This window comes from Cygnus olor, chromosome 3, assembly GCF_009769625.2.
Source record: "Cygnus olor isolate bCygOlo1 chromosome 3, bCygOlo1.pri.v2, whole genome shotgun sequence".
Taxonomy (NCBI): Eukaryota; Metazoa; Chordata; class Aves; order Anseriformes; family Anatidae; genus Cygnus; species Cygnus olor.
Window position 1 is genome coordinate 99,938,214 of NC_049171.1, and position 72,089 is coordinate 100,010,302.

Here is a 72,089-nt window from a genome sequence, read left to right on the forward strand (position 1 = left end):
CACATCACTTTGAGATAAAATAGCTCCTGGTTGGAATATCCCAGTGTACTGAAATGCTACAAGAAATCACACTGCTACTCTATTTCTCCTGCCTTAGGAAAGGAAAACAATCTTAATATTTTCTTCTTAGAGTACCTTTGCATATGCTTTTTTTCAGTGGGTTTGGATGTAGTGTGGAAGAATATTTCCATTCTGCAGACTAATGTTGTAGGGACCCTTATCATTTCACATTTTGTGAGCCCCATAGCCTCTGTTCCAGCCCCATTGGCTGAATATTTTGTCCATACAGCAAAACTGTAACTTTCTTCATGCCAACATAACATTTCCTAGCATCCTCTGCCCCGGTAAACAGCACTTTGAGTATCTTCATTAGTAAATCTATTGACTGAATTAAATGAACTGCCTAGTCAATAGGAAAAAGTCCAATGGCAACATAGGAAGTCAGGAAACACTGGGCAGATCCAGCAAAAATTACTGGGGGGAAAATCAAATGCCTGTACGGAAAGTGTTGTAATTTAGTTTTATTCCAGGTCTAAAAGTGGAAAAACTTAAAGCTTCATTCTACTTTACAGCGGCGCCGTTCAGGGTCTGCCAATGTTTCCATTATGAACTGCAATTTTCAGGGGTTTATAACTCAGCCATAAAAATTTGCTTTGGGATGAAACTAGAAATAAAAGCTTTCCAGCCAAAAACTAATCCCTCCCCCCCCCCCCCCCCCCCCCGCTTATTTTTAAAGAAGATAGTTAAATAGAATTTATTTTAAGCCCATTCAGTTTAAAATAATAATAATAGTAATAATAACTTTGACAGTTTTTGTACTAAGTCAAAACACATTAATTTAGAAGGATCTGGGGTAATACTGGATGACAAACCAAACACATGTCAATACTACCGCACTGCAAGAAGGTAAAAGTCTTTTTGGTTTGTGTTAAAAAATTGAGCATCATTCCTAAGAGACAGGCAGTAGTTACTCTATGAAATTTTGCAATGGCAAGACCTCATCCAGAACACTCTACCCAATTTGAGCATCATGTGTTAAAAAGGAGTAAGCCGCAGAAGAACAATAAAAATGATACAGACCTACAAAACATGACATATGAGGAAAGACCAAAGAACTTACATTTCAACTAGAAACAGAACAGCAAGGAACAAGTGGTAACAGTTTCCTGATACACAAAAAAATGTACTAAGGAGGATGGTGATGAGATGCTTTCCAGGTTCATTTCATATACAGTAATAAAAATATAAATTTATCTGCAAGAAAGAAGTTTTAAGTTACACATCTGTAATTTTTTTTTCCTAAATACATGGTAGTGAAGTCATACAGTGGAATCAGCCTCATCTTGACCTGGTCATATTACTTAGCAAATATTTCTCTTGAGATTGGATAATCATTTTGAAGCTAGTGGTGAAACATAGCACTCAAATATAGTTCGCTCAAATATACACTCCTAAATTGTAAGACCAGCTTAAATATATATCATTCGGTATTTTTTCCCCTTTCCTTTGTATTTCTAGAGTTTTTAGAGAACATGTCCAAAGTTTCCCCACAACTGTAAAGACTGAAAACTGGACCATACTAATAAGCGAAATTCTTGCATAATCACAAGTCTATAGGAATTACAGCTTTATGAAATACATCATAAAACCATGAAACTTGAAAAACAAACAAACAAAAACCCAAGAGTTTCTAGCTCTGCATGTATCCCATTATACAGTTGTTTTACTTTTAACAATTTATTTAGTACAGAGAAACTAGAGCAGTTTCTCTCCTTTTTTTTTTTTTTTTTTTTAGAGCTTGACTTTTATTTCACTCTGTTATGTTAAATTAATATAATTTCAAAGATCTTTCAGCTAGTAATCTTCCAATCTTGACCTAAAAAATTATTTGGTGTATAACCAAAACTCCAGAATCCTTCCAGAGTAATCTACACTGAACAGAATTTTGGAAACAGAATTTGGGAAACGGTTTTTCAGTCTTTTGGTAGAGAATTAGGAGTTTGTTCTCAGATTATTAGCAAGAAATATTTGCTGGCTTCTAGTCCTTTCTGTGGTAGCTTATCACAAAGTCTGTGTAGTTAATGGCAATCTCAATGCAGTGTAAAAACATTGATTTACAATTTAAAAGATTATGAAGCTTTGAAAAGCTTCTGACTAGGTTTTATATTTGGCAGAAGGATCAGCTGACAAAGCTTTTTATTTTATGCACATCACGTAAATTTTAAATATTGCTGATTCTTTCCTAAGCAGAAGCTTATCTCCAAGTGGTGGTTGGGGAACATATCATAACCTTCTGCCCTTCTCAAAGTCTTGTGACATTGTCTAACCCCCCTTTGGCCCCTGTAAGTATTACGTCTTCTCTCAGCTGAGGTTACAGGCCCCAGGGTCTTTCCTCTGCAGGTTATTCACCGTCTTTTCTGTCCTCCCTCACCGTCCCCAACCATGTCCCATTGAAGTGAACCATGCTTGTACCTCTGATATTTGCTTCGCAAGTATTGACTGTCAAAACCGAACACTATTCCGGCTCAAAACATTCAGACTGCTTTTGATTAAAGAAACAACACAAAACAAAACAAGCAAACAAACAAAAAACATAAATCCCTGAATTTTCATTAATGACAAAAAAAGAAGGATAATGTCATTTTTTTCCATTCCCATGCATGCTGCTATGACAGCAACTCACTCAGTACACCTTTGGTTGCAACACGGGATCCAAACATCCTGAAGACTGATGTTTTGTCTCTCCATCTAGCTTTTGTCTCTCTAGGCACGAGCCACGATTTCCATATGGAGCCACAGACCTATGTACAAGATTGCAGACAGACTTGGTGCACTCATCTGGCAAAAACATGCCCTAAATTTTTGTGTCACCAAACATGTGAGGATGGAATTTGAATTTACACAAAACCACGCAGATACGTATTACTGCTATGACTTGTTGGCTCTTGGAGGCCAGAAGTAATGCCCTGCACCACTATGAGGAGCATGCAGCCTCCAAGGTGGCCCCGAACCCGTTCACAACAAAGCCTTTTGCCAACAAGTCACCTCTCACCCTTGTGCTGGCTTCCTGGAGGAGGAATGCCCTGCTCTTGGTACTGCATGGTAGAAGTACAGCGTACAAGACTCAATCCCCAGACTGCTTTACCTCCTCATTCCATCCTCACCAAGTTTTTAACAAAACACCTAATTCCTTTAGCTGTACAGAACTCTTAATTTTTTGGCACTTGAGGTTCCGTAGACCACATCTCACCTTTAACTAAGAGATTTTCAGGAGAAATAACAAAATGAATCAACACTGCTATAAGCAGTCCTTGGGTGGGTTACAAGTCAAGCTGCTGATGGCTGAGTAAGTTTAATCACCTACAGAATGCAGTAACCTCCCTGAAATAGCCCCAAATGTTATGAAATGGAATTTGTACACAGAAAGCAAGGAAAACAGACCTTTTAATTTACTGGACTTACAGCTACAGTTATGACAATAATGGTGGGTCAGAATGTTCCCGTTACATCAGTGTCTCTATAATTAGCCCCTAGTTTTTGTTTTTGAGAGAGCAAGAACATCCTCCAGCTTGCCACTGGCTGCTACATTAATCAAAACACAAGTGCCCCTCTCTGTCTGCCAGCATCGTGCTACCTTTTCACCTACAGTTTCTCAGGCCTTAGAAATCACCCCACTGGACTGCCTCTTTGACATCCTCTTCTACGTGATGTATGATGCAGGAGAGCTGGCTCCTCAGCCGGCTTGGCGTCGAACCCCCTAAAATCCACTAATGCCAGCTCCTTGGCTGATGCACATTTGCACAGTTCAGCTGATCCCAAAGGAGCTACACCAGTTTACAGAAGGAACTGGTGCAGATAATGCTGCTCTACTCCGTGTAGCGTTAACAGGTCCTCTAATTAATTTATTGAAAGAACATTTTATTTTTCTGCTGTGCTCTAAAGCCAAGTCCTTCCCAGGTGGTCTCAGTCCAGTGCCTGGAGCTGGATGCTGAGCTATTTTTGAATGCTCGTAAGTCCTGCGTGCCACAGTCAGGTAGTGTTACCAGGTTTGGCTAGCTGGCCAGAAGTTAAAACATGTTCAAAGTTCTGAATGTGATGCTGGGCACAAATACGGGAACACGACTTGCACTGTTTAATGGTCTCAGTAAACCAAAACACAATTTTGGCTACATGAGACAGCAGCGCACGCAGATGTTATACATGTAAAGCATTATACCATACTCACTTGTGGTTATAGCACAGGAGGGAGTTGACATAGTAAAATGAGGCCCATCACTCTTAGCACCACTTCAACATTTAAGTACAAAGGGAAGGTTTTAAAGAAATTGCAGTGAGGTAAGTTAACGTTAAGTGACTAAAGTTAATTACAGTACAGTGATTTCTAAAGCCCACCTTAAAGCACTAACTGCTATGGAGGAACAATATGCAAAACTCTGACGTGTATCTGTTTCATTACAAGAAGGGAACAACACCGATTTCAAATACTGCTACACAAGTAGTACGTGTATGTATGCAACGAAATGTCTGGTAGGAAAGGATCTATGCTATTACTTCATCTGTATGTGTAATGTAACCTACTGTGTTATCCCATTAAAATTCTGTGGTTGAAAAGGTGATGGCTGAAGCAATGTGATTGGGAAGCAAAACTTTCTCAATATTGCTTCCTTTCAAAGAACACAGATTGTCATAATTAAGGAAAAAGAAAAAAAAAAACAGTGCTTTCTAAGTATTTTTTCAGAAATATTAATTCCTACAGTAATAATTTAAACATTGGAAAAAAAAATAATCCTTGCCTTTTCTTCAGTTTTTCTCCCTCCTTTTCAATCAGTTTCCACTGGTAGAAAGGAAAGAAATAGAAGGGAAATGGAGACAAAATCCTCAAAGGAATGAAAAAAACTTCATGGATTTTGAAGATAAAGCAAAACTCTTTTCCAGATGGAAAGTGCAGAGAAATGAGAGAATAAAAGCTTTAGTCAAGTAAAATTTTTATGAAAAATAATTAAGATAAAAAAAAAAAGATTGTTGCATTGAAAAAAAAGTCTTTTTTTTCTTTTTTTCTCTTTTTTTTTTTTTTTCTTTTTTCCATCAATACTATTTGTAGCATTTCAAAACCTCATACAATAAGGGCAGCCAGCCTGCAAGTTTGGAAGGGAATTCAGCACATTATTGGTGGATGATTTCAACATAGCCACAAGGGGAATGCATTTAAAGATCCATATGTTTGGTTGGCACCAAATCAAGTTCCATTAAATAACACTGTATTCGGCTACACAACAAATTTACTTGCCATACATTTCACATGAGAACTAATTTGTTTGATAGGAATATTGCTGATGTTTATATTGGTTTACTGTAATGAAAACAGTATTTTCCAAACTATGAATAAATGCATACCAGTAGTTTTACAGTGGCTTAACCAAAGTACTGGTAGTGCTTCAAGAAGGGAGTTTATACAATACGTATGTTTCTCAGTGCTGCTCACGCCAAATGTAGTATGGGGTTCTGCTATGAAGAGGGAACCTTCTTGTAATACCAGCAGAGCAGACATGATTTGCATGCTGGTGGTGGGGATAGCTGCTAACGCCAAATTCAAGAGCTTGCTGTAATCATGTTCAGAAATACCGAACAGGTACGTCTAGTCCTGGTAGAGTGGAAGCACAATACAATCCTCTCCTTCCTCATGAGGCTCTACAGAAATTATGAAGGCACTGTTTTAGCTGAGCATCAACATCCTACATTTTAGATGTGAAACAAAGGCCTTTACATGAAAACACAGAATTCACATACTGTTTCCTATCTGGTCAACAAAGCTGCCAAATATTTTCACATACAGAAAAACACTGGTGATGGAGTTGTGCTATAAAAACAATAGAACATCTTGAGGATTTCACTTAATAATTCCATGTGGTCTGGCATTAATCAATTGGACATCTTCAGAAAAAAACATATTTCCTTAGTGGGAAAAAAACAGTTCTTCCAAGAAAGTCACCTTCAGTGTTTCACATGTTTATATTTTTGCTTAGAGAAGCATCATTTAAAGAAAACAATTGAGAAGGAGCCAAGGATGATTTAATGGTGCTCTTACTGAAACCTCTGCAAATTGTCTTTTTTGTCAGCTTTCGATATACAAAATCTGCCTTGGCACTTGTAATCTTAATATCACATTCTTTTCTTTTCACCAGGACAGTTCTGGCTTCTGGTTATGAGTCATGCTAAATTATAAATACAAACAGAAGCATGGACCACATTGTTTCCAAATAATATGTCAACATATTATTAAAAATACAGGCAGCACCATCCTTCATTTTTGATCTGGTTCATCACTGAGAAAATTATTTAAAATTAGTTCATGGCATTCCACATCATCTTCATATACGCTGCAAGTGATGTCTCAGTATAAACACCTTTCCCTGTAATGAAAAATCTGCATGGTTTTCTAAACGTAAATCTGACGTACTGTGTCATGGGACCAATTATTCCTCCACAGGCTGCCTGGTCAATAGGACAAGGAATCTACTTCTAAACAAGCTTTGTCTTCCTTCCCAAACCAATGGGGAAGGAAAGATGACAGTCCAACAGGCACTTGTAAAACCTAACTAAAAAAATACATAAAAAAATGCATAACAAGAAAGGATACCTCCAATTTCCAAACCCAGAGCTCCTCATTGGGTGTTTATTTAGACTGTAAACTTTTCAATACTAGAAAGCATTCATTTTTCTCAAAGGTGCAGGACCAAGGCTTAAGTCAAGGTAAGTCTATGGTTAGAACCTGATTTAATTTCTGCGTATTTGGAAAAAAAATTATTGATGGCAGTGCTGTTCTCACCCAGAAGGTCATCAGTCAGCCATTACTATTTCTGCACTATAAACATAAGGAAGGGAAGCTTAATTTTAAGTATAAATTAAGTTTGCTGCCAGAATGATGCATCACATTGACCTGCAAATTGGTCTACCTTAAACTTCAGGAAAAAGTAAACCTAAAGGAGAGACCTTTCTCGGATATAGGCTTACCTTAACTGGGCTGAAGATTAGCAATTAAAAATTGCTAATTGAAATTAGCATGAAATTCAGCCATGAAAGGGATGGATGGTCGAGCATTCAACCATTCTTGCTGCTCTGGAAGTATTAAATCACTGCCTTTGCATTTTTGGCATAGTACTGTGACCAAGATTCATAATTATTTTGGCTGCCCCCCACAAGACCTTGGCTACATTAAGAAATTCACCCTAAACCTTCCAAGCTAAAACAAAACAAACTCCATCTTTGAAGTCAGGCTTGCTACTTAGATCCATCAGTGGGAACCATAGGCTCTAAGGCAGCAGAGGTTGTTCACATGCTAGAATACTAGTATTTGGCTGAAATGCACTCCAGAGAGGATTTTTAAATTTAAGATCAACTATGACAGCAGGTAAGCCTAGCAGTCTGATTTAGTTCTGTGTAGTTTGAAGGTCATGAACCAGCAGAAGTTGTATTTTATAAATTCCTTACTCTATACATGACAGTAGCATCTCACAGAATCATAGAATATCCCAACTTGGAAGGGACCCATAAGGATCATCGAGTCCAACTTCTGGATGGACTTGATGGCCTATTTAATTCAAACTACAATACGATGTTTGATGTCTACCGTATATGTTCTGACAAACACCTTCAACTACATCAAGAGAGCACAAGCAATCTATTAATAAATCTTCTGCAGTTTTCTTCTGAGTGTCAGTATCAGAGTATTAGGTTATTACTCCTTCGTGTTGCATTTGAAACAATAAGCGCTTTGCAGAACCCTGTGTAACATACCCTCCAACGACAAAATACTGGCCCCATGAAGTAGTGGAAAAGTTGTAAGTGTACTCTGGCCTATTTTGACTGTCTTCACTACGTTTTAAGGCCTAGGTTACAAAGTCTCATTGGCTTTGTTCTCAGGCATCTAACTTCCTCATTGCTAGCAATTCACAATCCAACAATAATGTGTAACACTCAATACACATCTTTTTTTGAGAACCTAAGTTAATAAGGAACAAGCAACTTTTGCTTGCATTTTCAAAGGAACCTACGGATTTACAGAAAGAAGGCACAAATAAATAAATAAATAAATAAAAATCAGGTGCCTCCACACCAAGGCAGCATCTACAGCCCTCACATACATAACAGCAATTTCTGTAGTTCAAATCACTCACAAAAGCTATCTTAATCACCCTTAGGTAAGCTAAGGTAGTCAGTCAGCTATGCCCTGGGGAGTAAGGGGCCTTACTAGATCCAAACCACAGGCACTGCTAACACTTATTTTTTTTAATCCAGAGAGGATTTTTTTAAAAATCTGCCCGAGAGGGGGCAGGTCAGTATCCCACATGCGCAACAGTTTATTCAAACTCAAAGAGTTTATTCAGTAGTCTGAGGCAGGATACTCTGTCTCCTCCACTTCAACTGCAACAGTTAACTACTCTCTTAAAAGAGAGATGGAGAATAAGCAGAACTCACTCGCAGCTACTCACCTAAGCAAAGAAAATCTGTGATACCTTCTCTCTTCCAGTGAATACAATCTTCCACTGAATACAATCAATACTAAACAGATGCTTGATAAATGGACTATATAGGTAACACGTTAAGGCCTGGCACACAGGTGAACATGCACAGATGGGCATGGGAATTAAATCCAGGCATATCACATCTCTAGTTAAAACTAGCCATTGTAATACAGAATGGGGGTGGGGACCCACTGACTTTCCTTCTGGCTCTCATTTGTAAAGACAAATATTCTCACTCACTGCTCTGTACAGGAAAAACACTTGTCTCCCACATTCTAGGTGAGTGCTACTGATCAGCCGGTAACTAAGACATGAACAGAATGCAGTGAAGTCCCATGGCAGAGCACAGAGACACATTTGAGCATGCAATCTGATCCTGAAAATAGAACTGCCAGCTGTTTCTTCTACATAGTGATATCAGATTCCCCCAATGGAAGGGGATAAAAAAAATATTAAGAAAGTAGGAAACGGAATGAATTTGTAATAGCGTTACTTCCTTTCTCTGGAGTACCTTTAACTATCTGCATCACAAATAAAGATTGACTCAAGTCAGAAGAGTCACGGAATAGGTTTGTCTTCTAAGTTTTCTCAGCCTTCTTAGCTGTCCCAGAATGTGTGCTAACTGGAAAGTAAACTCCCATTGCTTTCCTCCATCTATGTCTTAACAAATTTTATTTTGTCATAGCCCACTAGGTTCCCATTTCCATGTTTTGCCATCTGGATCTCATCTTTATAAATACAAGTTACATTCACCCACTTGGCTCACTTCATCTGTAGAGACTCGTTAAATAGCTTTAAAGATGATTTACTAAAAAAACTAGAGCTAAAGGTTTAACAGGAGAAGAGATTAAGTAGAGAACTTCTTACTTTAATGTCAAAGTTACGTTACCAATGACTTTTGGCTTCCCACATTTTTCAGCTGATTACTGCCTCCTTTACATTTGTTCTCTGGCTCGGTACGCTTGTTCTAGCACATTAATTACTCAAAAGGTACTCACAGCAATAATCGAGACACAGGTTTCAAACATCTGAAATACAACTGTGTGATATCAAAAAATTAAGAAGAGTCCAAATACTGGGGCTTTGTTTCTGAAGCAGTACAGAACACCCTCACTGAGCCCAAGAGAGTTAAATTTTCAGTTAAACTAGTACTCTTTAGCTCACTAAATTGCTTTTCAGCAAAACAGTACCAAGATCCAACAAGATAATATCAATCTGAATAGTTTTACTCAGTCATTTCAGTTATATTTTTAAATTAAGTGTTCATGCGAAGATGCCAAATTCTAAGTTTTTTAAAAAAAGGCCTTGAAAGAGTTCCACTATGGCCATGAATAGCGTGCCAACTAATCGCTCCTGCCTTCTCCAGATCAGCACAGAGCCATCTTCTTCCTAGTTAATGTTCTTGTATCTTCAGTAGTTCAAGCGATACAGATCCATACTTGGCACTGAATTTTTTCCATTTATTCCTCAAAATGATGTACAGGACCGTATCGCTAAAAATGTTTTTTCTCCTTCAATCTGAAAGAAAGAAATGGGAGAAAGGAGGACTTGGGGGTGTACACGAATGAAAAACTGAACATGAGCTGTGCTTACAGCCCACAAAGCCAGTTGTATCATAGGCTGCATCAAAAGTATGGCCAGCAGGTCAAGGGAAGCAATTCTCCCACTCTACTCCACTCTTGTGAGACCTGGTCTTGAGCACTGCAGTCAGCCCTGGAGCCCCCAGCACAAGAAAGATGTGGACCTGTTGGAGTGGGTCCAGAGGAGGGCCACAAAGATGATCAAGGGGCTGGAGCTGCCTGTGAAGAGAGGCTGAGAGAGTTGGGGTTGTTCAGACAAGAGAAGGTTCCAGGGAGACCTTGTAGCAGCCTTCCAGTACTTAAAGAGGGCCTACAAGAAAGATGGGGATACTCTTCATCAGGAAGTATAGCAATAGAGCAAGGCATAATTGTTTTAAACTAAAGTGAGGTAGATTTAGATTAGATAAGGAAAAAAATCTTTACTCGGAGTGTGGTAAGACTCTGGAATAAGTTGTCCAGAGAAGCTGTGGATGCCCCATCCCTGGAAGTGTTCAAGACCAGGTTGGATGGGGCCTCGAGCAACCTGATCTAGTGGGTGGTATCCCTGCCTAACATACAACCAGTTCCAGTTAGTCAAAAGGGAACACTTCCTGATCTTCAAGCATTCTACCAAGTATCTCAAAGTCTGCCCAGCAATCAACAGGTATACCCCACAGCTGTAGTGCCATAAGCTTTGTTGAGATGCCCATTTGGGTAATGAACCACTGCCTTTTGCTCCACTATCGATCTGAAAATGGAATTTTAAAACTGTACTGAAAATAGGCCAGGCCAAAAAGGAAAGCCCAGACAGTGAAAAACCTATCCGGATCACCTCTGTAACATTCTGTCAAGCAGCTGGGCTAACATTGGGTATTAAAGTGTTCATTTGACTAGAGATTTAACAGCAGGCCCACTGTCTTCAAGGACTAATATTGCCTCTGGCTGGTTCTCAATACCAACCGGCAGTCCAGCTTCTTCTGGGCTAAGTTTTAATCTGTTTGTCCATCTTAGCAAGGCATCATCTAGGACACAAAACCACACCATCCTCAGCAAATGGGCTAGACAAATTGCACTGTCCTCACCATAGCTATCTGCACACTGAAGGAAAACATTATTGTTCTCTACCTTCCAAAAATGTTGAACTCAGACTCTGAGATTTGGGATCCCCTTACAGCATAGGCCTAACAGATTTCCAGTCTTGTGTCATGATGCATCTCCTGCATCGCTGGAGTTTCACTCACAAACCAAGGAAGATGGAAGAAAACAGACAAACTAGGGACCTCACTGTTTTCTAAGAATGCCATGAATGTACACAGGGCTTTGTAATTGCTCTCAGACTACAGCAAGAGAACAAAACCAAACTCTGTATCCACTGTATTTGCAATTATTGAGAATGAAAAAAAAAAAAACAAAACAAAGAAAACAACAACAAAAACTGCCAAAAGAACAGGGTTTGACTTGGTAATAGTTTCTTAACTGTTCTGTGTTATTCTCCAACCTCATTAAAAGCCACCTTGACAAGAGCCTGCCACTTTCCCATGCAGCTGTGCTTGCCACCAAAATGAATTGCCACCTTGCACTAGTGGTTCAAACAGCCTCCTGATAGGAACTGCAGGAAGAGCAGAAAATAGTGCAAAACTCAAAATGATGTATTATCACTCAAATGTTAAAAACTCTACTTGTCAGACTGTAATTAGAGCTGGACCAAAGCAATGTTAGCTCAGCTGCCTCTGAACACACCTGTTTCAATTTAATTTGTAATAATTAGGATGCCTAGGGAACCAGGAAAAAACACTTTTCAGTTACTGTTTCAAATAGAGTTTTCATGTGCCATTTAAAGTCCTGTTGTTTTTCAGAACAGACTGCTGACTTGCTAATGCTAGCAAAATGAAATAAAGCAAAATATTTTTAGCAGCAGGAAGTTGTTACTTGCTACTGCCAATTACATGCCTTGTACTTGAACAGTGACATTTTCTCCCCTTTGCTTATTCTTCAAGATAGGTAAAAGCTGGCTTAGGTCTCAATGCATGAGAATTTGAACAAAACTCAGTCCCCTGGAGCTGGCCGACACTTCTGGAGTCATAGCCAGTACTGGCAAGAATCTGCTGTGACAGAGCAAACAACAGTGTCCTAGATCCACACTTCAGAAAAGGGGGAAGGAGAAGATTAAGCAAGAGACTTGGATCTGTGGACTTTGGCAAAAGGCTGGATACCTTGTCATGCTAATAAAATTACTGAATTTGGGGAGGAGAAAATTGGGCAGAGGAGGGGGAAATAAAAGCAAAGCATAAAAATTACAGAAAAATAGATATTTATACTCTGAGTTAATTTATCAAACTGACAGAGATGAATCATCCACGATTAAAATGGATACAAGGTTTCTTTATATCACAACCATTATTTACAACTCTTTTAAATGTTCATGGAGAAGTCAAGTATCCTCATCTTTTAATTTAAAATGTGATCTGGAAAGCCAAAGTGAAACTACTGGCAAAAATAAGTTTCTACAGGAACAGTGCCCAAAGAATGATTTCTTCAAAAACAGTATCTTAACAATAATCATAGCTTTTTTTTAAACTACATGGTAAGCCACATAGACCTTAATTAGCTCACATAAAACTCGATCTGTAAAAACCACAACGATAGCAGGTAATACCAAGAGTCAGTGGTATAGCTATACACTTCTACTTGTGACTTTTAAAAATATAACACAAGCACATACCATTCTAAGTTAACTAATGCACATTGTATTTTGACAGGTAAAGGTCCATTATTTTAATGACTGTCCTTTGGTCCACTGTCTTGCCAGTGAAGACAACCATACCACTGCACATTTTTCCACTTCAGAACACAAAAAAAGAACTGCAGAAATGCAGAGGGTTACTTCCTGAATATTGTTTTATTATTTAAGAATGTTTTTAATATTATCAGTCATTATGTCCCATAGACTGACATAGATGCATCTTCAAAAACCGGGCAAAACAGAAAAAGAAACCCATATGATAAAGTGAGTTTTAATAGTCAGCACCATCATGTCAGTACTTAAGTGAACTGTATGGAATATAAGTGTTTACCTGAAGGTGTGCTTATATAGTATATATGATATTAAACCCAGAAACATCAGAAAGTATATGAAAGCTGCATCTTTTATTCATTTGTCTCTGCTTCAGTGGGCAATTTCTTTAGAATCCAGGTTTTTAGTTTTTCTATTTCAGTTCTGTTTAACTCATGATTAAGGTTTGGAAAAGTATGAAGGGATGTTGATACTCCCAGTGACTTTAACATCTTGTTGGTTTCTTCACCCCAAGAGTAGAGAACTAATTCATCCGCAGTTCCATGACACTGAAATAATTCTGGAAGGACGCTTTCATTTCTTTTCAAAGTCTAGATGGAGAAGAAACACTGTTAGACACATCACTACAATTTTTCAAAGAGTAGTTACAATTACATGGTGATAATTCACATAGCATTTCATTTACTTATCTGCCTTTTAGTGTGCATATCATACTGTCTACAAAAGCAAACAAGGAAATATAATTGCAAAAAACTGCACTTCAAATTCCCATGTGTTACCTCTTGACAAATTATAAGGTTTACATTTAGGGCTATGTCCCTCTCCAAATAAGAGAAACAGAAGAAATTCAAGACAGCAGGTGGAGCCCATGAGTGTTATAATTCACTACAAATTTTCAAAGTATATTTACATCTACAGGGACTGTAATACCTAATGACAACATGCAAAGCATTTCATTTGTTAATCTGTCTTCTACACTGACTTACTCTGAACACAGTAGTTGTTCTGTCTGTGCAAAAAGCAACATAACATCAAGGATAATCTTAAAGCCTTGTCTCCCTAATACCCTTATCTAGTTCCAGGAAATGTTTTAAGTTTAGAATATTAATCTATTGCCTCAGATGAAAAAACACTTTTTTTAAATTATCATGCTTTTCTTTTAGCTAAGCAATATTTCTGTAAAAGCTTTTCACATACTCACCTGGTAAACAGCAGAGTCTTTATTGAGAAAACTAGACAGCGCAAAGACTCCTGCCAGATCTTGATGAAACCTATATGCTAAATGCATTGCTATTCCACCTCCCATTGAAAAGCCTCCTACAATGCAACAAAAGAAACAAAGATTAGATTTTAGTATGTATTTATAACCCAGTGTCCAGTTTGGTTTTTATCTTTGGACTTTTATCTTTTATACACAATGCAACTGAAAACCATTTTGAATAACAGGAAGATTATTATAATCTTAATCAAAACATGATTCAATTAAGAATTGAGTGGGCAGCTAAAGAACTGCTAAAGAGTCATGACTGGGAAAGAAGAAAAAATCAGCCAAAACACTACTTTAGAAGGTGTTTTCTGTATGGTCCCCACCAGGTACTTGAGTGCCATGGCTATGTATTCTGTGATGTTAACATAGCAAAATCTTTAAACAGAGAATTCTCCCTGTTTTTTAATGCAACCTATTTTCCCCTTAGGCTAATATCATTAATGCATGAAAGATCTTTTACTATTGTACATAACTGATAAACATTCACATCATTAGACTACCACACAGAGTTTGAAGTCTGTTTATTGTTACTCCTTAGGATAGATAATAGGGAAAACCAGCAACATACCCCACCCAAGTTCTAACGATCTCTGAATTAACAGCCTTCTGTGTTCCACACATCTCTTAAGCTACACCAATTCCTCATGTGAGGATTCCTCAGGGATGTTTTTTACATGACAAACGTTTACTCATTAGGAAAGGAAAGAAATCCAGACCAGTGCATTAATTCACAAGGACACAGTACATAGGATATTATATTGACTATATCCAGATAATTACTAGCAGGAAGAATGACTGTCTTGCTAAAACATCTTCAGAATACAGATGACAATTGGCAGAACAGCTGTGACTGCAACTCTACTCAGAGCAAGCTGTAACATACAAGTATTGGTGATATAATTGGTTTGTGCCAGGCTGTTAACTGGTGTTAATTAGTTGCAAAATTCTGTGCACAGACCTTTTCACACACAAGACATGATTTAGAGATTGAAAGAGAAATACAAAAGTAGCAGACAAAATATCCAACCATTTTGGCTTGTTCCCCTTCTGGAGTGATCAAAAGGAGACTTCAAAATGAGCACAGCTCATTTGAAAGGACTGTGCAAACTCCTACGGGTTGACTTAGTGCTGTCCTATGCAGAAGTTTCACACAGCTGCTAGACAAAAGCCCAGCCAAAGGAAGCAGTGCCTATGCAGCACTGAAATTGAGCCCAATGACACCAAGCAACTTGGACACTTCACTGGATCCTGGGATCACACAGCAAGTCCCTGGTGCAGGTTCAGAGGCAGAAAATGCTGCACTCTGCAATTACTAGTGTGGTAAAGGCAAGACAGTCCTGAATAGGTAATCCTCCAGCATGTTTAACTGCAGGTCCCACCGGGTCTAATACCCTTCAAGATCAGTCCATCCTGCACCATGACTGGAAGATTTAGCTTGATTTATGTAAGAATTTTTCCTACAAACATTAGACTAATCCAGACAAAGTGATTTTTCTCCCACACAACAGTATTTTTTCATTGCTGATCATTTTGTTATCAGAATTTCTATTGAATTTTTGTTTCTGCTTACTGTCACCTTGTAGTCTTCAAAATGAATATTGCCACAACTGTAACTGAATTTTCATGACTTACAGAACTTGAATCTTAGGGAGAAAGTAGAATACACAGCTGGGAAAACTGGAGTCTAGCCTTCCTTTGTAAACAGTCCTCAAATCGAATCGGAGAGCTGTATCCTCAAACCAGGTGATATACTCTGTAGCTATGCACTGGGGAGCTAGTAACACCGATATTTGTCTTTGGTAAATAAAGACAGACCTGCTGTTTATTCTTTGAATCAATCTTTAGTTTAAAGTTAAAAGCAGTATGTCTAAGTGCCCAATGGCAGTTCAGAAACATAGGTAGTTAAGGAAAAGAAGGAACAAGCGTGAATAAACAAAAGCAAAGCACACTTGAAAAATCTCACATAGCCCTCATCACCTGAAATTTTGGAGAAACCCATCTTCACAAAAATATCAAATATACTACTGCAAGCCTTTCACCTGCATCATCATTTCCTACCAGATACGTTCTGTCACATGTATAAGAATTTGACAGTGAAAATGAAAAAACAACTGCACAAGACTCAGTAACCACAAAAATTACACCATTGACACCGCATTCAAAGAGAAAAACACAGCTTCCGAGAAAGTATATAAAAACAAAGCAAGTTACACAGTTATTACATAAATAACCTGTCCTGAGCTGAATTTTTCTTTATCCTCTTCTGTGGAATCCAATCTTTTACTTGTTCATTTCCTTTTGATCATTCTGAATAATGCTGTACCCTTCCCACCCAGGCACTTACACTGTAAGAGATCCTTTTGCATTTGTTTACAAATATTCTCCATACATAAATAAAACCCATTTTAAGTGTTTCAGAATACAATAAAGAAAAAGAAAAAGTTTGTATTGAAAACTCATTACTAGTTTGTAAATGATTTAATCTAAAATTTTGTACCCAGTTAGTCACAATCTGGCAACTCTATCTGCAATTACTCACCAGCAGTCTTTGACAATGCAGTCACCTTCTGTTCAGAAAAATATTAGGTAATGGTGCTTTCATGTGGCTTATACTACTATGAGAAAATGTAATACATAGGACTAGCTCTTTGAATTTGGTTTTCTAGGGGAAAACCTGAATTTTATCTCTTGACACAACAATCTCTGAGCAGATGCCATATAGTAAATACTTCAGAAACAACAATTTGTATAAGCATTTGCAGTTGGAGGTAAAATCTTTCGCTTACAAGAAGCACTACAGTGTAAGTTTGACATAACACAAAAAAGGCATGTTCATTCAGTTACTTCTACGGAATTCAAGTTTCAGATTAAGATAAAAACAGTACAGATACTACATGAAATAATGTATGAAGTGACAGAACATAAGCAACACAGAAAAGTACAAATATACTTATGTACACTGACGACTTCAGTATAATAAATACTGAAACCTTACAGCATTGCTAAACATACTGTAATAAGTTCAGATCAAAAATGACACTACATTTCAAATGGGAATTGGCAAAATGCAGCAAGACCCTTCAAGACAAACTTATATGCTAAGAGAACAAAGGCTGTACACAATGTTCAGAATTTACCAACGTTTCACACAAAAACTGTGCGTATTTTCCATTTTTCCACCCCTTACCTATTTTTAAAGAGGTCTGTGATTATTGCTTAAGAGTTAAAATAAGGATTGGATTTATAATGTGCAGGAGCAGTGATCTAATAGTATTATTTCTCCTTCCATTTCAGGAAAGCAATTAGCCATTTGCATTAACTTTCCTGCATTACAAAGGAGGTTTATGCACAGGCTAAAACATAACTGCATACAAAATGGACTCGATTCAGTAAAATCATTTCATGGTTACTGCAGCCAAGGCTGCCCTTGGGCTGGTGGGGAACGTGAAGCTCATTCTTGTTGGTGATAATGAGGTCCAAGATAGAGAAGTCAATGAGGAGACGTGCTATCATTTGCAAAAGGAAGCTATCATCAACACCTTCCAGGATGCCTTAGTCACTTTATTACAAATAATGATTATGGATTTATGAAACACCAAACCATGTCACTTTTCAGGTCTTTCCAGAATAATTTTTAAAAAAGCAATCACAGCTGTTTTTCAACAGTAGAAATCACAGTGGCAGGAAGCAATCTTCATTATTAATCATATTTAGTGCATGAATTCTGCCACCTGCATAGGGTACAGATCTTCTGCTGCTTGCAGAGACAAAACTTGAAATCTTGCATGAGTTACTTTTGCAGAGGCAGAAACTGCTTTGTTACAGCACAGAATCACAGAATTGTTGAGGTTAGAAGAGGAGTAACTCCCTGAAGAGGAGTAACCCCCCACTAAGCAGGATCACTTAGAGCACATTGCACAGCACAGCATCAAGAGGAAGAGGAATAGCTATGCCCCAGGCTTTTATAAGATAAGGATACAGGCTTGTGTGTAGGGGGGTTATCTTGGAGTGTTTATTTTAAGCAACATTTCTTCCTTTGTTTCTCTCTATTAGTTATCTTTCATCTTCCCTGAATTTCTCCAAATTTGTCAGTACAGCTTTGGTAACAAAGTGGAAAGAGATGGATGTCACAGAGCCTGTGCCAGCACAGTGCAAGCAGAGACAGTTACCCTTCTGTTCTATGAGGCTACACCAGCACTTAGAAATTGCCTTTGCCCATTCTGTTATCATCACAATACATTACACACTCTTACCTAATTTTCTTTCCATTTTCCCACCATTTTTCATTCTCAATTTCTCCTTTCTTTTTGAGATTTTAACTTAGAGTTGCTTTAATCAGTTTATTATCACGATTTTTTTTCCTAAAGCTACATTTCAGTTTACTTTCTGCTCTCCCTAGGGACTTTGATTTACCTTCTATTAATGGTAACAGCAAAACCTTGTTCTACACATCATCTGCAAAGAAGCTTTCTGTTCTGACCTTCCTTTTTCACATGTGAATGGAAGTATTATATACATTTAACAGTGCTCATATATGAATAACAGAAGAGTACAAAAATGCCAGTGGAACATCAAATTCCCTTCTCTACAGAACTCCCAGAACACTGCTCCTGTGTAAGTGCTTCAACATTTACTTTGTCTCAAGTGAATTTCCTCAGAGCAGCAATTTTCTCCTTTTAACTTATCTGTGAAACTTTACCAAACACTAACCTTACACACTAGAAGAACTGAAACGAATGGTTTAACCCTTGCTAGAAGTGTGTTACTCTGTTACTCAGTGTCTTTACAACAACAAAGGCAACTTCCCCTGATTGCATCAGCCACTTCCTCTTGCTAGGAACATGAATAAATTTGCTATTCAACCTTCTCCCCAGAAAACAAAACAAGCTTTTAAATGTGTATTTAAGTGGCACCAGTTTTACTGCTTTCTTGTAAAAAGTATACAATAGTTTCTAATGCATCATTTCACAATAAAACTACAATCCAATTATGCATTTTTTCAACTGAAACAGGTGGTAGAGGGGAATTCAATGTGTACCTAAGCAATATTTTTTTTAAGCAACAGAAAGAAATAGGAATCATGAAAAGCCTCAAATCAATTTTTACAGATATTACTCTATCAAAGTATTGCTCTTACTGCTCTATCTACACCTCATGTGTGTTCGTGATTGTTTCTAAGAATGACAGAGTCCTGCTGCAATACTTACCTGACATTTTTATGGACAGTTCACTCTTAATATTGAGCATGAGTTCTGAAATATCTACAACTGCAGACCCCCATAGCCCTCATGTGGTTTTATGGTGCTCTGCTCAGATGTGAGTACCTCTTCTCCCTAGTGAGATGTGAGTACCTCTTCTCTTGGCAGTCAGGCTATAACCAGCAGGATGGAGAAAGATGCATGACAATACTCCAAAACCAAATTTGCTCCCAACAAGAGAAGTCCTAACTTCGTATGCATGAGGTACAGAAGAGGAGTACATCTGGGGGCAAGTCAAAATGAAAGAAGGGAGGAAAAAAATTAGGTGTGAGCACAGGAAGGAAAAGATATTCACCACCTTTTAAGTACAAACATGGTCTAACATTAATGCCAATCACCGAAGAGAAAGTCTTCTAATAAGATCAAACAAGCCATTCTGTTAAAGAAAAGTTTCCCCATTGTTAAACTTACATTAAAAAATAAACTTAGAAAACTTCCTTTGCAACACCTCCTGTCATTTATGCCTCAGCTTTGCTCACTACTTCCTTCCATTTTTTTATCTCATACCTTTGCTTCTTCCATGCAATCTGATACACTAACAAACTCATCCTGAATACTAATCCTCCCTCTTTTCAACTCCTTCCTTAAAAATAGAACATATTTTCTGTTTCTTTGCAGAAAGTACCACCTATGATTCAAATAACCAAATCTCTAGCAACTATTTGCTGCATTGCTTGCAGCTAAAATGTTTATATTTTGTAAAACAGAGGAACTGTAAATGAACATTAAACCACATGAACATTTTGGAAGCATACACACATCTCAGAGCAATCTGCATCAAGATAACCTATTGCTTCCTACGACAAGGTAGCAGGTCTGGGGATAGGTAGGAAGAATGCCTGACATTTCTTACGTTAAGGCATTTTTATGATGTATCTTAAATCACCTACATAAAACAATTTAAGGTATAAAATGGATAGGATAACTACATTCAGAGGGGAGATAGTGATGGTGTCACAATGAGAAGTGTCAAGAACCACCCTATTATATTTGCAAATGACATCAAGCTGGGAAATGTACAACCAATACTGGAGACAATGAGAATCTAATATGGCACTGAAGAAACGAAAAATGCCTGAAGGATATGCAGAAGTGCAAAGTACCACTTTTGGGCAAACTGCAAGGTTATCTACACAACTACATAAACCTCCAATTGACTTCTTTTTCTTAAGAATAAGTCAACTGGAGATTCTACTGCATCACAAGTCTTACATATAAGATGTCAGAGTGCTAGGAAAAAAAGGACTGAACTAAGCAAGAAACCATTTCCAGTCATCTCAGCCTTAAAAGACCTTGGATGAAACTCTGCATCTGATCTATGGTGGTATTTCTAGCAAGGTATAGATATGCTGAAAACAGCCCAAAGGAGACAAAGAAGAATGAGTAGAGCAGTAGGAAATATGGTCTACTAGGAAAGATTTAAAACTGAAAAGCAAGGAGGGTGATTGTAACAACCTGTAACTGCATAACACAAAAAGAGGACGAAAACAGCCTATTCTTTATGCTCACTGTACAACAAGTATTCACGTTTTTAAACTGATCACAGAACAGAAACTATGTCATTCATATGTGAAATGTCATTCACACTGCATATCAAAATTGAGAATGTGCCACCTTTCGAAGCCTCCCATTTTCAGGTGGATCAATAAACAATGCAAGTTTACTCTGAAGCACTGAAAATTAATGTAAAGTTTTCTGATATTATGGGGGAGATAGACTAACAGTACTGCATTGAGCCCAGGACCTCATCAGCATAATTTAGATAAGCCACAAAGCCATGTAATGGGTGGTACAGAAAGAAATCTCATTTGAATTGTAGTGACAAATGGTAATGCGAAACCATAAATTTACTCTGATAGCAAGGTATTAAGCCCCTCTAAATGAAGACAACATTTCCCTAATAAAGACAGAAGATACAAGATGAGATGACAGCCAAAGCTTTTGAGGCCAAAATCAAAATGCCAAGATTGTAGGTGAAGTAGTTTGCCCAGTGTTTTAATGATTCATTGTTAAATTTTCATCTTCCCACCATATTTACAGTATCCTCTTTCTCTGGGATGTCAAAGCCAAGTTATTTCCTCCCCATCCCATTCTCACACACACAGATGGAAACACTAATATTTACACACACAGAGGCACAGAACTTTCATGTTACTTCCACCATGGTTCAGTAGCTATGTAAGAAGTCTAGCAATAAACAAAAGTGGTTGTGTCTTGTGTTATTGTTACAGTACAAGGGGTTAGGAATCATGCATGTGATTTTTGGCATACAGTCAAATCTACAGGACTGTTGCTGAAAGTTTATTTTCACTGGCTGCTTACACAAGTGACTACAGGTGGCAAAGCCCAACATGCTTGGATCAGCATTTCTACACTATACTAAAAGTGACCTGTAAAAGAAGGAAAGAAGTACTAAAACAAGAACAGAGAACAAAAGGACAGCCTTTCACTGAAACGTAGTTCACTGAAGTGAGCAGAATCAGTATGCTCCAAATGAGAAGCGGCTATTTCTGTATTTTTACACACTATCACAATGGAAGTGGTAAAAAAAGAAAGACAAAAAGACCCATCACCCGCAAAAAAACAAGTCAGTTTTAAGTAGAAAATGAAATGATTATCCCACATTTCAAAATGTGTTTATTTGCTTAACTAATTTAGTAATGAATTTAGACATTTATATAGAACTAAATTCCATTTTTAATAAGGGGTACCATCAAAGGTCCAAGTGTCATAATTTGACAAACTTCATCATATTCTTATCTCCAAAGTCAATATAAACTACTTAGAGTTATTTGCAAGTGCTTTAGCCAGGAATACCACTAAGAGTAACATCAAAGGAAGTGACAAGGGAAGTGACTTCCATTATCAAATTCAGAGAATGATATTACTTTTGAATAATTAATACTTCAGTAACAGTTTTCCTTCCTTCCCCCTACAAGGTCAGGGGAATAAAAACCTCAATGAACCAGAAGTCCACTTCTATCCAAAGACCTCTGTATTAGGGGGAAAGCAACACATCAAATTGTCAGGAAAAAAGAAGGGGTAGATGAGCCACATGCCACTACAAGCTGGTTGGTACAGTGAATTTACTTGCAGGTTTTAATAATACTTTATCTCCAGTGCATTAATTCTTTAGAAGCAGATTCACAGTACAGCTGTTAAAAACAAGGTTGCTGCGATGTTTTTATTGATATAGAAAATGAGGGGCATGGCACAACCAGACTCCATCCTCAGGTTTAGGGTTCAGCCCTACAGGCAGCTGCTTCTGGATTTCAGAGCTAACTGTGCTACCCAAACAGCACAGGCTGTAATTTTTCTCAGAACACATGATCTTACTGTACCCATAGTCTTCAGCCTGGTGGAAAGTTTGAATGACTCCAGAAGGACAATCATCCCCCAGAACACCAGGTGCTGGGCTTCTCATTTTCCACTGCTCAAGTGCCTGCCCCTGCTTCCCCTCTCATCCCACTCGCTCTCCTTTATGCAGTGCTCCCTCAGATCTTGCCTTCTTATCCCACACCTCAGAGCTGTCAGCAGCTGCCCACCTTCCTACTTGCCCAACACCTAGCTCGCCCTCATCTAACAATATCTTACACTCATCCTCAGCCTGTAATTTCTAGTCCACTATTCCATAAAAAACCATAACCTTCAATCTTGTTACCCTCCTCATACTTACTGTTTTCTTTCCACTCATTAAAACTCCCACATATTGCAAAATAGACTGTCCTACAACCCCGTTCTCCTTAACCATTTAAGGACCATCTCATTCTCTGTGGCTCCCTGCTTATGCAACTGTTCTCAGATTCTGTGACTTACCTGAAAAGGACCCCCACTGCTCTTCACAGACTTTTGTCCATGTCCTCCAGTCCCCTTCTAAGCTATTTTGTTTGTACCTTCTGTAAGACATGTATCATTACAGGCTTTATAATTTGGTGCAGAGGGACTGAATGCATCTTCATAAACAGTGGCCTCACATTCTCTGTTATAAGGCTGCCGGGTGCCTTTACAGGAATTGATTTCCTCTAAGAAACAATGCCAGAATCTGGGAAACTATTTACATAAAGTCCCACCTAAAACAACCAAGGATGTCACATTATGCTGACTCTGATATTTAAACCAACCTTTATGCACAGAAACCTCACAGGATCTGTTCAGCTTCATTCTGCATTGGATCCCATGATGGCTAATCATTAAAACCAGCACAGAGAAAGCACAAAGTTCCCATTGAAGAGCACAATCTTGTGCAGCCATGTGTGACAACTCATTTTCCACTAGACAATTTTTTTTAAACAGATTCCTTTCTGCACTTTGGCTGGAGCTAATTCAGGGCTGCCTTGTTTTGTTAAATAAAAATAAGATTCAACTGTATAGAAGCAACATCTGTAACAGAGGCAAGGAAACAGTACCTTACTCTAGAAGCCTGAAACCAATGTTCTTAAGAACAAAGAAAGTATCAATATTTTTTTTTCCTTACAGAGGAGGCATGCAAGTGTGCAGAGAGAGGGACTTCCAAAGACATGCTGAAACAACTGGTGCATATCAACTTCCTTACTCTGTTTACAACTTGCAAAAAAAACCTTTCATACTCTGCAGTCTCAATACTACTGATTTTGAGGGCTACAGAGAAAGGAGAAAAGCCTAGTAGCAAATTGGATCTGTAAACAGAACATCTCCCAGCTCACCCTACAGAAAAGCACCTGTGCTTCTTCAGCTGTTTCCAAGCCATCAGGTATAATACAGGAAAGACAGATCAAAGAGTGTGCTGACAGCCGTCCAAAACAATACATTCAGCAGCCAGGGCAACAAGCCAGAAAGGGAAAGTAAACAGAGGCCTTCAAAGAGCAACATAGGGCTAGACCAAGAAAACACGTAGGCTGAATGGTAGTGGCTCCACCATGCAGGAGCTTGATGGCATGACTCAGTTGACCATAAATTTAAAAGTTCCCACATTAAGAGTTTTTTCCCTAACCTGAAATAGTTTGTGGTCTAGCAATGGGATACTGAGCCAAGGACTCCTGAATTCTCATTCTCTCTCTCACGCACACTACTTCTTTGGCCTCAACATCCCACTACCTATTTCATAGAACTACTGTGAAGGCCACTGGAAACCTGTGGAAATTAAGAGGGACAGGAAGACAGACATGAAATATGACAGCTAACACATCATTTGTTATCAAGTGTTAATCTTTAGTGGTGTAACATGAGACTTGTTTCCCCATGAATTAGCTTAAACCAAAACGTTTAGAGCAGTAAGAAGAAGTCCATGATTATTTATATGCTACCTCTGCATTCTCCAAAATACAAGCTGCTTTGGGAAAGTATGCTTTTCCATCCTTGAAGAGGGCAAAAGGTAAGAGGTATACATTTTTCACTGTTTCAAGTAAAGCACTGCTCACTCTGTTTTAAATCACGATTACAAATTATAATTTACAATAAAAACAGTTTCAAGTTACATTTTTGAGGGCACTGCTTGCAGTTAGCCTCATTCACCACCTGATACAAGTTTGAATAACTATTTAATATCCTTGAGGACTGGCTGCTGAAGGGGTTCAACAGAAGCAAGGCATGCTCATGTGAGTTCAGGGCGGAATAATTTCAAAGTAGATCTCAATTAGAAGGATTAAAATAAACACTTTTTAAAAAACAGTCTTACCTATTAGTATCCTATTCTTTGCGATGCCATTTTTAATCTCATCATTGATCAAGTCTGTAAGTCCCCGACACATAGAGTCAATGCTTTCAATGTGTTCTGGACAGTCATTAGAGATCTTATACCTGTCAAACCACACAGTGGAAAACGCTCCTTTCATGGGTGTATATGGCCTAGAGTGGTGGAAGGAAAAGAAACAAATGATTAACAAAGCGTAAGATCAAAGTGGTCCACGTAACTCATAAATAAAAACAATTCACTATCCGCCCAACAAAGGAGAGAAGGAACCTCTTTCAGCTCTAATTCAATCACTTCATATTTTCCTGCACTCAAAACACCATCATCCTTCAAGATGGAAGACGACATTTGGCAACTGTAAGATGCAAGTTTCAGTCAATTCAATGTCAAGGTTCATTAGCTGAGCTAAACACTTTCAATCATAATCCTGTCAAGAGGTTCCTAATCCTAAACAAAGCTGGGGTTGAAATTTACCTGGGAACAGGACAGACTGAAATAACTGCTCAACAGGACAACTTTGAAGGATCTAGCTTTGTGATCCAGTTGTCTTATTTTTGTTGAAATTAACAGGAGAGGTCTACTTTCTATAAATACATGGAGGGTGAACCTCCATGTATTTACAGAAAAATTCTTCCTTCTGTTAATTTTTTTCTTAAAAAAATACAGCCATCCTCACCTTCATGAGGCAACTATCTCAAAAATAACTGAAATAAATGCCATGGAGGTATTGCTTGGTGTGCAGACAAATTAAAGGCACAATACTTTTTCCTTCCATAATACTGTGTTGTCAGATTGGTATTTTAGATTCTTTAACTTGCTGCCCAAACCTCAGATACCCATGAAAGGTACAATTTAAAGCAGCCTTTTCTTTGTTTTTACATAAAGAAGATTAATTGAGCTCTGAAATCCCATGAAAGGTGATCTAATTGCCTTGCAACAGTTCCACAATTTAATACCAAACACAGTGCTTTGAGTTTGATGCTTCAGCTCAAAACCAAGCCCCCTAAAATCCTTAACTGCAATGTTTAATCAGCTGGCACATATTTCATTTTTACTTAAGCTCAGATGAGTTCAGATCAGATTACAGATCAGATTTGCCTAAAAACAGACAGCCTTTGATAAATTTGTCTGGACAAGAACCCACTGAAAAACTAACATTGACTTCTGTGCTCTCTTGCCTTTTTTCAGTATTAGGATTAAACAAAACCACAATTGGCCTAAAATGAGAAAGCCACTATTTCAATTATTCTTAATGAAGGAACAAATTCTGCTTTTATTAATACCAGAGAGGTTTCATATATGCAAATGTCTATTTCAAACACATAAATGCTTCCACTAGCAGAAGTGTACAAGAGGCTGACTTTTTGTATTACTCAGTCACACAGGTCAAAAATGAGAATGCAGATTTTCTTCTGCCAGGTGCTATGAACATGAAATATGTAAGATTCGTGACAAAAGCTGATGAACCAAGCATAAAGAGGCAACGAACAGCAGACAGGTACACACACACTACACTGTTTCATCTATTTGAACACAGCCTCAGTGAAAAGTACGTAAAAACTGAAACAATCCACTGTTACTCAAAATGGCACACATGTATGTGGTCAACTTTAGTACAGAGCACACTTTAAGTTGTCCCTCATTTGCTTAACTCGAAACTAAACATTTACTTAAGCACTAGAATTAACATGTACTTTTAAAATTAGCCCTTACTTCTCCACTAAAAAAAGGTAACCATTGAAGTAAAGGAAATTCAGTGGAAATACTTCATACACCCAACAAGCTGAAGATAAATGAAAAAATTGTTTTACTTTCCTAGCACTAAGACTGTATCTAGGACTCTTCCCAAATGAATTCATCAATACCTAAGAAACAAGATTACAAGTTTCTGATTACAAGTTTCTAATTTACCTAAGTTTATCAGTTTCTAAGAGGAGCCATTCCAGCCAAAATTACCAACAGCGAAGTCCATGGAGTTTCTGAAAGTCACTTGGATGATTTGATGTACAACAGACTAAGCACTTCAGCAAACAGCATTTAATTCATGGTTTAGGTTTCTCAAACACTTTTACATCAGTCCTGGTAAAAACACTTAGCAGCTAGAGCCAGAATGCTTTATTTTCTAGTAAAACCAGAGTAACTTACATATATGTTAGAAGAGATGTGTAAGGTTTTAGTATTAGTACAGAAGGTCAACTCATGATTTCCATATAATGAAGACACATTTTGCCTTAAATAAACAAAATATACTACAAAAATATTAAAATGTACTTCCCCATAACTGAAAGACAATTTAGAATCAGGACAAAGTCCATGATGAGATTATAACACTTGATCAGAAGTCAAAACTCAGGACTTTTACCTTTCTGTCCTTGCAAATTCTTCAAAGACTATTGTGTCTTAATCCCACAGGAAAAGACCCCCAAGCAAACAGGCAAGACTCTTTCAGCTGTCTCAAAAACATCCTTGCAACCACTCTTGATTTCTCAGAAATGCATTAAAAATAACTTTTACATAAAGCTGAGAAGTAAGATTCTTTTAATGGTTCACCCAACTGGCACATCTGTTTTAGTCATTCACCTTGTTCCTTAAATAAATCCCTTTATTAGTTGGCACACTACAACTCAGACATTACCACGGTAAACAAATATGTTTGGCATGGAACCATCTGTACAGCTCCAAGAATACAGCACAAAATTTCTTCATACAATTAAACCACAAAAAAAAATCCCTATGTTACATTGACACGAGAGGCTGGACTAAAACATACTAATGCAAAGAAATAAGCCTGGAGTGAAGTCTCCAATTAAGCACAGCATGGTCAGTTATGTCAGTTAGAGACAGCATCAGGCCAAATGGTCATTTTAAGTTTGGATTTTTTTTTTTTTTACTTTCCTAAATTCAATCAAAACTTGAAACACTAGTCCTAATGCATTTTTGTGTGCCTCACTTATTCTCTTTTTAAATGGTATTGAAAAACAAAGCTGTGCCCCTAAACCACATGCTTTGGAAACTCTGAATACAAATATATAGCCCTGCCCACACCCCAGACTTTGTTCATTTTTTTTGAAGGATGTGTTTTTCCCTTGCTTATTAGGCCCCTGGAGCACACAAAGGATTCAAGATGATATCAGAAAACAAAAATCACGAGTCCTTCTTCCAGATATATCTAACTTCCCAAACTGTTCCCAATTTTAAGAGATGTTTAAAACAACTTCCTAGAAGTGGCACTAACTCTCTAACTAAGATAAGATGATGGAAGGGAGACACGGCTAACAGCATTTAAGAAACTGCAGGCAGGTTCCCTCAGGAAAAGAAACTTTAAAATGTTTCCTAACACTTGCTCCAGGCCATTTTTTCTTATTACTTCACAGGTCTTCTTTTTCAAGGGTGTGTAACCATTTTAAAGGGTTAGTAAGCATCTATAATGCTTGCCTTATGAGTACACTTTTTGAAGGACTGAACATGAGAATGCAGTTTCAGGAAGATCCTACATACCCAACATCTGAATGTCTTAAAAGGAAAATATATGCTGTAAAACTGTCAACCTTTTAATCTTTTAAGCATATATTCAAATACAGAGGTCATCTTCACTGTTGGTTTCACTGCAAAGTTCGTAAGTAACACAAATCATTCATGTTTTCACAAATTAAAGATAGGTAAGCTTCTGCTAATGTAAGTTATGTACCAATTATGAAAATGTAATGAAAGCAAGCAGTAATGCCTCCACCTTCTTCTACTTACGTGAAACACGGAGGCCTAACCATGTTTAGAATTGTGTCAAATAATTTGAAGTAATCTTAACAGAAGTGGACAGGAACCTAGTAATGCCACACAAGGTTCAAATTCAGATCTAAAGGCATACAAAACTCCATCTCCAAAACGTTATTAACATAGCAATTCAAATAAAACTAAATGTGTTTTGTTAACCAATAAATCACTGTCCCTGTCAAACATTAAGACCTAAAAAGATACAACAGCAAGAAAACTAGCTGCTTTAAATAAGAAACATGAGACAGCACCTTGATAAACAGTAAGTATTCTTCCCCCAACTCTTCCTCCTAATGAAAAAATATATCACTGCCTCTACATTCAGCACTACGATCACCCTGCTAATACAAACCCCAAGCCATCACCAGTGGTTTACAACTTTCTTGAAGTTCCAGACAGAACTTCCTGAGATGTCAGACGGAATTGGGAATTTATCATGAAGTTAGGCTTCAAGATTCACATAAAGGAAGACATGTTAAAATTTCTGAAATCTTTAATTTTGCTTCCTTCTCAAATCTATCTCCTTTCAGTTAGGAAACACAGAGTCACATAAGACTTTGTAATGTTGTCTTTTAGAAGTCTACACATCCCTTCAAGAAAATCTACAGAGCACATTGCCAGGTTACTCAAGTTCTAGAAGCAAGTCTAGACTCTGTTAAAACTGATGGCAGTTTTTCCAATGAAAGCAAGTTTACTCCCCAGTCTGCAACAGAAAACCTGGTTCATAATTCTGCTTTTGATTCCCACTGTCTACTTGAATCAAGAAATGAATTAGAAGAAGATAGGGGGAAGGCAGAGAATCCACTTATTCAAATCAAAAGCATTATGCAAAGAGCTAATCCAAATTGTACTTTATGCTAAATCTGAGGCTCAGCACAGTTTACCAGTGAAACTTTGTGGTATGGTAATCCCAGCATACGTATCAGATTTTTTTCCCCAGGTGTAGGGGTGGTGACTCGTGGATTTGTACATATCAGAGAAACAGCAATAACATTGTGGTTGAGTACGCCATAAATTACCTTTCCCACATTACCTGTGGCTGCTTCATAAATTCACTGAAAGAAAATTGCAAGAGGCAAACCAAGGCTCTGATCTGATTCAGTTCTCCATTAAGGGGTTTGAAAGATATTTTAGTTTTCAGAACAGTACCCCTTCACAAGCTGGTGGCAAAGAACACTGAAGATGGATGAATGACATTAGCTAAGCACAAAAAGACCCTTAAAACTCTAAAAAGACTGTAAAGCAGTAGTACAGAGTGACAACTTAGAATCCCACAACTGCTTGATGGAGGGCCTACATGTAAAAGACTATCTCCAGTTCTTCAGCATTGGAAAGTGGTTGAGGGAAGAAATGCAAAAGGAAGGATGTTTAAGAGTGTGATGTAGTTAAAAGGATTAATAATCCTAGATTATTGCCAGTAAGTTTTTCCTTGTCTCCCTCAAGCACTATTAAAGCATCTCTGACAAGAGCTTATTGCATTCCACATAGTATTTAGTATATATCCACGTTTTCCTCAGCTAATGGAAGAGGAGCAATAAAAGGAAAATATGAAGTTTGTCCATACAGGCTTTCATCATTATTATACAGAATATGGTAAATTTCTGCTTAGGAGAAGAAAGAACTACCCCGTAATACAAACCAAAACCCTTTTCACTTGTCCCTCAAAATTCCACTTCTAAAAAGACGTCTTTGTGTTAAATTTATGAATGAGGTTAGGGCTCACAAAAGTGAAGGATTAACAACATTTGCTTGAGCCAAACATACTATGATAGGCACCATGCACGCTCCCCAATGCGGCTCTGCCAATCCATCTCAAGTCTGACCTGCAGTACCCCTGCTGCTTTTCCAATCCTAGGCCTCTCACAAGGAGAGACTGCCAATGCAGCTGAATGGTGCCAAACTGTCTGGTGGTTTTGCAATATAGCCAAATGGGGACTGTGATGAGATGAAACTCATTTCCACCGTGAGCAGAGCAAAGATGCGAACCTAGGTAAAAGGATGGAGACCAATGCATATAATACTGAGAAGCTCAGAGCAGCCACATAGTTACAGACAACGGAAATTAGAATATATTGAAAAAATAGACAAACTCTGCAGAGACATATTGGCCATAGAAAGGTATGTTGAGTGAATGTCAAAAAGATCCACAAAATAGCCTGAGCAGTATTTATAGTTTACTTTCTGACTTGCAAAAGAGGAGGGCTGTCAGAATGGAATGCTAGACAACGCAAAGAATCTTTGACCTAGATTTTTTAAGGGAATTATAGAAGGTAAGGTATACTTATTAAAACAAATGTAGCCTAAATGGTTTTAACTTTACCACATTAGCTCCTGCAATGCCAATTTAAACTATCACTTTCTATCAAAAAAAGGTTAAATTGGGTGGTATTCAGTTCTGATTTAGAAACTCAATAGAAACCTAATGTTTAAGTCACAGGCATAGCAGCTGAAACAGTATTTAAAGCTGTAACCATCCTGACCCAAATAAAAAGGAAAAAAGAAACCCTTTCCTTTAAAACTATTACTGTAGACGTGGCTTTAGGGATTGCATCAGATACTAGATCTACAAGTTGAGATTCTGCTTTTTAATTAGGAGATATACACTAGCATTACAATGTAGAGGAAATACCAATTCTGTTGTCTTTAGCACATTAACACCAGTATGTTAGCACTGGTCTTGAAAGAAAGCTAAAGCTGAAAGAGCAATCTACTAAAATAAAAACTTCTCATTTTCAGTATCCCAGTTGCCTATATTACAGAGAAAGTAAAAACCCTCTCTAAGAAGAATAATCTTAAAATTCAAGTTTGTAAAGCAAGACATTTCAACAAAATCTGCATGTATCACCTTCAGGTATTTAATTTCCAAACATACCGCACTTTCAGTTGCTGCTACTCTTGCTGCATCACACTGAGTCTTCAGATCTGTGTATTACTCAAGCATGCTCTTAACCGCAAGAATTTTACTGTGATTTGCTATTAAAACAGCTGCACAGTTTCTAACTACATTGTTATTTTCAGTCAGGAAACAGGCAAATTTGAGACACTTAAGACACTCCAAAGTGATGGAGAAAGCGTGAAAATGCTGCACACATTTCATCTGTTTGGGGGACATCCAGTGCTTATTCTCTACATAGAGCCTGTATATTATATAAGTGATTGATCAAATAAAAAATAAGCCTTTATAAAAAGGTCTAGAGCATTTTACAGAGACCTACGGAGAACAGTACAAAATATTTTTTATAAAATGTAGTTCAGAACTGTTCTAGTGCTTGTACCAATATAAGGAAAGTACCCTCTACAGTGTTTGCTGAAATCAATGCTAATCAAGCAGAAAACATGTTTTAGAATTCTTCTAGATTACATGCTGGGATGGTTTTCCAAAATAATTTTCAAATGTATTGACTCTTGAATCAAAACACGCCTGAACATCTGATGCTGTAGTAATAAATGAAAAACACGTGTATCAGCACTGGGGATAAAATCTACATAAATTGAAACAAAATCAATCCACCCTCCACAAAGAACAAAAAATATGCTTCATTGAAAAATTTGAATTCCACTGCTTTTCAGAACTCTTATGTGCTGAAGAGCATATAAGGCCAAGTCTACAGATCTACCTATCAGCAGAATTGTATCAGTAAGAATTGTGAAGAGGTATTTCTGACCTGCACTTTATCCTGCGAAAGCCTGTAACGCTGCAGTTGTATCATCAAACCTGCTTTTACTGGCATAGATACTTTGAGAGTGTTCAACATGTATGTGGTAAGCTATGCTGGAAAAGACAGGAGCTTACAGACTATGAACTACATCCACATAAGCAGCATTTTGCCAGAAGAGCCTATTAGCCAAGCAATCCCACATCTTGCTTAACTTCAAGCTTCTCTTTGATTTCATCATGAGAGTAAAAACCTGCTGGCAAGCTTTGCACTCTGCTAAAATTGACAATGCAGTGGCAGGTTATGCCATCCCCCTCATCCCTGTAGCTTTTTACCAGCACCCCTCTTTATTTCCACATGTTCAAAGGCTGGATTAGAACTTTCTTCAGCATTATCTGTACACCTGTGGGTATCATTATCAAGGACACTTAATTCTCCTGTGATGCCAGAAGCATTTAGCATTCTTGTCAAAACATATATATGTTTTGTGTATGTGCATGTGTGTATATATATTTATACATACACACAAAATCAGCATATATTCAAGTGGCTAATGCAGATAAAATTATTTGAATGTTTGCTATTCAAGTTTGGATGTTCTAGGTCTTGTTTTTTTTTCTGTGGACAGAAGAAGAGCAAATATTGCAAACATTCCAAAAAGCATAGTGTGTTTTGAACTTGAATACCAAACCAACATTGAAAGGGTCTGCAAAGGCTTCTGTTACTTCTGCTTCCACCAGTAATCCATACCTTCACAGATTTCACTTCTCATTGCTGCGAACAGTGGCAAACATCATCGTATTAAGGATTTCTGTTTTATTTCACTATGTCAGCTAATGGTGCTTATCAGCAACAGAGGGTTCTACATCAATATTCCTAAGCATACTTCATATTGCCAAACAGTGTGCGTACTTTTTCTTTGAATACAAAACTGCTCACAGCTTTGCTACGAAACACTTTTGAATCAAATCCTAAAAAACTTCAATCTACTCTAGAAATGAGTAAGAATGGCCTCAGATTAAAAAAAGAAAGAAGTTAACTATTACTCAGATCTTGCAATTACAACCATATATTTCTTCCCATCCCTTTACCAAATTAAATAAAGCCTAAATAAAACCAAAGCCTTATGATAAAGACAAATTCCCCCAAATGCCATTCATTTGACTCTGATCTTACTGGTTATTAATACATACATACTTTATATACAGGGTTATCCAAAAAACAGAAAAATACTGGACCTCAAAATTGCAGTGGGATGGAAAAGTGAAGCACTGGCCTAACAGACACGGTCTGAATTGCTTTGGCTACACATAGCATGTGAAGAAAGAATTTCATAAGGAAGCAAAGCCTCAGCATTTCTCCTGTACTTGCTGCTGATTGGGAAGAAGTGGAGCCCATCAGCATGTTTGATACAATACTGAAAACTCTAGCCATCACTTTAGCCTGTCATCGATGAGCTAATGATCACAGTATTTACAGACAGTCATATCTACTACCTGCTAACCCCAAATACACTGCTTCAAAAACTTCTCATGGGCTTGATTTTTCTGTTACAGTGAGTATATTCACAGTCTCTCAATGGCTTTTCCCGCCTAAGTAGATCATAAAAATACATGGTCAAGGAAAGGCTTTTCACATATTAGTGAGTGCCAGACAAAATCTACTATTATACTTGTTTATACCCTCCAAGAATTTTTTTCAAATCTCTGTTTCAAACCTTGAAAGTCCATGTAGAATGTCACAATTTCCTTTCTCTTTCAGCATTCAACCACACTTCAGAACAAATTCAGATTGAAACTTAAGTCCTATTATCTTTAAAGGAGACATAACCTTGGCCCAAAGACACCTTAAAAAATGGACTGATACTAAGAAAAAATAAACATCTTTGAAATATAAAGGCAAGTCTTTAGGTTGCTAAATATGAAGGTAGGTACCCAAATTCTGGCCTTTTCTGGTTAACCTCCTTAGCTTCCAAATTGACAGGAGTATATATTTTATCTCTTTCTAGTATACCACTATGACAAATATCACTTAACAACAAGATTTTACCTACAGCGACCATTGAACACAATTCTCTTTAAAAAGAGTTGTGTCTGATGCAAAGTAAAGGAAACATGTAATTTTAAATTCCCAGTCCTTCCTCTAGTAGCTGAAGATCTTTCATATCGTACTTGTCACAAAGATCAACCACCAATAAGGACTGAAGCTTGGCATTAAATACAACAAAGTATTTTAGTGGTTAATTTATGGAAGTTAAAATAGGTAGGACAGTGACCCAGAATACAGCTCTGTAATACCATTACAACACACACTGGAGTATCTTCTACGTGCACCAAGGATGTGGAAAGAGGCTACGAGGACAATATTTGAAAGCGAATTAGAAACTGTGACTTATGTGAAGTCTTAACCATTCAGCATTACCGATGCAGGACAGCAATGCACTGTTGAGCTCTGATTTTTGTCAAAAAGCATAGACTAAGAAAGAAGGAGGAAATATTACCACAATCTGTACCAATATTTAAAAGCATACTTTACAGTACTGGACTACAGTAATTTAATCATACTGTTAAAATATACTGTGCAATACCTGGCAGGAGCTGTTGGATAAATTACTTTTATATGCTGGAAAGCCATGTCTTGATTCAAAATTTGTTTTATCCATGTTCTTGCTCCTTGGCCAGTATCACCTGTATCACAATGAAGCATACAATAAGAATTATCCTGTGCATTTAGAAGAAAAACTATACAATGTCAAATATATTTATACTAGATTTCTAAATTAGATCTGATTTTTAAATCACAAAATTAATCCTTCAAATTGTTATATTTATATATATGTTCTTTAATAACCTCTATTGCTTTCACTATGAAGATGGACTCAAAGATTCCCAGAAACAGACTCTTTAGGAGTCTCAACAGCTTAAGCTTAATAAATACTTTACTACATCCAGGGACTAAAGTACCTCCTAATCAGGCCACAAGGCTTAATGTCTTACTTGCAACTTACCTTATTTGCTGGTAACAGAAACAAACAAAACATACCAGTGAACATTTTAAAAAGTGAGTTAGAAAACCTGCCGCTTCCCTTCGAAAAAATGGATTATTTTTACTACAGCATTTTATATTAACCCACTTCAAAATTTAGTCAAGCAATAAGGAAGACCTTCACATTTAATTATGCTAGTATTATACATAAGCTTTAAGCAAAGTATCAATCAAACACTCCCAACTATTCATAAAAGTGTTCAAGATATGAGTTTGAATTAAAGTATCTTGCAGGCTGCTCAAAAACATTAATCCAACAGTTCTATCTGAAGACTAGTTGAGATCTGATTCTCAGCGTGCTTTTTTCCTGGTCTTATCAACTCAGCGTATATACAAAACCCCTATTGACTGAAGGGCAATGAACAGATATACAAGAACTCAAATGCAGCACGTGTTCCTTGTGAACAAATATACATCAATCTGAGTTAGTCTGCTCCATTACTTGATCTCAGATTGGTCAGGTTGACTTTAAAACTCACTGTATTCAATAAAACACCCACAGCACAAGAAAAAGTATTGTCCTAATCCAGGCTTACTGCCACCTTGCATGGTTTATTCCAAACAATGACACATGAATATACCAATTTATTCCTAAAGTGACTAAAATTCCCCAGTGAAGGTTTTCTCTTGCTTTACCATTCACAGAAAATTCAGAGATTTATTTACATTTACAATACATTTTCAGAAATAAAAAAAGGAAAGCAAGAAGGATCTAAGCCCAGCATTTTTTTTTCTTTTGAGCACAAACAGCCGATGAAATTCTGTTTGACCTAAATATTCCAAGTGGCAATTAAACAATAGGGTCTGCAAACCAACACAGATCTTACTCTATGCTATTTTAAATGGTAAAAATCAAATTTAAATCTGTAACTGGATGCTCCTGAACACAAGCACTTTCCTTACGTGAGTTGTAAGGTCTGAAGTCCCAATGCAACCTCACAGAAGACACTGTTAAAACCCAAATGTTTCTCTTAAGAAGGCATCAATAAACTTTTTTTACACTTTTTTTCCCCTCCAACTACAAAGCAAATCTACACGTTTCAAGTACTTGCACAGGACCAACCCTCACAAAAGTAAACCTAAGCAACTATGCAAACAGTTGCAGGATTAGGACTTAGGTCTTTGTAAACTCCTTAATGATGCAGAACACATCTTTTATTATTTACTCACATTTCTTAAGCTTTGCCAACTTCAGCACAAGCATCTACAGTGCTTGAACTAGTTTGTCAATGAAAAGTTAATAGAAAACTCAGTAAGTAATAGAAAAATTGACTACAGCATTGTGTGTGCCAAGAGTCCCCATAGTCCAAGGGCTCTGCTATCTGCAAGCACTTGCATGCAGAGGTAAAACATTTCAATTCAGTAATAACATGATTTTGAGGAGAGGCAGAGGAGACAGCAACAGACTTCCAAAGAGCTTGTCTTTCAAGCTGTTCGTAGATTTCAACACTATGTTCTTCTGACTGTTACTGGTAAGAGGCAATTAACACAGTCAGATCTGTTACAAACCTGAAATAAACCAATGGTAACACTATCTTTTTCTCCCCTCTGAAGTAAAACATGAATCACTTTCCTTCAAAATATAGCTTGAGTTTTCAAATTTTGTCTCTGTATTTGTCAAGTAAAGTTGTAAACTTACACGTTAAGTGCATGTACAACATGCAAAGTTATACACTGAAGTCTATAAAGTTACTGTACATCTAGTACAGTAAAAGATTGATTTATTTGCCTTCCTTGCTGTGCTATGAAATGGATGGATCCTTTATTTAAAATTAGACGTGCAGCACTGGGAATTTTCTAGTGTCTTTCTCTACCATTTTGCATTTCCATTCTCCACTTGTTACATTTCGTCTGCAGAAAGCATTATGGATTCATGCCATCTGACTGCCACTTTCCATCACAAGTGCTGTACAGAAAGCACCAATTCCGCTTCATACGCCAGCCCACAGCAACAGCACTGTGGCCACCTCTGTTTTAAATTCTATTCTGCGGAATTGCTAAACAAAACCAAATAAAAGCACCCTTGTACTTCTCCCTCGCAAACACTATGACGGAAATCATATCAAAAATGAAAAATTGTAGAGTACTTTAACCACATGTGGCATCAGCCTCTAACCATAATCTTTCCTTACTCTTCCAACATGAGAGGAAATTATTTCCTCAAGCATAAAAGCATTAGCGTTAACAAGAGGGCTGAACACATTTTACCAAGCCTTTCACTTTCATTCTTTAACATGCAAGATTTGAGACAAATGTAAATAATCTGTATTATAGAAATGAAATTAATAAGCACCCACATCTTCGTTAAACTAAATATAATTACTAGCGAAAAGCAAAGGTTAGAGAGAGACTGAAAGAATTAAGCACTTTGACACGTGCACAAAGGCCAACAGAACAAATTTCCAAGGCCTTGTATCTACTAATTTATGACCTATGACCACTTTTTTTTTTGTTACATAGACTTTTTGCTCTATTTAACGGTTCTGTTAACCCTTAGGTGAACACCGGTGGGTCCTGCCCGCAGACTGCTCACCGATGTGGCTGAGGCACGGGGCCAGAAGGCACTGGCCGGCAACCTGCTGAAGAGGCACTGTGCACAGCAGAAGCACACATTAAAAGAAACTAGTGATACTCTGTCATCAACCTTAAAAGAACCTAGCGATACTCTGCCATCAGCCTGAGCCCCCATCCTTCGCAGGAGGCCGAATGACCAGGCGCAGCAAAGCAGGGGGCACGCCAGCTCTGCGGGCAGCCCGGACACACGCCGCGGGCCGGCCCGGCGTGCTGGCTCCGTGCGGGGAAGGCGAGGCCACAGCCGCGGGGACACGAGCGCCCGGAACGGTTCTTCCTCGCCCTTCAGCCCCGCCGTGACCAGGCCCGCCCGCCGAGCCCCTGCCCCGCCGCAGAGGGAAGGAGGGAGGGGAGAGGGAAGGAGGGAGGCAGCCACCTGAGCCGTGCAGGAAGATGAGGGAGGCGCTGTGCCGGCCCGCGGGGAGCACCACGCTCCGCTGCAGCACGCCAGGCGCCGCCATGCCCGGAGCTCTCCGCCTCCTTCTCCCTCCCTCAGCCCGGCTCGGCCCAGAGGCGGCCCCGGGCTGGCCCTGGCCCTGCCCAGCAGCTGCTGCCTGCCCCTGCCGGCGCCTCGTAGCGCCCGGCCGGCCTGCAAGGGAGCTTTCTTCGCCCTTCCAGCACAGTCGGGCTGTGTAGCGGTAGCTCTCACGCTACGCGGTCGCTGCAGTCGGGCCTGAAAGATTGGAGGCTTTACGTTGAGAAAATATAAATAAATAAATATTAGGGGTTTGCCTCACCGCAGCTGTGCCCAGAGCCCCCAGCTCCAGGCACTGTCGCTCCAGGGGAAGCAGCTTGTTACTTGTTCTTGTCCAGGCCATAGAGAAAAACTGCAGCGTTACTGGGTTGTTCTCACTGATTTTTTTCATCTTCATCTGTACTTCTTCAGCCTTTCAAACAGCATTGTCTTAGATTTAAAATGAGGTTTCCATAGGTACCTATAAATCTGCCCTTTTTTACTAGGCCAAGTAAAAATCTTGCCATGCTCTCTGAGTTCGGCCTGGCTCTGAAGTTCTCACTTTTAATTCCATATTCTATTACTGCCATCTATTTATAGAAAACACTATATCTGTACAGACCCTATATTTAGAAATACCATATGGTAGGCAAACCAGGGATCAAACAGCAAAGGGAGGGGGGTGGAGGACGTCCCTTTTATGTAGCTTAGGTGGTTGGAAATGCGATTAGGCTTCAGTCTCACCAGGTGCACATTTGTGAGAATAAAGGCCCCATTGGCAAATGAACTGAGGAGAGGCAGGTGGCAAAGGGCCCTTTGATGGCTCCTTCAGACCCCATTTCAGAAAGTGAAAGGTCTGCAAGGACCAGAATAAAAAAGGCCCGATGACCGTTTGCAAGCTTATCTGACCTTGATTAATTTCTGAGCATAGTGACCCTGATGTTCTTGGTAGGTTGTGCTGTGCTGCTATATGGGAATAAAAAGTAGGAGTATTCTTTTGCCCGTTTACTTTTTTTTTCTTTTCTTTTTTTTTTTTTTTTTTTTTTTTAATATGTTAATGTGCACTTTCATCAGGGTCATAAGACTTCTTTCTAGTAATGTGTAGATTAACCACCTGCCTTGATGCTTTGAGGTTTGCAGCACTGGAATAAAGATAACCAAGCATAAACTCCGTTATTGCCATTTCACTAGCCAGGTGCAGTGTGATCCAGGGGGTGAGCAGCAAGTTTACAGATTAGTTTTGCAGTTCATCATGAAGTATTTTGGCAAGCCACAGGGGCACACCTGTTAGTCCTTAAAAATGTAATGAAACCCTAGCCTCTTGAGGTAGCATGTTATTACCTTAAGAATGGCCTGTGGGTTAAGTAGATGAAACATTGGTGTGTGTGTGTAATATGAAGAGCATGCTGTACTTGTATTTCTGTATTACTGTCCTGCCTACTATTTTCTTAAATGTTTAGGCCATGAAATCTTAGGGCACCAGTTAAAACTGAAGTGACACACCAGCACGTTATGATGTCCCTACACAAATGTGAGCAGCTGTCTTTTTAGTATAGCTAGGAGCATTCTGCAGATGGTCCATGAAGCAAATAGAAGAAGGAAAAAATCTGATAGTTGTGGAAAATGAGAAAATTGCATGTTGGGGAGGGATGAAATATCCCTCTTGATATATCCAAGATTTTCTACAGTCTCATTTGCCCAATTCAAGAACAAAATCTCAGCAAAGTGGTATCACCCAGGCAGTCAGTCAGTATTGTTAGTGACTGATAGCTGAGTCATGCCTTACTTTTTGTTTGACTTTCAAAATACAAAAATAATTATATTTGAGACATCAAGGTTCTATTAAAAAAAAAAAAAGAGTTTAGCGGGAAAGTTTTTAAATCATGATTATAGGACGTAGCCATTCACTTCATCATACTTATTTATAATAATTTAATACATCATGTTCTCTTTCATGGACATTATAGTTTTGTGAGGGCTATTGTATGTCAAGGATGACTGCACAAAGTACGACAGTGATGGGTAGCTTTGGACAAACTCTTCTGCACAGTTATGGCAACAAACCATCATCAAGCCTTTTTAAAACTATGGTTTTTCATTCCCTGCCTTGATGAGTTAGAAGGCTGGAGGTACAACATTTCTTTGTGCCAGTAAATAAAGCTTGATGCCAGGAACAAAACAAAGGATAAAATATCAGACCATGCAAAAATAGTATGCTAGGATTAGAGGATTTTGTGTGTTGTTGTTTTTAAAGAGAAACAGTCGAGTTCTAAAATCTAGTTTCTTTTCCCTTGGAAAACAAGCAGAGAGCTATCTTTGTCTTTCACTGAATGAAGAGGGCTTCAGGGAAAAGACCACTAATTTTCAAAAATTAAACACAAGTTAGCCAACAGTGTAGAAACTTGGGAGAGGATAAGAGCTGTGAAAAAACATAAATGGAAAAGAGCTGAATTACAGTTCTGGTGACAACAAACTTACTGTAATAACTTGTTATTATAGACCAGAGGAAAATCCATTGTTTAGGATTTTTAAATTGCATTAATTATATTGAATTTTAATTATATTTGAAAATACTTTAATGGCTTTAAAAACAAAAACAAACAACAAACAACACTTTCTAACCATGATAGAGCTGAAATGAGTGCTCAGAAATGGTCAGGAGATATTTTTTTTCAATTCTGGGAGTTTTCTGTTGCTAGATAATGTCTCCTCCCATGCCAGTTTTGCCTTCTATCCTAAGAAGGAGGGGAATGAGGGAATATGCTTGGTGTAAGAAGTAGAAGAGGATTATAGTTATTTCACTGGGCTATGAAGCAGACAGAAAACCTGTGAAAGTAGTGGCTGCTGCTAAAACTGGAAGGACTATCCTGAATGAATTAACAGTATGTTAATAGCTCTGGAAAATTATAGACAGTATGAAAATAGCTTGCAAATTTATTGTTTTTAAAACCAGCATACGCTTAAGTTCTGATGCTTATGTTTTTTTACTAGTCTTTCACTGCTGACATGTAACATCTCTAGAAGGAATTTATTACATTTCACAACCTCAATAAAATGTCTTCTCACACCCTTAAAAGCCTATTGTGTTGCAATTGCTTCTCTTTTTAAAATTTTCCTGGCCTTAAATAAATTGATTCAATTTTGACTTAAATACTGCATAAAAAATTGAAATATGTGTCCACACATTTAAATTTTCTAACAAATTTAAATGTGAAGTGTGAACTGTGTTTTGTTCCATATGATAGGCTGTTGTTCACAGGGCTTTCTGTTTGGACTGTGTCCTCTCATACTGACTGAATTCAGAAGAAACCAGAAGAGTTCAATTTACTTGCAACTGTTTTGATATTTTTCTCGTTTAAAATGGCTTTAAACTTCAAAATTAATTTTAGCTGAGAACAGTAAGTTGCAGAGTAATGTTTATGTACAGCATGTCTACATAGGTAACATCAAGAAATACTGTTATAATTGTATATGCAGAATTAATACCTTTGAATCCCACACTGAAAAATAGTTTGTGGATATTGTATGGTTACTGTGGTGGTCTTTTTTTTTTTTTTCCTTTTTTTTTTTTTTTCCTTTTTTTTTTTTGTTTTTTAAAGGTGTGATGAGTTGAATCATCACAGAAGATTAGAAAGAAGTATATCTGAATTCTACTTGAATTTAGGTGATTTTGACAGAAGCAGGAAATAAAAATATCAAGTATTGGATCTTTCCACACACGCTCTGTATTTCTTTCTCAATAACACGGCATTATCACTGTGTCAGAAGATTACATCATTTATATTTAGTCTTTATTACTTGAGTGACAGCCATCATACACTTCCTTTCTTCTAATGAAAGCAAAAATTAAAGGCATTCAAGTTATATGCTGAATTTCTTTGACTTTTTTGTACATTCCATCTGTCTTATACTTCCTCTTACATCTTTCTCCCATATTTTTTCATGCTGAAAGATCTGTACACTCTCTCTGTTAAGACCATCATGCCAGTTACTGTGATATGATAAAATAAGTTAGTTCCTTAGAGCAGGTTGCAGGTGGTTTCACTCACAGGAGATGAATTGCAGCAATTTGACAAAATTTATCTGGCACGTTTTATTTTTAGATCTCGTCTTTGAGTGTCTGTCTTGGCATAGCTAATTCTAAAAAAAATTCTTCCAAATAGTTCTCTGCTAAAGTGCCACAGTAGAGGTAGGAAGTGCTGTAGTGGTTGCTATTCAAATGCATGGTTTAGTGCCCCATTTATCATGCTAAATGGTTCATGCCCTCACCAATCCAAACAAAAAATGTATTTACATTGATTTTTTTTAATAAAAAGTTTTAGTTTTTAGCAAATGATCAACATTCAAAATATGTGGATTTTGAAAAGTTGTTTTTCTGTCCAGTGAGAAATATATTTTGGTCCCTGGTTCTTCTGTTCCTTACTAGGAAAAAAAAGCTCCTCTGTAGCTCCCAGGCTACATCCCTTATATTGTCCATTACAGATATTATTTACCATCCAGTTTGGTGGGCAAAATTAGTCCGTAAAGAGAAAATCAAGTACTGTTCTGCGTCTGAATACAGTCTGGCACAACGGGATCTTGACCCAGTGTTTCTAGTTACCACAGCAAGGTAAACAAGTAATAAACAAACAAATCGTGTTCTTTTTGGCCCAATGTATAATTAGTATTTAGGGTCTTGTGAGATAATTTTGCTAGCAGAAGCCAGATATTTACTGCATGCCATCCAATTAGTTTAAAAACAAATGAGGGCACAGTCCCAGGGACAACAGGAGGCAGTTCCCTTCTTTAGAAATCTGAGTCTGCAGCTAGCCAACACCCTGCCAAAACAAATCCAGTCTTGGCTACATTACTAGGGCCTGTGTGTTTCTTCTGCTTGTTCTTTGTAGCGGGTTTGCTGCTTCTGAGTCATTTGGACGTCCACTCGGCTGCTGCATCTGCAGTCATCTCCCAGGCAAGTTCCTTGGCCCATCTTGTTCAGCTTAGAGCCCGCTGGAGCCTGGAGGGATGTTCCTCATGCAGAATTCCCCAAGGAATCTCACAGACATGCTCAGGGCTTACCAAAACCACGTTAACAGTGTTCTCAGCAAATAGCGAAGCTGCTTTCTATTAATGCAGGGACTGGTGCTGTCTGCCTTTTCTTTAATACGTTACTAATTAGAGTTAAGGCTGCTAACTGGTATGGCTGGTTTTACATTGACTTGACAGCTGCTGGCCAAGCCGCTTTAAATTGCAAACAGTATTTCAGAGATGCTTACCCTGGGTAAGCATCACCATACTCACCTTGGCCGGGGGAGCTGTGAGTTCAGGATGTTTTGGAAGAGGCTAAAGTGCTCTGGGAGGGTTTGACTCCATTGGAGGATCGCCTGTGGAAGTATAGCTGTCCTGGGAACACAACATTATCCCAATCTTTGGAAAAATTTTGGATCTCAGAATGAAGGATCCTTTGTCCATTTATACTTTGTTACTCCTGGTTTCCTTGCATTTTTTGGTATTTTTCTCTTGAAGACCACTTCTTGCACATAATGTGACTGAATATGAACCTCAGGTTGTTATTAGTTTAAAAGGACATAAGCATTCCTGAATTAAGGAAAAAGCTTTGAAAACATGAACCTAAAATCCAGACGTACAAGAAAAAAATCCCCAAGATTCTTGTTTTTAAGTTCTCATAATTTTGACTCCATTTTTTTGAGTTCTGGTTTATGAACTAGGAATTCTGGATATTAATGGGAGCTTTCTAGTGAGATTACTGCACTGGAGTTCGTAAATGGGTGTGCTCAGCTCTATGCTGCCCTGTTCTGCGTTCACAGGTATGGGAATTGGGAGTGTTAAACATATCAAGCTCTCAAATAACATAGCTGTGCTAGCAAGCTCTCCTATTTTCTCCACAGAAATGTAATCTGTCCAACCAAAGTATCTCGTGTTGGTGTGAAGTACTTTTGCCAGTATAAATTGGAAGTCTGAAAGAGGGCTTTGCTCATAAATATATTGGCAAGTCTTTATACAGTCACAACAATATCTAAATTTGCTTTCTTAATGCTAAAATCTGGTTTTGGTTACATTACTGTCAATCTGGAGTAACTCCTCTGGTTGACCCAAAGATATGTTGGACCCAACTAAAGAGTCTTTTGGACTAATGACCTTGTCATGACATTGGAACATGGAAATAGCAGAAATCACTTTTTAAATCTGCAAGTAGAAACTATCTTTTTTCACATTTTTATTGTTTTTGATTAATTTACCCCTTCTGAGCCTCAGCAGGTAAAATATACACATTTTTATTAACTCAGGAAATGTATCATATGGAACAGTCTGACAGACCTATTTGTTGTTTTCCTCCCACTTTCATACCAGTGGGACTTCATTCCTATGGCTTCCAAATTTTGGCATTTATTTGTTAAAACTGGGGCGTAGGTGCAAACTTTTTTTTTTTTGTGTGTGTGTGTGCCAATTTACGTGATGCCATAAAGCAGCATTTTGCATTTTTCAACACTTATTAGCTCAGCTTCTCAGCTGTGCAGCACCACACCCTGGTGTGAGACTTACAGAGGCATAATTCTGACAGGTTTATATTGGCTTAAATTTGTAGCGTTTCATTTGGGAAAATGAGTATCTTGTTCACATTTCCAGCACAATTTTGTGACTATTTGACAGGATCAACCACCAAGACCTCTGGAACACTGGAAATCAGAGAGAATCCTAAAGACATAGAGTTCCACTTTCAGACAATGGATTAATGGAAACCCAATTTATTTAAATGGAATGTGTCATTTTTATTTTAAATTATTTTAATGTCAGTGCTCCAAATTCTTCTAAAAGACATGTACATACATACATGTATAATATTAACACTGAGGTAAATTGTGTGGTGTAATACTGTACTTTGAGCTTTTAAGATAACACCTGTAATGGCTGAAGATAAAACTATGTGGTGTATCTATCTTTTTCATTATAGACCAGATATGGTATAAGTGCATACGATATATCTATAAATTTTTCTTACATAGAAATTTATTATTGAATATAAAGACAATATGCAGAGTGAATATCATATACACATTTATTAAGTTATGGGTTTTTGTTTTGTGTTTAAATAGATTATGTCCCAAAAGAGTTGGTCTGTAATCTCTGCTAATAAATTCTGGATATACCATTTTTTTCTGTGTGCTAAGAATAATAAAAACTGTGGTTGTTCCTTACTGTTCACAGATAATTGGAGTTTAAAGTATCCTTTTCTGTTTCAGTAATACTTTTTTTCTGTAGTCAAGAGAGACACTGGTCTATTTATGGATGGCAGCAGGTGCCTATGGCAATTAGCACAGTTATGGTCACCTGAAGTCAGGATGTCTAAAGTGAGATTTAACACACCCTAAGCTTCTACCTTGGTTTTGTGTTTTTGGATTCCAGATCAATGCCATGCAACTATTAGCAGATAACTGAAAATCATGCCTCTCAGCAGTCTAAGTCAATCCCAGTTTGGATCTCTAAACTCTCATAGTTGGAAGATGACGGCTGTGGCTATTATCCAGTTATGCCATATCTGAAATGCACCTACATTTTTAAAACCAGCTTCATCACGCTAGCAATAACAAGGATTTGTTTTGTTTTCTGCAACAGAGGAACTATGGAATTAGAGTATGGAAATTATGAACAGGTCACTGTAAAAAAGTTACCCACTGGGGTGTTGTATTTGCTCTAAGTCTAGCTGTAGAGTAGTTCTTCCGTTATATACCTGGATGAATTCTCATGCTTGTGAAAACTGAAAAACTGGATGACTCCATTCTGAGTCAATTAACACGGAGAGAATTACGTAGAAGATCAAATAGATTTTCAGACAAACATAATCAGTGGTTTTGGAAGCACTTGCAGAGAGGCCTAGGCACATGGTATGTGAACAAATCTGGCCTGAAGAGTTATGTATTATATAGGTGCAAATTGCTCACTGTTGTCTGGAAATGTGACCTTTATTAAATGCCTGTGAATTAGAATAAAATATGCTAAGTTTATGACATTAGAAACATATCTCTTTAAAGGGGCCGACACTAAAATATTTAAGTGTTTGGATTATGAAAATCCTTGCCTGGATTTCTGTGCTTTCCATTATGCAACATTTAGCCACAATTTTCAAACGAATTGTATATTCTTTCAGATTCAAAGGGAATTACTTAGTTGACTGAACCCTGCCTGAAGCAGGGGCCCGTCCAAATGAAAGCCAGTATTACGTGAGAGCAATTACTTTTCATGGTCCCTAGCATAAACCATGTGATGTTGGGGAGTTCTGAACGTTTGAATATGTTAATTATTCTTTTCTTTGCTCTGTGGTAGATGCTGTTTTGCTATATAAATTGGCACAGGAATCTGCATGTTTTTGTGATGTGCTAGTTGCCATCTGCTTTGGAGATATTCCCATGCACTTTTGTTGATGCAACAGCTATAGTGTTTTCAAATGTTGATACTATAGGAATGTAATGTGATTGGACTTGGACAGGTGCCTTAAACAGACCACCCATCATATTTATTTTGCTGCCAGTCAGATCAGGCAAACTCTTGGGTAAAATGTTGAAGTGCTTTGAACTTTCCAGATAGATGCTGAATAATTTAGTTCCTTTTAAAAGAGATTTTTGACAGTCCTGAAGAAAGTCCTGCTTAATTAACTAAAAGCAACCATTATGATCCAAATTTTCAAAGTTTACAATGTAATTTAATTTTATTTTTAAGTTTTTTAATTCTTTTCAGAAATCAGCTTAGGTCAAATACATTATTTTGGTAGTAGAGAAAAAATCTTGCCAAAGGGTAAGCTGTAACAGTGTGTTTATTATTATTATTACTCTAAGTCAAATGAGAGCAAGCAGCTATATTTGCTTATGTTTATAAAGTGACTGGATTTGGTGCACGGGGTACATCAAAGATTCTGTACATATACAATGCAAAGAATGTTTAATGTAGACATAGACACTTAGAGATGATGTGGACACTGTAGCTTAGATATGCTTGTGTCACGAACATCATTGGGAATCACTGGTCTTATATCCATCCAGTAGGAATGTTTTATCTCTGTCAGTAAGAGAAAAATAACAAAGTCGGGGGTCAAACCACTAAAACAAACTACGTACGCAATAATGTACACTAGAGCTTGTGTTAAGCTATTTGATGTCTTGGTTTTACCTCAATAGTAAGCTGAGGTAAAACTTTGACTTGAAACCTTAACCTTTTCAAGTGTTAAGGACTGAAAGTGATCGATACAAAGTTCCTGGGTAGAACACTGATGGTTAAAGTAGATTGCAGTATAGGTGATCACAGTAAAACAGAGCGTTGTCATCACAGATCCAGAGAATTATCTAATACTGGACCAAAGAAATTGTATTTCAGGAAAGGATGCTTCTTGTGGTGGAAGATATCACAATTACAAACACAGAATAGTGCAGAGGGAAAAAAAAGTCTGAGTGAAATATAACAAAGCAGACAGTCAGGATCTTGTTCTTCTGAAAGGTTAGATGCAATTAAGAGCAATTCACTGAAATTATGGCCCAAGAAGACTGGCATAAGAGAACTTTTCATATGGTCACTCAAGCAAAATTAAGGGACTCAGGAGTTTAGGTTTGAATTGACCTTTAAGAAAACAGAGCTTGTTTTCACATAATTGTTCAATAATCATTCTTTAAAAAGTATGTGCTATAGAAAAGGAATTCTCCATGAAGTTTTTCATAAGGAGCAAATGAATCTTAAATGATCTTTATAACCGTAAGCCACATTTTAGATTTTAAATTGGCTGTTATGCCAGAGAGGAAGAGAGGACTTAGGTGTGGTTGGTTCTTTCTGAAAAAGAGATAGTGTTGACAATTCTTAATAAGAAAAAATAAAGTCTCAGGAGAGGATGGCCTAATGGCAGAGTTATTAGTTACATCCAAAAAAATGGTCTCACATCCTTGCTGAAACGTTCAAATTACATGAGAACACAGTGAGTTTTCCCAGATGGGTGAAAGAGAAGCATAATCATCTCTGCCTTTAAAAATGATGACAGAAATCACTGAGAAAATTATACCTCAATTATCTTGATCAATCTCGTAATAAACTCTGCACGCAATCTATGTGTCTTTGCTAGGAAAGAGGTCAGGAAGAGAATATAGGCCTTTTTTAAGAGGAGGATCAAGAGGAACTTTGGGTGAAGTTTTTTCAAATGAGTGTATTATTAATTAGAGATACTCTGGAAGCAAGAGTCACTGCTATCTAAGTTTTGTTCAAGTTAAGCCAAAGTTCAGTACAGATTCAGTAAGAGATTTCTGTCATGGTTAGTTTTTATAGTGAACAAAATCAGTATTTTTACTGAAGGTTCTCATCTAAAATTGTTAAGATCTTGAACAAGCAAATGCCAATTTGCCAGTACACAAACAGCAGTTTAAATATGCAAGTATTTGAGTTTAGCTCTAGTTACTAATGATGCTATGGCTTTTGTATCACATATTTTGCTATTCAGATACAGAGAATGAAGAGCTACTGAGGTCCATAATGTGATGCAAGCATTTGTCATCTATCACATGTAGGTATAGTTGTGTAGGCAAGACTGGTGCAACTCAGTTTCTGGTGTATTTTTTATGTAAATGTAATACCTTTGTGTATCTTCTTACAGTGATTATCAGTGAAAATCGTTCCTGTATTTTACATTAAGAAACGTTGCAGGTTTTGAAGCCTTATATTTTTATCAAAGGTGATTGTCCTTGAAGTGTAAAATGTTCTTACCACAACATTGAATTAAAAAACTCTTTCAGAAAGGTACACAAGAAATTGTATATGCTGAAAAGATTTTGCAAACCAGGTCAAAGTTGCAGAAAAAGAATGAATTGTTCTGTTTTATCTCATTTAAATTGATGTTACAAGCAGTGAGCTTGAGAAGATGCACTTGCATAGCACTGCAAAGTGAAAAATAAACACCTTTGTCACAATATGATATACCTTTTCTTTCATTCCATAAGATCATATATGAGCTTAGCTATGCTGACTGAATGCAGAAATTGTAGATTTAAAAGGAATCTCACATTTTTTGCTAGTAGAATGGACCATGAGAGATATCTGCAGAAAAGTGCTGGCCTTCATTTGATTAGTTCAGAGTACTGAAATAAGATTGTATTGTCCTGAAATGGATTACTGAGAGATACATGACTGGTATCTCAAAGTACATGAAATTGTTCTGTATCTGATGCCAGTGCTTAGGAATACAGAGTTTTATTCTTTCTAATTAAAACAACAAATAAAATCCTATAGAATAGATTTTGGGGTGAAATTCTTTTCTACCCGTCTGACCTGGTGACTGCCATTCCATATGGCCTGTTTGAAGTACTAAATGGGGTTGTTCAGGTAAAGCTTTTTTTGCTGATTCTTTGCATTGTATGACCGTTTGTAATTCTGAATCTCAGCTTTAGAAAAGCTCCAAAAATCTGAGCCACCATGAGACTTTTGACTTATCTGAGGTGATTTAATAGTAGAGCCTTTGTAGTGATAATGTAGAAGAATTATGGGTTTAGACACCCTGCCTTCTGAGTTTTACCAGGACCTTTCACTCTTGCTAGATGAGGATGGGGTTCATAAATCTATTGCATCTTCCAATATTACTCTATTTTATTAAGGGAGAAGCAAGAAAACTGAGTGACACACAAATTGTCCAGTGCCTTGTCTTAACAAAAAGCAGGAGGATGAAGGAGTAAGTCAAAATTGTAGATTTTCATCTAATTTAAGGGGCTTACAAGTATAACTCCTTTTGATATTTTTTGTTGTTTGTTTTGTGATGGTGTAGAAAACATCTGCCAAAACTTAATTTTGAAGCAGAACTTGGTTCAACAAATGAAAGTTCTGCCCTAATATCTTAGCAGAAAAGGAAACGTACTGTGCATGTCACCCATGTGTCAGCATTTGATAACATTACAAAAGGGTCTGGCTTACCAAGCTGGTTCTGATATAAAAAAGCTATGGCTTCGAATTATTTCCCCCTTTTGAAATTCCTAGTAATTCTTTTTCTCTCAATACTAGTGTTGTTATATTTGTTTCCTAAGGGCATCCAGGTGTTTTCACTGGAATAATGCAATTTCAATACATTTCTGCGTGCCAAATTCATTGAATTAATCATCATCCGTGAATGTGGCTCGGCACTGTCCAGAGGCAGTAATGAGATGCAGCTTCTCAGTGGCCAGCTCCCAAGGCAACAGAAAGCAATGAGGAGTGAGGACTGACAGCCTTCTCCAGCCTTCTCCATCTTCTGCTGCTCTGGCTGTGGGACATGGGGCGGGAGCTGCAGCATGCTGAGGCTGAGACATCACAAAAGCCTACATCCAGAGCGGGCAGTAGTTAGCAGTCATCGAGGCAACGCAGTAACGAAACCATGTTGCTTCTGGCCCCGAGGCACCATCTGTCAAGAACAACACAAAAAGCAGCTTGTGAGGACTGAGAAGAGAAACTTGGACTGAGAGTTGTCCTGTGTATGAACAGAGGGATGTCATCCAGTGTGTTTGGGTAGTATTATCTGAGCATGTGAGCATTCCACCTCAGGGCAAAAATTTGCAGAACTGAGAGAGAGTAGAGCTGTTGAAGAAGAAATTTAATTTACTTCCATATTTTTAACGTTATTACTGTTTCAACACTACTTTCAAAAACTGTGTCAAAACATATATAAGCATAGGGTATATGATGTATTTTTTCACCTCAGTCTTTAGGAAATGAACACAGCTACACACTCAGCAAGTGTAAATTGTTATGGCACCAATAAGGCTATTGAGAAGGAGGACCAAGAAAGGGTCCAAGTTTCCGATTTAGGGGCAAAACTACACCTTTGAGGTTTTAGATTTGGAGTTTGGATTCAGACTTAGCTTGAAATGGAGCTAATCAGTTTGAGAGGCCAGGAGGGTGTTTTTCAAAGAAGAACATACTCTTGGTAACAGTGGTCGTAACCTCTGAAAGGTTGGCATCTTTCCTGAGTGATCGGGCATAATATGTCAGTGCCAACATCCTGAAAAGTGATAGCTCAAAATAAGAAAACAGGATTTGTTCTTGTGAGGCTAGTAAGTAAATACATAATTAAAGTTCTACTCTGAGTATCTGGCTTTGGTTTTATATACATTTGGCTTCATACAAATAAATAATGATAACTAATAATAATAAACAGTTGTTCTTTTACAGTCACTTTTATTTCATCTGCAGCCTGTATATGGATGTGTCCAAGTGTCTTCTTTCTATTTTCATTCTATTTATCTCATTCCTGCTTTCCAGTGTTTCATATTTTTATTTGCAGCAGCGTGAAAATACTTAAATCACTGTTGCAATTTGTTTTTATTGCCCGGTGTGACCACTTATTCCAGGTGTTTATATCTCTTAGTGAAAAAGGCTCTTACTGTTTTTTTTTTGATGTTTATGTTTAGAGTGCTTCTGCCACATTTCATGGCTGTTGAGCCTCTTGGATGGGAGGATGTTTTGCCATGTGCATCATTATCACTTCCTTCATTATTTTGTACACATCCTTTAGGTCATCCTAAATGTTTTTCATCATCATTGAAAATAAGTCTAACACATACCAGGTGTGGAGCCAGATGGGGAGAGAAAACTTGAAGGAAAAGTACTAGTATATCCACTGCAGTGCAGTGCCGAGGGCTCTCTCCATCAAACAGCGTGAGCATGCATTAATGCCAAGGGGGTATAGTCTTCTTAGTCCACTGCCTCTCTAAATCCTCCTCTGCATGAGTGCCTTGCTTTGGAGGCCCATGGGACTGAGAGCAAAGTAAAGCAAAGCTTTGCTGTCCAAAAATCCCAGGCCACTGGCCACCTGATTGGCATTCATAGCATTTTGCAATCTGTTCCATTATACTGAGATTTGATATTTTCTTGAAATAACCATTTTCCCTCTCATGGACACAAGGTATAAACAAAATAGGTAGGAGGTTAATCTAAGTGTTACTAGGCTGCCTTGGGATTTCTCTAAAGAAGAGGGTGCTGAAGCGTAATGGCTTTATAGCACCCTGCTCTCTGGCATCAGCTTGGGGCTTTATTTAGTAAGTGATTAGGAAACAGCTGATCCCAGTGACTCCCAAATATCGGAAAGGTGTCTCCAGGATCACTGCAGCCAGGTGAAATGTGCAGGAATTTCATGCCTCCCCTCCATCCCCTACAACCTGAACTACCCTCCTAGTCACCCCAAGGTCGGGGAATGGGGGGAAAAGGTGGACAAAGTGTCCACTTTTTCCTGCCTTTTCTGTTTTCGCCTCCACCTGGCATAGTTGAAGATCTGTCCCTAAAGGAGTAAAGAGATGCATTTCAATTCCTGTAGGACTGGGCTCTAAATCAGGAACAGTAATGTAATCCTTGTTTTTTCCCTTGCTTCTCTATACTATTATTAGACCATTTCCTTTGTCCCTGTTTCTCTTTTTTTTTTTTTTTTTTCCTGGTGCATTTTTAGGAGACCACTATTATATTTTCCTTTTCCTTTAATATGAGTATGTCTAAAGAGTCCATTGTTGTCAGTTGAAATATTTATGTAGTTTAGCATTCAGTAATTCCATTTGCTCCTTTAATTTGATCCTTTAACTTACTTCTGCTTATTTTTACATACAGTGCCTCCAAATCCTCTGCACCAGATTTGTTTATCTTTTTTAAAAGCTTTCAGCTCTCCGCTTGTAAAACTCTTTGCATTTCATTCCTTACCTAACCACAATGGCCTATGTTGCACTTTTCCCTGTTTAGATTGAAGTGGGAAGAATTTCAACTGCACTCTTTCCAACAGTTGCTTAAACATTTCCCACTTTTCCCCTAGTAGCTTTCCCACAGTTAGTAGAAATCCAATCAAAAGTACTTTCCACTTTTTCGAAGTCAGCTACTTTATTTCTCTTATGCTTTATGGTAATATTTTGTACTCACCCTTGAAATTTCTCATCCGTCTTATATATTTTGAGGCAAGCTTATATATGTGTGTGTGTGTGTAAATATACACGTGAATGCACACACAGAACTGTATTTAGCCTTTTTTGCTTACATCCTACTCTTTCCTCCGACCATTGCACTGAGATTTTCCTTGTGTAGCAAAGCTAGTAGTGGAATAGAGAGTCGTCAGATAGGAGGCATATGTCCTGTCCTTGGGGACATCCTGACTGATTGGACGTCTTGGTGTGAGTTCTGGCACAGGCCTCCAGCCCAGATGTTTTGGTGGTATGTAGGACAGTGAGAAAGGAGTGATGTTAGGCTGAGGACAGAGAGTCTGTGAACAGAAAAATTTGGATTCATTTTCCCTAAACTGGTGAGTTCAGGGCTAAAACTGAGCCTCAGAGCAGAAGTCTCAGAGAGTTACGGAAGGCTACCCGGTGGGTGGACTGCCTTGTTCCCTTGTTCCCTGTCGTTGTCACACTGCAGCTCTCTGTCAGCCCCACAGTCCAAGTTTCCTGAAGTCAAAGAAGTCTCCGAGAGAGAGATGAATTTGCTGCTTAAATGAACAAGAACTGAAAAAGCATTAGCTAATTCAACCATTTCAAAATCCTTGGGCTTAATTGAGCCGTGTGTGGCTCCAGTTTTATGTTGGTTCAGGTCCAACAATTTCGCTGGCATAAAAGAGGATGAATCAGGCACTTTAAGCATTGTTTAATAAACTGGTTGTATAGAAAGGCCAACTGGAGCAGAGGCACGAGGTGGCTTGAGTCAAGATTTTCTACTCTTGTGCTCATTCTTCAAGGCCATGCTTCCACATCAAGGGCATGTACTGGGTTGTGCAATTCCATCAAAGCCAAAAGCTGTGGGCTGTGGGCTAACTCTTCAGCTGGTTTTAACTGGCAGAGATCCTGTGAAGCCAAGTTTTAATTTGTGGAGCAATTCCAGGTTATACCCGCCAGGAAACCAGACCACTGGCTGTAGCTCCCAAACTTGTGTGATATTTGTTTATTTTCTCCACCCAGGTAGTGCCTCCAACCCAGTTTTATTTCCACATGACTACTTTGCTGCACATTTCTATTTGAAATCCAGCCTCCAATGGTATTTCTCTGCAATGAGTTCTTCCTCACAAGTTTATCTGCTTTAGCAACCAAAATGAAACACCAGAAAGATGCTCAGACCAAATAAGTAAGAGAACAAGCCCCAGTACATGAAGCGTGCATTAATTCACATGCTAGCATAAAAGCAAACATAGATTGTTTTATTTCCGGACTTCTTTTGATAAAGCAACTAGTCAAAATATGGCAGTGAAACAGTGTGTTTAAAGAGTAAATATATGCATGGCACATTTTATTTGTCATGTAGCTTTTATTGCTAAGTGCTGAAAGAATTGTCTTGCAACTAGATAGGATGACTAGAGCCTTTGAGCAAGAGACATTTTGAAAGAACTGCTTTGTAAAGGATGCAATAATAACAACATCCAAGCTGATTAGGGATGTCATAATATTATCAGTAGGTATTTAAAATCCCCAATGATTTGTTTGTTTATTTGAAGTTCTGGGTTTTATTTTTCCTCCTTTTAAAAGTAGCACAGCACTATGCTTCTTTTGTAAGAGAAATAATGTCAACAGAAGGCTGAAGAGCACATGCCTGGAGAACATCTGCTATAAGAAGCCACTTGAAAAATAACCGCTCATGCTTGAAAAATAACCGCTCAGTAGCATGATAAGAAAACATCTGTGAAGCACTAGGAAGAGTATTAGCAATGGGAGGAGGTAAGGAGGGACAAATGAAGTTGGACCCAGATCAGGGACAGATTTTCACCAAGTGCCAATGGCAGCACCTCTGTTATGTCTTTCATCTGCATTTATAATTAAGGGTTTCTCCGTGGTGGGGAGGGATGTGGTGAGGGTTAAACTGAGGAGGTTCCCAGTTATCAGTGTGAGGCTGAACCCCAGCTGGGTTCATTGGGCTGGAGGGAGGGACGGCATTGCTGGCTGGGCATGGGGCAGGCGTTGGAGCACTTAGCATAATCAGAGCCTGGTATGTGTGTGTGTATAGCCCGCTCCTTGTTTTCCTTTGTTGTGCAGTACACGTTGGATGAATCACACAAGATTTTATTAGAAAAACATTGTTCCTATTAAAATCGCATATAAACAAGCCATCTGTCTTCACACATCTATTTGAAGATTTTTATTTTTTTTTTAAACTGGCAATTTGATTACAAGGCACTTATGGAACACTTCTTTGCCGAATATTGGGAGGATGACACATAGCTCTGTCTTAACCATTAAGCAGACATTTGGCTTTAATTGATGTAGTGATTACACTCCCTTTTAAAAGTGGGATAGTTAGTGTTTATTCAATTACACCAAGGCAGCTCCACAGCAACTTTTAACAAAGAACACATACTACTGAGACATTTCCCACAACATACCATGGCCTCAAAATCCCATTGGTTTGCTATAGAATAAACAGTCAGGAATTCCTGGAAATTAAAAAACAAAAACCACATGGACGGTAGGAGAAAATTAAATTAGTGACCTTAGGTAGAAACAAGTAAGATTTTCAGGCATCTACTCTGTTTCCAATCTTATTTATTCCTTTTCTGGTATTAATCAACCTCTTAGATTTCCCTTTGGATCTGACTTTTTCCATTACAAATTTAAAGATATTGTAGAATGACAACCTCAATATACTAGGGGTTGTATGTTATCCTTCTGAATAATGCGTGCAGAAATTGATACATATTCATAAAGTGTACAAATATTTATGTGTATATGAGAAATGGCTAAGTATAAATAGACAGACAAGTATGTATCTGTATTTAGAGGAAGAGAGATGCTTGCCAATGAGTGCATCAGTTCATTACGAGATGCTTGGTTTAAACAAAAAAAAACCCACAAATCGAGTTTTTTATTGCTGGTTATAGATCCTATTTCATGTAATAGATAATTAAATGAAAGAAAGAAGAAACTATGACTAAGAGCCAGGCATAGGAGTCAGGATGTTTTGTCACCCTGAACAAATCAAATTTGCTCATATTCCAAAAAAATGGAGCAAATAATTTTGGCTTATTCCAGGTGCTCTGAATCTCACTAGTCAGGAAATCCCACCAGGAAAATATTAAGCACATCATTATTTCAGTGGACTTAAGCATAGTCCATCCTGACAATGGACAGTTTCATGAACCGCAACTGGAACGCTGCATTGTATTATGGAAGGCTAATGGTAGCAACATTTAAAAAGAAGGGTATGTTCTTACCATTTATTGAAAATGAGGCCTCTTTCAGATGTCTCCAGCTGGGAGAGCAAATGATAGGACTGTAAAACTAGGCCCTTTGGAAAAAAATATCTCATATTTCTCTGGAAAATAAGTTATTTTGATCATTTGTTGTTTGGAGAGGTTGAAATTCACAATGTTGTTCCTAAATTTTCTGACTCTGATATACACAACATACCAAGTATGCGTTTAAGTCTCCGTTTGTGATCTTATCTACACAGGCAGATCTTTCTGTACCAGGGAACTACCGGTTAATTGGGCCATATGATGGGAGGAGGCTCCCAGCAAGGAGCAGATTTAGCCTTCAACTAAGCTGAAGACGTAAACTCCATCATCTTCCAGGTAAAGAGGTTTTCCAGTTTCAGATGTTCTCTTCCACAGCCTCCAGAAGTTTTCATCTGCTTCTGCAGCTGAATTGTGAAGATGATGTTCTGGAGGTAGGCTGGGAGGATTTAGCTGTTTATCAGGTACTACTTAGCTAGAATAATATGTGCCTTTAAGTTTAACTTAAAGTTTAACTTGAGTTTGACATAACTTACCCCTTACAAAGCCATATTTAAATACTTAGCTTGGTCAGTATCTTTGTCAATTCAGTCTGTTGTACAAGTTAAATGAGATTTAGAAATAGCCAAACAATGATCTGTACCAGTTTAAATAAGTTGATTTTTAAAAATATCATAGAATCACAGAATCATAAAAGGGCTCGGGCTGGAAGGGACCTTAAAAATCATCTAATTTTAAACCCCCTGCCATGGGCAGGTATACCACCCATTAGATCAGGTTGGCCAGGGCCTCATTCAACCTGGTCTTGAACACCTCCAGGGATGGGGCATCCAAAACCTCTCCGGGCAAACTGTTCCAGTGCCTCTGTAACCTCTGAGTGAAAGATTTCCTCCTAACCTCTAATCTAAATCTCCCCTCACTTAGTTTAAAACCATCCCCCCTTGTACTGTCATTATCTGATTGAGCAAAGTATTAAAATATATATAGTTCAGCTGAGTAACATTTTATTTAGAGTTAAGAACATGAATGGTAAGATATAATATATGGACTTCGTGACCCTATCCTTACTTTCAATATTTCCTGTGTTTCTTTTTGTCCATTCATCTAATACGTCAAGAATACTCCTGACATCTCCTGACACAGCGGGGAGCAGGTGTTCATTCAGCTTCTTGGTACTAACAGAAAGTATGGACTTTAAGTAATAAAGGGGTAAAAAAATCTATAAATTAGCATTTTTGTGGTATTTTTACTTTAGCTGTTAAAAAAGGAGTTATTCAGGAATAAAAGGTACCCCAAAGTTTACCAAACTTATTGAAATCTATTGAAATCTATTGAATCCATTGAAAGTTTGATTTTCCCTGAGCTCATTGCCTACTCTTTGTTGATGACAAAAATTTTCTTCACCTGCAACATTCTTTATTCTTCACAGGGATACAGAAGGGAAAAAAAGACTCTAATGCTAATAAACATTCAAACCATTTACTTGAATAGTTAGCAATCACAGTATAACGATTTACAAAAATTGCACATCCTCTGTTTAACTAAGGTTTTGCCTGTGATCATCATAATCAGTTCTGCCTGTTTGAAGAAACGCATGCTTGCACAGCTTGAAACATTTAAAACCTTTTAAGTTGGGCTTTGGCACCTCTGATGGTATGTACTGTGCTTATGACAGTTAATCATGTGAACTGAAGTTTTTTCTCTTCCCTTTAAACTCAGTAGATTTAAGATTATCTTTTTTTTTTTTTTTTTTTTTTCCCCTCATATTATTTCTTCAAAGTTAAATTTCCAGTGCATGAAACTACTTGACCTGGAAAATAAACACAGCACCACATATTAGCACTGTGGGATAGCAAAAGAAATCTGACCCTTGTAACTAAAAAAAGAGACACGTAAGACAACGAAGGCCTAATTTTCTATGGAGTTTTAGTAACAGTTTTAGGGTAGGTAAATGGATCAATGTGTCTGCAATTGTCTCAATGATTAATACCTTCCATAAAGGAGTTTTAAAAATCCAGTCCTTGAATCTTCAGTGACCTACCTTTAATTTCCTCATGCTAATGAAAATTTACATCTCTCATAGACTTCAGCAGAAACAACTGAAGTTTACTCCCTCTAGAAAATCAGGCCCTACACACCAAAGTCTCTGCTGGTGTAATGTGACAGGGCCCCTGTCACAATAGTGGAATTGTATACTTTTACACCTGTGGAGTCCTCTTAGTCAAATTGCAAAGTCAAAGGTGCTCAGGATCTTGTCCAATTGAATTTTGAGTATCTCCAGCAATGGAGATTTCACAGCCCCTCTGCGCACTTATTCCAGTCCTGCAGTGTGATTTTTTTTTTATTTTCTTTTTTTTTCTCAGAAGTCCAGCCAGACCTTTCCTTCCTATCACCTGTGATTGTTGCTTCTTCTTTTGTTGTGCACCTGGAGAAGGCTGGAAGGTACAAGAGAAACGGAAGAACAAACAAGTCCTTTGTAAATGTTTGGAAATCTTGTTTGTGTGGCTTCTAATTGCTATTGTAAGGCATAAATCTATGGAATAGACAGTTTATGCAAGAGCGAATCAACAATTTAAGCACAAGCTTAGTTTCCTAAAGGACTCTCAAATGATGCCCTGTTCTTTAGACTGCCTTAAAGTGTATGCTACCATTTAGATTCATAATATAAACATACAGAGAATTTTTGCGTCAATATATCTTGCTTTGTCAGACAAAATATTGACGTAATAGAATAGAGAACTCACTACTTCCTTTTTTACTTTAAAAGAAATCTGTCTATCCCCCCTTTTAGGCATCAGGCTAAAAAGATATAAATATATAAAAAAGATATAGCAGCAAAGGACAGAATAGATTGGCCACCTTAACTATAGACATTCATTGATTCCACATAGGCATTTTCTCATGCTGCTTCTCTCATCCTGGCTGCACTATTCTCTTTATGCCCTTATGGCACCTTGTCTTAGCTTGATAGCATTTTTTTATTTTCTCTTGTCTTTGAATAGTACCTTGTATTGGGTCAGACTTTGATGGGCAATTCCATATATGACAACAATGCAAATGCAATCGTGAACATACCTGGCTACTGCTAATACATGATTACATTACATATTTGTGAATTTTTTCAGTGTTTCAACAGACAAGGCAAGTTAGAAATGTTGAGTGTTCAAGCGTGTTGATTGTGGTGTTCAAGAAAGTCATTGCTTCTAACAAGAATAGATATAGTTATGTTTTTCCATTCTGCTTGTATTGGGCCTATTTTATAGGCATCAAAACAGCATCAAAAGGTAACATTGACTATTGAATACATGTTTATTTATAATTATCCCTGGTCTCATGCAGGATCTTCAAAGTTTATGCTGAAGTGATCTCTGTGGTTATGGCTTGTCACTGCATTTTTATATTGACATATTTTATTTTTTTCACTTGATTTTGGAGTACTAAATAGGAATCACAAGTAGATTTTCTTTGTCTGGAACGGTTGTATGTTTTGCATTATGAGTTACTCACAGAGTTCAAACACATTATGTATACTGGATTTCTATCCTTAAATATGTTTCATAATACAATTCATCATGCTGCCATCCCAGAATTTTGGCTGTACAGGAAAGATAGACAAGATCATATTTTTAAAAATATAAGGAAGCATAAGGCTCTTCATAAGATAATTTTGGCAAGCTAAAGTTTTTTCACTTCTAATTTTTATGGAAACATTAACAGTCACATTTTCCTTTATCACTTAAACATGCATGGCTTTGGGTGTTTTCTTTTGTATGTTCCATTAAAATAGCAGACTTTTTCTATTATAGAGATATAATATGGGTTGTATGAGTTTTAGCAAGATACTTGGAGTGGCAGTCAAAGCAACCCAATCAAGTCATGTGTTGATGTGCATAAAAATGGGCTGTCTTGCAACAGAATGTTATGTCACCAAAATAATGACAGTGTGTTAGTTGCAGTCAGGTTTGTTCCAGCCTTTGCTGATGGTACGACATGTTTCCAGATGATAGAACAACATTTTTGGCAATCAAGATTAAATGCTTGCAAATGTCCTTCCTAGTAGTTCACCAGCAGAGTTATCATGAACTGGACTTGTCATTTTAGATGAAATTTTGTTTATGTACTCTTTAGAAAAAGTGAAGGGAAGTAGAAAGATCGTGACCAAAAAAGGGAACAAGAGCAATGACTTTGCAGTGAGATGTCATCCCGGATGAGAATTTGGAAGAGAGGCGTGGGTGTGCTTTCAGAAAGGTGTTTACAGAACAATGACCTGTTTCCCAGTCTGACTAAGCACTATGGCACATTGAGAGCATTCGGGCATTTCTAAAGATAAATTAGCATGATTTGTGAGAATTTATAAGGAATTGAATAAATTAAGATGTGTTGGCATCTTGTCTAGCGGCATTGTTATGATTTTACCTCATTTAGCATTCCACTTTGGTAAAATCTCACACAATATTTACAAAATAAATCTTTTTAAAGATGTGTGATGTTTCTTGATAGAAGTTGAAAAACAGCACTGTGCCCTCTAATATAACATTGCAGCACTGCCTGGCATCCTACCACTTTGTCACAACATTATCTCATTGTTTGTCATGCACACTTAAGACACAAGTAGACTACCTTTGTTCAACAGAAACTAATGGTAGAGCAAACAGTCTGATTTAATAATCTCTGAAACCTAAAGAGCTATTTTTCATGGACCAAATTTCCCTCTTTAGGTTTGTTTACAGTTTATGTTGTTCACACATATTAAGTAACTTCAAGCAGTTTTGGCTGAGAATTCAGTTAGGAGACTGATCTCATATACATTCAGCATTTCTTCATCACACTAAAATGCACTATTTATAATGTAAGTGACATTTGACTCACACTTAAGAACCTAATTATTTTCTTCCAAGGATGTGTATTAATCCATACCCAGATTACGAATATGTTTGCTGCTTATGTACAACAGAACAAGACCCCTTTGGTTTTCAGTTGTAAAAAACATTAGCATTTTGAAGAAAAATCATCATTTTGCCGTACCTTACAAATCTGTGAACTCTGCAGCTCAAATAAATTCTTAGGATTTTTTTTTTTAATGTATGTCTGTAAGTAAATAGTGAGCCACCTGAGTGCTAGGTAGAGATGGCTTTGGGGTCTGAACTAGCTTCTATTATGTAAAACTATGGCTGGCCTTCACTGGTAAATAAAATCCCACTTATTCCAAAAGGCGAGGGTGTAGACTTTGGTGGAGCACTCACTTGTGGAACATTCGTTCTTCACTAAATCTCCCAAAGGGTTCACAGCTGGAGTCCTGGGCAATATTTATGGCTTTACAGATAACCAATGATTCCAATAGTCTTGAGCTAAAACAAAAAAAAACCAGGGCATTCTGTTTGCAATGCAAACAATGCAAAGATCCACACACCACCTCTTCCTCTTAAACAGCTTGTTACTAGCAGCTAGTGCTGACCCATCTATTTAGTTTTCAGTCTTCTCTCAGGAATCATCTTGGTGATGGTATTTTTCTCAGTGAGTGATGCAGAATCCTTTTGCATGCAAAGATCTATAGCAGTGTTTTTTACCTAAAAAAATATTTCAGCTAGGAAGTATCCTTAAACCTTCTGTTTTGGGCTCAGTGTGTTATTAATTCTCAGTCTGGCTGCACAGCTATGATAGCCAGCCATTGTCAGGATTTTCTTGGCTAACACTGCTTCAGAAATAAGGCAAACACTAGGTCACATCTGAAAGGAGAAAATCTCAAACCAAACAAGGTACTTGATATTTTTTGTACATGTTATTGCTAGATGTGATGGATAGATGTTTGTATATGGACTGGATTCATCCCTTTCAAAGCTTTGCACGTCTCACTCCCATGGTTCATGTATAGTTTAGATTTAGAGATAACTGGTAATATACACATCAACAGGTTATTATCAAAGTAGTATTAAATGGATATAAATCTGAGTGATCACTCTGGAAGGTGATCTGAGAATTCACTCTGGAGCTCTGAGGCTGAAGGATTCTGATCTTTTACCTGTTAGCACGTAAATGACACCATCTTAAAGCTACCCTAAATGTCAAAGTACCCCTTCTTTGTTTACATGGAGTTACCTGTAAATATATAGAGAATAGTGCCTGCTATCTTTTAACAGGAGACATTATGTCTCTGCAGCTCTTTACAATTGTCTGGGCTTACCGATGTGAGTCCTGGATTCCATTTACCATGGCCACTTGCCTGTCTTCCCCTGGTCTTCCCACTTGGCCCCTCTGGTGCGTAGGTTCACTGCTGTTGTACCACCTGCATGTGTGATGGCTTTGTCACAGGTTTGGAAATTGAGCTTTTCTGTTACCTAATAACCTGACAGAAGCGTTGGTTTCAAGCTTCAGAATGATCTGCATCCATCCTGGATTTCTTCTCTTTTCCTTATGCTGCACTTTGATTTTCAGGAGATTGTCCCAGGAGAAAGGCGTTCAGGTAGCTGGGGATCAACATTGCCCTCGATGGGTTCCCAGACAAATTGTCCATGTTACTTACCAGTAGTAGCAGCACTCCAGCACTCTGCTTCGTCTTCTCTCCTCTGTTACACTGAATAAAAATACCTCATATTGTTCCGGGACTTCCAGACGTTTAAAGAGGATTCTGTAATATTGTTAAAACCATTGCAGTTGATGATAGTTTCTTAGATGAGTTCTATAAGATTAAATCTTAGAAACTGGGTACCAGAGTACATAGTACTGCAGCCTGTCATTTTTGCAAATTCCTTCCATCACCTTTATTTGCTAATGAATAAGCTATTTATGATACATAGGCCTGAACCAATAGTCTGGATTTACATTCAGGAATACTTGCAGTTACTTGCATACTTTTCAGACTGTATCTCCCTTAGTATACAGGGAATGACTTCATATTTCTTGCCATCTGTAGTGTATGTCATGACAGTCTTACAGAATAAAAAGCAGTACTGGAAGTACTAATAGCAGAGAAATAGTAACATAAAAAGAAAGAAGGTTAAAGTTGATTGTATTGCCTATCAACTCTGACAGCCATTATTTGATTTTCTCATCTCTTTGAAGAGCTATCAAAATCTAAGGATGATAATTAAAAGAAATTTTGGCTGAGCAGTATTTACATTTCCTAGTAGTTCTGCAATTTGCTTCAAAAACTAAGGAGACTTAAAACTAAGATTCATCCACTTTAGACCCATGACTAATGCCCGGAGAGAAGCCTTCCCCCTGAGCTTCATTTCCAGGCAGCAGGAAGAGCTGTAGGATGAATTTGGCTGAGGGGAGGAGAGTGCAGTTTCGTTTCAGTTATGCTTCAGTGTTTTGTAAAGGGCCAGCTGGGATATTTGGAACTGAACCCTTCAGTCCTACTGTAATAGGAGTTTAGCCAGAGTCAACACTGCATCTTCAGACCCTTCTATGTTTTAATCTGCTACTGTGTGACACTGGCGTGTCACTAGGTTTTTCAGAAAAACAGCCAGCAGTGTTCTCTAAAAATACAGAACAGACTGCATCTCAGCAGTGACGTACCATCATGTTTACATGTGTACATCTCTCCTTTAAATGCCTCTAGCCTGAGATAAGGCTAGGATTGTTCATAGGATCAGAATGGTGCTTACAAAAATATGTCTGAAACCTAATTCCTTATAGAAGTACTTTGTGCTAAAGTGACTTGGAGGTCTCTCTTCCAAGGATCAACCACAAATTGTGGCAGTTTTTTTCTGTAACATGTACAGTACTTCATTATTGCCACAGGGGGTACTGTTGGCTTAATTTTGTACTTGAGTCACTGTTGCTGAAATTATTAAGTTAATGATTTATGCTCATATGATACAACGATCTCTAGTGTTTTAATTGGTTACTATGTTTTGTTTACTGTTTATAACTACCACAGTTGTTTTAAATGCCACTAAAACTACTTGCCAGCTTGTATGGTTTATTTCTCCCCATGGATTTTTACAAACCACTGATGGATATAGGGAAAAAAACATATAGTGATTTATGCTTGAAAAAAATCCCAAGAGCTGTGAATTAACCACTGTTCTGCTATATTGGAAGAAATAACACTCTAGTGACACCGAACAATGGATGTCAAAACCTACTTATTCTAGCACTTGCTTCTGTTTTTATCATAGTGGAAAATTTGAGGGCTTTTTTCTTTTTCTTTGAGTACTATGACTTCATCAGTTCTGGACTATGAGCTCACTAGTTTTTCCCCAGAGTTCCTTCTCATTGTGCCATGTTAAGTACTTGATTCACTTAAACAGACTAATGTTTGCAAAAGTGGAAAAAATGTCCCAGAGTTTGTTACTTGACAGAAGGTTAGGTCATTTTAGCTCCCAGTACACAAAGAAAATTTGGGAGGCTGACCTGCAGCCTCAAGGAAATCATCTGATAACAATGTAGGGCAGAGCTCTGTAGCTTTGAGGCTATAGAGAAAAAGTACATTTACTTTTATTTATTTATTTTTTTTTCCCCACTGGAAAAAGCATAGAGCAGTGAGAACAAAGTGTGTAGGGCAGGATGAGGAGAATTCATAAGTGTGTTATATCAGTTACAAGACAACATGACACCAGCTGCTTTCCTTTCACTCCACTGGGTGAAATTAGGGCTGCAGCAAAGCATAAAAATCTGCTTCTGACATCACATCTTAGACCCCCTTCTCAGCAGTGCTAATGCCCATTTTGCATTTGTCTCCTTTTATGTTCCCCATGAGCCACCACATCCACATATACTTAGCCAATTTCTTACTGGGGAGTTTGTGATCAAAACCAGGGATACAAGTTAAATCAGTATATGGCAGTGTGTAAAACATACGGGAAAACTCCTGTAGATAGCTAGAGTCATGAATTCCACAGACTAGGTCCATTTCCATAGATACACAGACTATGGATCAACGTCTGAACTCTCATTATGCTGAGAGGTCAGGAGCATGTGTTGCTGATCCACCCCTTGCCTTCAGTGGTTCAGCCACTGGCCCAGTTCCCAGCAACTTCAGGCTCTTCAGACAGCCAAAAATTGATGGAGTTGATTAGGTGATGCTATAGGAGCCATCCCAGCAGCAATGCACTACCAGAACCCCCCTCACTCCGCTAGACGTGGGCTGGGATTTTCCCACTGGTGAGATCTCTTAAATCTAACACTTATCATCAGACTAGTTGAAATTATTGTTGCAGTAGGGAGCACTGAGTCTGATAGTTTCAAGTGGAGGGAAGGTGCTGGCAACGTAGAAAATCAGGCACAAGTATTTTAAGAAAATAAATTATAGGCTGTCACTACTATACTGCTTTTTAATGTGAAACCAAGGAATTTTAGCTAATAGGGCTCCAATTTTTTTGTGCCAGATTTCCCAAACTGAAGAGTGGCACAGATCCTATACACAAAAGTATCTATGGGTTTGGGTCTATCTGACTTACTACATCAAATAATACATCCACCTGGTGATCTGCACATACACTTTCCTGGGGCTGCTGGACATCTGGCAGCCAGACAGCTACCTTTTCTCTGGGCTGACTTATCCAGACAAATGGGAAAAATTATCTTTTACTACCCAGAGAACATTTCCAGGCAGAAAGAGGGGATATATTCTGGGAAACCCCAATCATATGGTACCCCAAGCTAGTGACACAACCTGGTAAGTGTGGCTTTTCACAAATTCATGCTACAGTTTCATCAAGTGACAGCGAGTAAGCAAATATGGAAAGGCAGAAGAGAAAAGCCTTGAGCTCTACGCTAAATTAATGTAGGCTGAAGTTAAGTTTTAGGTATGTTTTCATGTCTACCATGATCATTCTCTGTATCCAGTCCAACCTTGTCAATAAATACTGCAAAAAGAACAAACGCATTTCATGAAATATGGGAGAATTTCTGGTGTAAAGAAAACCTCCGATGTGTGAGCGAGAAGAACATGAACGCAGGGAGGGGATTTGAGGAGAATGGAAGAAGGGTTAGCTTCCAGAAGATAGCTTTTAGAAAGTGCACCCAATCACTGCAAATTTTTCATAGCATGTGTTGGGAGAGGAGAGAGATGTGAGTACAGAATCCTCCAGAGCTTCACTGCCTGTCAAAAGACCTGCAGGCTGTGAACTCTAATTGCTCAGCTCCAAAGTGATTCCACACACCCTCAGCTTACGCAAATCCATGAGTGTCTTCATGGGAGGTTAACGTTTGCATCCAGCATCAGATGCCCATAGGTGTTGCTGTCTGGCCTCTTTTTAGTGAATACAGCAGGGTGCAGAAGAAACTGACAGAGGAAAATACATGTAATCCTTCTTGCTTCAGCAGGTATATTTTTAGGCTAAACAAACACCTAGCCAGAAATGAGCTACTCTTTACAAGTACTTTCAGAAATATTCCTTGTGAATTTTTCCAGGGCTGGAATGCTTTACATGTGATAATTCCCATAATAAAGCATCGAGGAATTATTTTTCAATGAGTTGTATAAACATGGGAGTCCACCATACAAGGGAGGTTGTTTAGAGAAGATGTGGGAATTTATTAGTAGGATTAGCCTGCAACTTTATTTCATAGGTCTTGAAACTTTTTTTTTTTCCCTAGATTATAAAATAACACTAATATGTGTATTAATGTGTGGTCTGTGAAAGGTGTGTGAAAGGTCTCCTTGGCCCTCTGAAAGGAAAAGGCTCATCTCCTCTGATTTAGATGACTCAAAAGATTCACTAGGTGGAAATTAACTCATATAGGAAAATATCCATGGCAAGAAAAACATGAAAAATTTCTGTCATCAGGAAAACCTTTTCCTTAGTATGCCGAGGTACTACAACCATGGGAAAATAAAGAAAGGTGATAAACCTAAACCACGAGCAATCTGGAAACAGCTCCCACATGCACAATACACACAAACACACACCTTTGAATGGTTTTTAGAAGACTGAATGAAAGATCTCAAACAGACCAACTAGCAAGGAGACAAACCTTATCTGTGTTTTCATTTTCTTTCACTTAAGGTCTAGTGTGAAATATTGGTAGAGAAAAAAAAACAGCATCAAAACAGCATACACAAGAGAAACTGCATGCTCCTCAAGTCAACATTGTGCTCCTAAAACAAAAGGAAAAAATTCTGTGTTCACAAGTTAACTGCAATTTTTCAATGTTTTTAATGTATCACTGCTGATCAGCCAGAAGAGTCTCCAGTGAGGTATGAGACATTTCACTATTTTCACCAAGCAGTTAAATTGCATAGTAAGAGGGCAATATAAAACTATGCATTTTTTATAATTCAAACCCACCTTTTTTAAAGCATGGTTTAATCCTGGATGTAAAATCTGCTGTTAGATGAATGACTATATAATTATACTTCCAGCTTTTAACTGTTACGGAAGGGGCCAGTGTTCTTTACAGTTTTGCTTTATCATAAAATATAAATATTAGATTTTCAAATATGATATTAACAGCTTTTATTTAAATAATGTTGTAACATTCTGCTATGACATTTCCAAACCTCTTCCCATTAACTTTGGAATTATTCTTTACTGCTGGATTTGATATGCCCTACATTCATGAACTTCACATAAAAAATAGATGCCTTAAAGGTCCCTAAAGACTTCCTTCCTATTGGGGACCAAAATCCAAGAAAGAATGTCATTTGCTTGGCACTTTCTATTTTCACTAAAGTTGGTGGGACTTGAGTTTACTGTTTAGAGTGAATTTGATTTAGACAAAATCTGTTCAGCCCTTAATTCTTTGTTTTGGAGTTGTGATCTTCATACAAGCTGAGAATCAGACCCATCGCTTTTGAGGGGAATGAAGGAAAATATTTTCTACATTTTCATTTCACTGGTATTCACAGTACTGAAATGCCTTTGCCACATACCAAGCCAGAGGTCCATCCTCTCTCTCTGTGTCTCCACTCCCTTTCTGCCCTCCCAGTGCATCTAGCTTGGTTTCTCTGTTTCTTTGCTTCCCACCTTCAGGTACCGTATCACCAGTTTTTGGTGCTTTGAAGTCAAAGCTCCCATGCTGCCCAAGGCCATTCATATGTATATTATATTGACCTTTTGAGCACACAGTGTGCTACCTCTCCCTATTCTGATCTCTTCACTCCTGCAAACACCTTCTGTTTTCTGTCCATGAGCCAGCTTCAAAGCTTACAGTATTTGTAGTCTTCTCTCATTTTCTTTAGTAAGGGTTTTCTGAGAACTTCTTTATACTGTCTTTGTGCAGAGTTGTACAAGAGGCAGCTGTCCACAGGTAGTCATCCTCCCTCCTAGCTCCCCTTGTACTGTGTGTAATGGAAACCTCTGTGCTTGGGACAGCACCTGTTCTTCTGCTGGGGTTTAAACAGGAAAAGTGTTTATTTTGGTGGGCCTCTGTCTGTGCCCTGATACTCATGCAGTCAAAAAAAACATCTCCCATAAGAAAGCAGAATGTATTGAAGAGGAGGCTGGGCCCTTGTCCCCTTCTCCTTGTATCATTTCCTGGTGGTGACTGTGTGGGAAGAGGAGGAGATGGAAGGCGGAAGTTCTTACACTCTGTCCTCAGATGAGGAGGCTAAAGGGTGGCACTGCCTCCAGAACCTTCTGCAGAAGTGCATCCTTCTCATGGAGCCAAGATTATAATCCAGGCCTGTCATTGTGGTTTAAACTGCACTTTTCATACTGTAGAACACAAAATTGAGTAAATTTTAATGTCCATAATAGGAAAACAAATGTAAATGCTACTTCAAGAATGGAGTGACAACTATCAGTAAACAGTTAAAACTTCTGTACAGAGGAAAGCAGGTTACATCAAGTTACCAAATGTTTTCTATAATACTATATTCCTCTCCTGTGCACAATTAGAAAGACTGTTCTGTATTGGAGAACTAGTGTTGACAGCACAGAGCAATGGACATTTCAGTGAAAAAGTTGCTGTTCTCTTTCTCCTGAGATCCAATAAAGATTTTATACATCAGACTTTACCTTGTTTCACTTCCACTCTGATGTTAAATACAGAATGGTTATATTTATTTATGCTACACTGTCTGTTTGCATGAATACATAACTATAAACAGGTACTTTCATTTTCAATGGAAGCCATGTAACTAATATTTTCCAGTGACCGCTCACAGTGATTTTAAACGATGTACCAGGTGATTTTTAAAAAGGGGCTTGAACAATAGTTATATGGCATAGCACCAAGTTTTAACTGCATTTGGTAATCTGTCATACATAAGGAAATCAATCCTCATTTTCCAAAGGAATACTAATAAGTGCCTTATTAGACTGAAAAATCACTAAGTCAAGTTTTTCTGGCCTCTTCACCTCTGGATCTCTATTCACGTAAAGCATTCTCACTGCAGAGCGTCTATGCCTCTCTTGGTATTATCTTCAAAGCCTGACTACTGTCCTCTGTGACAATTATGTGTGTGATCTCATTTTCAGTCACAGGCCTCAAGCATTTCTCTGTCTGCTAGTTCTTGAGTTCTGTATCTGTCACTATCATCACTGTCAGGAAAGTACAATTTTTAGTACTGTAGTTGTTCCTTCTCAGTTCTGTCCTGCCCAGCTTTCCCCATTGGGTGCTCCAATCCAGCTAATGACTGAGTTTGTAGTTAGCAAGTGAGGAAGCAGTAAAGTGTTTGTTTTTCTGACCTGTTTAGAGGACTCAGGTTGATCACGTGCTTTGGATGATGTCTAGATAAACATAAGGACCTTGAAGGAGTTACCCAAGTGGGACATACAAGTTTGTGGAGAGACAGATGTCATTGATTTAGTATTACAGCAAATCTGTGGGACCTTCCTGAGAGTAAAGAAGCTGTACCAAGAAGCCTGTTATCTTCACACAACCAAACCACCTTCCAGCAGGTGAGCTGCCCTGCCTCGGGAAGGATCCATCACACAGCTCTGATCCTGGCCAATAGAGGGCAATGGTGCATACACCCAAAACAGCAGGTCAAAATTAAGCATTTTACATAGTCAAGTCCATTAGACATTAAACACAGTTTAAAAATCCATTTCTGCCTCTTATTAGAGATTTCCCTTTCCTCAGCTGAAAAAGGGCCACAGAAGCATTGCAAGCAAAGATTTCCCCCCTGGGATATGAGAGTGGCAACAAGTAGCTAAGGGATGAGAAGGGAATCGTAGGTGGTGGTAAAGACAGATATCTGTCCTATTGCAGTCCTGTTATAAATCAGCCTTTAGGAATTTTGCCATAGGACTATTAATCAGAAAGAATATCAACTCTCCAACCTGTTCTGATGGTGCTCAAATAGTGTATTATTTGGAGGAATTTTTCTTGTTTTTAATCAATCTACCTAAATCCTGTGCTATGATTTTCAGAGACCTATGGAACTAACCCAAGAAATTGTTATGCTAGAGATAGTCCTGGGAATCTGATTTTCCAGCTCATTTATGTAGGCTAAGCTGCCATCACAAAGCCAGAATCCACAAGAGCTTCATCTTGTCCACGAATCAATCTCGCCAATCAATTCAACAATCAAAGCCAACAGAAGTCAAAAACAAATGTGATTTCCAAGTATTGATGATACTTATTTGCAGTGTAAAACAACAGAATATCCCTAAATCATTGTAGATACTGGTGGGGATTAAATGAAATTCTCCTAAGCTTTAATTACATAGGGTTTGGAAAACTTGCTCTCTTTCACTGCACAGTGTATACAGAGGTATGCTGACCTTTTCAGGGCACACAGATAACAAAGAAAACAAGAACTGAATTAAATTGTCCCACCTGATTTCTAAATCCCATGGGAAGGTGCTTTGTTTTTAAAGATGGTTTTACTACTTAATTGGAAATTCAAAGAATCATTCTAAACTGCTCGGCAATATCCTTCATTTCCCAATGAGAAAAATGAAAATGAATCAGGACTGACATGTAGGAAGGGAGGCAGAGAGAGAAACAGGGGAAGGGAAAGAAGGGGAAAAGAAGGAAAAAAGGGGAAGGAAGAGAAGAAGAGAGGGAGGGGAGGAAGAAAAAAGGAGGAGGAGGAAGAGGAAGGAGGGAAGCTGGTTGTTTTATTCATACTGCTTTAATGAAAATTGCATGTTAAGTTGACTGAGACCAAAAGATGTAATAAGAAGAAAACAAGAAAGAAAAAAATGAGAGAACAAATACTGTGTGAATCAGCAGGATATGTTAATAAAATGAAAAAAAGAATGGAGCAAATGATCTTGTAGCTAATTAATGATTCTCCAGGATGATTTATCAGGTGCTGCCACCAAAATATATTTTAAAAGGTTATTCATGGAATATATGGGAAAGCTACAGAGCTTTAGAGATGGAATGAAAGTATTTAAAACATTGCAGAGATTTACTCTGTAACCTTTTGTGTTGAGTTTTTGAATACCTACAGTGACAACAAGGAGAATGGTGTTTGAGCAGAGCTTCTGTTAATATGACAGCT

The 72,089-nt window shown here is 37.9% G+C and overlaps 1 protein-coding gene and 1 long non-coding RNA gene across 3 annotated transcripts; one reads left to right on the forward strand and one right to left on the reverse strand.

The window, feature by feature from the left end:
* Positions 1-12,961: 12,961 nt before the first annotated feature.
* LYPLAL1 (lysophospholipase like 1) lies at positions 12,962-39,015 on the reverse strand. 2 transcript variants are annotated; one of them, XM_040552853.1, is made up of 5 exons: positions 38,849-39,015; positions 35,083-35,182; positions 25,054-25,223; positions 14,077-14,192; positions 12,962-13,465 (listed from the first exon to the last, which is right to left on the reverse strand). In XM_040552853.1, exons 2-5 carry the CDS (start codon positions 35,127-35,129, stop codon positions 13,229-13,231), a joined length of 570 nt encoding a protein of 189 aa, XP_040408787.1. In that variant the 5' UTR covers positions 35,130-35,182; positions 38,849-39,015; the 3' UTR covers positions 12,962-13,228. The 2 variants fall into 2 exon arrangements, with proteins under 2 accessions (XP_040408787.1, XP_040408786.1); XM_040552852.1 differs by lacking the exon at positions 38,849-39,015 and adding an exon at positions 38,488-38,634.
* Positions 14,199-22,531, forward strand: LOC121067918. Its single transcript, XR_005818511.1, has 3 exons — positions 14,199-18,637; positions 20,841-20,847; positions 22,521-22,531. It is a non-coding gene; the product is annotated as an uncharacterized LOC121067918 (long non-coding RNA).
* Positions 39,016-72,089: the final 33,074 nt, after the last annotated feature.

Bases quoted from the DNA above. Each gene is read 5' to 3' on its own strand.
- LYPLAL1 (XM_040552852.1), bottom strand. From the start codon at position 38,572: ATGGCGGCGCCTGGCGTGCTGCAGCGGAGCGTGGTGCTCCCCGCGGGC. The intron at 35,183-38,487 runs GTGGCTGCCTCC...ATTGTGATACAG, and splicing joins CATCTTCCTGCACGGCTCAG to GTGATACTGGCCAAGGAGCA. The intron at 13,466-14,076 runs GTGAGTATGTGA...TTCTCCATCTAG, and splicing joins AAGACTCTGCTGTTTACCAG to ACTTTGAAAAGAAATGAAAG.